The sequence below is a fragment of the Orcinus orca genome, chromosome 19, assembly GCF_937001465.1.
Source record: "Orcinus orca chromosome 19, mOrcOrc1.1, whole genome shotgun sequence".
Taxonomy (NCBI): domain Eukaryota; kingdom Metazoa; phylum Chordata; class Mammalia; order Artiodactyla; family Delphinidae; genus Orcinus; species Orcinus orca.
In genome coordinates this window covers 41,771,526-41,841,346 of record NC_064577.1, presented here as the reverse complement: position 1 = coordinate 41,841,346, position 69,821 = coordinate 41,771,526, and the positions used below count along the sequence as shown (strand labels likewise).

The 69,821-nt window shown below is 51.6% G+C and overlaps 1 protein-coding gene and 1 pseudogene across 3 annotated transcripts; both read right to left on the bottom strand.

Moving 5' to 3' along the window:
* Positions 1-10,983: 10,983 nt before the first annotated feature.
* Positions 10,984-32,490, bottom strand: TNS4 (tensin 4). Of its 3 annotated transcripts, XR_007473284.1 has the most exons (14): positions 32,340-32,490; positions 27,993-28,521; positions 21,754-22,156; positions 20,182-20,603; positions 18,583-18,669; positions 18,131-18,256; positions 16,950-17,042; positions 16,780-16,857; positions 15,344-15,415; positions 14,307-14,475; positions 13,445-13,513; positions 13,204-13,230; positions 12,172-12,736; positions 10,984-11,224 (listed from the first exon to the last, which is right to left on the bottom strand). XR_007473284.1 is itself a non-coding variant. In XM_049701523.1 (13 exons), exons 2-13 carry the CDS (start codon positions 28,429-28,431, stop codon positions 12,595-12,597), a joined length of 2,127 nt encoding a protein of 708 aa, XP_049557480.1. In that variant the 5' UTR covers positions 28,432-28,521; positions 32,340-32,490; the 3' UTR covers positions 11,405-12,594. The 3 variants fall into 3 exon arrangements, 2 of the variants coding, with proteins under 2 accessions (XP_049557480.1, XP_004282819.3); XM_049701523.1 differs by lacking the exon at positions 10,984-11,224 and having other exon boundaries at positions 11,405-12,736; XM_004282771.3 differs by lacking the exons at positions 10,984-11,224; positions 32,340-32,490 and adding an exon at positions 29,046-29,213 and having other exon boundaries at positions 11,405-12,736.
* Positions 32,491-40,535: 8,045 nt separating this feature from the next.
* LOC101271065 (methylsterol monooxygenase 1-like) lies at positions 40,536-42,038 on the bottom strand (annotated as a pseudogene).
* Between the last annotated feature and the right edge of the window lie 27,783 nt (positions 42,039-69,821).

Below are 69,821 nucleotides of genomic sequence, written 5' to 3'. Positions count from 1 at the left end.
TGCTGTCTGTGTTCAGACTCCTGGTGGGCCAGTAATGGCTTCTGAAGGGAGGGAGCAAGCTGGCCAGCCCTGCTGGGCCAGAGCCATTTCTGGGATCAGCTGGTGTGTGAAGCGGGGGCATTTCCTAGGGCATCAGGCAGACTGGGTTCGCGTCTGGATTTGATTTATCGATTTAGTGAGGGGAGGTACTGCCCTGAAGCTAGGGAAAGGGGGTAAGCTCTCCAACACATTCCACAGCTCTGACTGCCTAGATTCCTGACTGGGGGTTGGGGCTGAGATTTCATTCTGAGGGGTTGGGAGTGGGGGTATCTTTGATCTTGCTGTCCTGGACTCGCCAGGCTATGGGCTCTCAGTGCCAGCCCCAGAATGTGTGCCCACGTGGTACCACTGGATTCCTGGTCGTCTCCCAATGCTCCTTACCTCCCACCTTTGTGCTGTGTGTGCGTGTGTGTGTGTGTGTTTGATCTCTTGCACTCTCAGGCTTCTCGATTGCACTGGCCCCTGATGCACTGGCACCTGTGCCGTCTGAATCTTGAGCCTGGGGCCGCAATCCTCATCTCTCTAACTCTGCCTCTGTGGCGGCATCCCACAGCCATCTAGTCTTCCTGAGGCACCACAGGCTGCTGCCAGCAGCAGGAGATAAAGAACAAAGTGACGCTCCTTCAGCTGGGGGGCCTGCTCTTCACAGAGCCCCCTCCTTCTGGGGCCGAGGCCAAGGCATGCTGGGAGAGGAGGCTGAGTGTAGGCTGAAGATGAAGTTTTAGGTCCCTAAGCCAAATGTAGGGAGAGTATCTCTTTCCCCAAGGCATCTCTTTCAATTCCCCTTTGTCTCCAGCCTCCCTTCCTAATGCTTTATTCTTGTATCCTTGGAATGGGTGGTAAGAGGTCCTTTTCTTTTCATGTGCCTCCAAAAAAAACCTGGGTCTGCTTGCGAAGTAGCTGCACGTGTGGCCTGGGATGTGCCTTTGTGATAGGTGTGTATTTATAATGTGTGTGTGCACGCATGTGTGTGCATATAGTGAAGTGACACCTGAAATGTGAGTGAGAGTGTGGGCTTTTACAGGGCGTGTGTCCCTCGGCTGGGTGTGTGTAGATGTGACACACATTTGTGTGGTGTGTCTGGGTGGGCTGTATGAATCTGAGTATGAATGGGTGTGATGTGAAGAGAGAGGGAGTGAAATTCACAGTGTATGTATGTACTTCCCTCCTCCACTCATTAGGCGTCCTCAGTGCAGGGCTTGTAGGGAGCTGTCTAGCACAGGAGAACAGAGGATGTGCACTTTGGGAGTGGGAATCCTATATCCCACAGAACGCCCCCCACCCCTGGTGCTCGCCCGCACCATCTGGGAGCCAGGTCCTAGTTGTCAAAAAAGAAGGAAATAAAAGCAACTCTGGGGACTTCCCTGGCGGTCCAGTGGTTAAGGCTCTGCGCTTCCGTGGCAGGGGTTGCGGGTTCGATCCCTGGTCGGGGAACTAAGATGCCACATTTTTATTTTGGCCATGTGACAGGGCCAAAATAAAAGCAACTCCGTGTCAATGTGGACACCCTCTACCACTGCCAGGCCAGAGGAAGTGAACTGCCCTGGGTAGTGTCACAGTGGGGAGAACCGGGCTCCAGAGAGGAATTGCTGGTCTAGTTTGTACCTAAGCCCTCCCGTGGGCTCCAAATACCCTTGAACGGTCACTCTAGTTGCCACAGGGGCATCAGCATCTTGGCAGAGGTGGAAGGGAGGAGGAGGCAAGGACCAAACTCTTGTGTCCTGGTGGGGCCACCATACCTAGAATAACTTTAATTTTTAATTTATTAGATTTTTAAAGTTTTTTATGATGTGGACCATTTTTTAAAGTCTTTATTGAGTTTGTTACAATATTGCTTCTGTTTTATGCTTTGGTTTTTTGGCCCTGAGGCATGTGGGATTCTAGCTCCCCAAGCAGGGATTAAACCCGCACCCCCTGCATTGGAAGGCGAAGTCTTAATCACTGGACCACCAGAGAAGTCCCCCTAGAATAACTTTAAACCAAAGTCCTGAGTGGTCTTGTCCTGCCTCCCTAAGAAATGTCATTCCTCCCACTGTGGTTTGGAGCAGGGGGATGGGGGACCCCCTAGCCCATTGGTGCTGACTGGCATCAGGCATTCATTCGGTTTCCATCTCCCGGCTCCCTGGTGGAGATCAAGACCTGATGTCTGGCTGAGGGGTGGAGGCTGGGTTTTCCATTGTCAAGAAGGCCAGGTGGGAGTAGAGAGAAAAAAATGGAGACTTGGATTGATTCCAGTACTGGATTCAGGTGGGGGACTCTCTGGAGAGCTGGCCAAGCCTCCTGGCCCCTTCTCCTATCCGGGACCTGAGGTTCCAGACACAGCCATTCCTTCAACCCTTTCCAGGAAAAGGCTGCTTGTTCTAACCCCTCTGCCCTCTGGGCCAGATTCCACCACTAAGTTACTCCAGGAATGTTATGAGGCATGCAGGACTTGGGGCTCCTGCTCAGGGGTCCCCCTTTCTGGGGGGATCTGGCTGTGTGGTAAATGACCCTGAAATATTCCCAGAGAAACTCCCCCTGCATTCCAGACCCCTAGGGCAATGTCACCTCTGACCTCGAAAGAGAAAGTGAAGATGATGTGGTTGGAGGGAGCTGGGAGGCAATGGCAGCTGGGATGCTGGGTTGTCCTAGGGAAGAGGGGAGGAAGGGGGCGCTTTGTGAGTCTGGGGAGAGGGTCAACGAGGAGAAAGCATATTCAAGGGGGAGGAGGGAGTTAACGGGAGCAGTGAGTGGAGGAGGGGCAATGGAACGGACCTCGGGGCACGCACATGCGCCTGCGCGGGGGAGCAGACACCGTGCCAGCCAGCGTGGTGCCTAGTTAGATCCTAACTGTAGAGTAACCTGTCCCCTCTATGTCTGAGGCCCCAGAGGTTGGGGAGGCTTGGGTTCAGGGAGTAGAAGTGGGGGTGCTGTAGATAATTAGAAACATACCCTAATGAGTGAGCAGGCGCCACCAGGACGACCTCTCCCCTCACTGTCCCCCTCCCTTCCCCAGGTCCCCAACCCCCTTCTCCGTGACCTGGACAACTCCAGCCAGGCAAGGGGCGGGGCTGGTGGAGCCTGGGAGTGGAAACCCGGTGGGATTGGCTTCCTGGACCCTTACACAGTCTCTAAAGTGCAAACAACATATTTTTGCCATGCAGTGGTATTTAAGTACACATAAAAACAGAGCCATTAAACTGAAATTAAACCCTTGTTGGAATCACTTAATTCAGGGCATGACAAATTGCTTTCAGTGGAGGCAGCAGTGAAGTCCCCTCAGGGAGAGATGGAGATTAGCGGCTTCCATAGCTGGCTGGGTCCCCTCTTTGTCTTGGCCCCCTTGCTGGCTCTAAATTCTGAAATTGGGGTCAGAACCTTCTAAAGACCACCCAAGCCAAGGGGAAGCCTCTAGGTTTGTTCAGGATGACAGGAATGGAGGGTTGGAGAATCACAGAATCATTGTTCAACCCAGTTTCAGACAACTCGGTCTATTTTATCCATGGGTAAGTTGAGGCCCAGGGGCCAGTGTCACCCAGAGCCAGGAGAGGACCCTGGCGCCAAGGCGTGACCGGGGAGGCTGTTTTATCCTTTCACCCTGAGCCTGGAGACAGAGGTTGGGGCTGGGTGGGTGAGGGAAACCAGAGCAGGCCCTCATCCAAGTCTGGAGGCAGCAGGGAAAGCAAAATGGGTTCCTGGGGCTTGGGCTGCTGAGGCAACCTTGACTTTGTGGAGGGCAGCCTAGTGCCCAGACTTTGGCTCAGACAGACCTGGTCACTTAACTACTTGGGTGAGGTTGGGCAGGTATGACCTTTCAATCCTGCGAGCCTCAGTTTTCCTATCTGTCAAATGGGGGTGGTGATTCCTATCTATAGAGTTCCTGTGAGGGCTAGTGGGCAGAATGCCTGAATAGGGCTTGGGGCCAAGTCCAGTAAGTGGTTCTACTGGACTTCCTTCTCAGGACCTGTGGTCCCCATCTGTAATAAAATCCAGCTGGGACCTGGTGGTTTCTGGGGCTCCCTTGCTCTGTGTTTGCAGCCCTTTCTCCTCCCTCCAGGCCCCTTCTTTCCTGCAGTTTCCCTTCTCTCCTCTGTGGTCTAGTTGTCTAACTAAGGGCAGAGGTCTGGGGTGTATGGTTAGACCACTGGTAGGAAAAGGCAGGCCCAGGCCCCCTAAAGTTTCCCTGCCTCACCTAGTCTTCCAGTGGCTGTGTGTGAGGCCCCTCTGGGAGGTGAAAGGGGGCCACGCTGTGGGGAGGGGTGCACAGTGAGGTAGTGAGGTTGTGAGGTTGTGGTCTCCCTCCCCCGTGTGCCCTCCACAATCTGGGAACCAGCTCCCCTGATTGGAACCAGATGGGTCCGCTATGGCTGGAGGCCTGTCTCTGCAGTCCACTGACTCAATGCCCTTCCCTGGGAGGGGAGAGGGGGCGTGGGCTAAGGGGAAGTGGAGGTGAGGAGGGTCCTTTTCATCAGGGCTGGGAGAGAGAGTACTTTCCTTCTCTCTCCTCTCCAGGCTAGCGGCCTGGGAACTTTTCTGTTACCCACAGAGGATTATGGTGGGACGGTGGCCAGCTGGGGACAAGTCTCTCACTGAGGCTTAGGGGGGCAGTCTTAGAATTTATGACGCCTCCTCTGGGAGCCTGAGCCCCGTTTCTGAAGCTCAGCTCAGCTGCAGGTTGCCAAATAGGGGCTAACTATGCCTGTCCCCCGACTCCAGGAGTGCCCCGAGGCCATTCCTCTCACCCTTGGACTCCTTGGCCTTGGTGGACTGCCAAGTTCCTGCCCTGGGGGTTGGGGTGGAAGGGCTGGGGCTGGGCCGGGGCCCAGGGTTCCCGTCATCGCACGCCTGGCAGCTACCCGGCTGCAGATGGCCCTCCCGCCAGCCTGGCGGCCAGCACAAATGCTTTACAGCTGTACCTCCATCGGCTTGCCCCGAGAGCCTAGAGACAGAGGTAGGGAGCTGGGGGGCACAGAGCTACGGTGGGTGGGGGACAGGCTAAGATGGCAGCCCAGCAAACCCGGGTTGCTAAGATAGAGAGGACAAGGAAACTTAAGGATCCAGAAACAGCTTCCCGAGCAAGGACCGCGGGGAGGATCCTGGGTGCTACGGCCTGGCAGGTCCAGGGATCAGGGTCCCTGCCTCCCTTCTGGGTCCTGGTCTCTGAGTAGAGCCAGAAGTTTCGAAATTGAAGCAGCAGGAAGGGGAGGCCAGGCTCGTCCCCACCCAGGGGAAATTGGACCAGACTGCTCAGGAAACAAATTCAATTTTCCAGCATCATGGAAGGTTAGTCAGACAATAGAGGGCTTTTTTCCCCCAGAAAACATAAGAAAAAAAACATCATAAGAAACGAAAGTCCAGTTGCCTTCGGCTGAGCTGTTTCCCAACTTCATTTCTCAGCTTCAGGTCAAGGCTTCTCATTCAAAGTGACATGTGACTGCCCAGTGACCCTGGCCTGATCGCAGGCCTTGTGAGGGACCATGCTCCCAGGGTCTGTGACCACCCCAACTTCCAAAAGCCCTGGGTGGGCCCAGCCCCATGCAAGGGAGGGGCAGTGGTAAAAATAAAAACCTTCCCCCAAAGAGATTTTGGATTTAGGGGCTGGTGAGTCCTAAATCCCAGGCAACAGGCCCAGATGGGTTTATATTAAAATGTAAATGGACCTGAAAAGTTTTGAAAAGTTTTCTTTTTGGGGGGTGGGGTGGACCACAGGAGGTTGCCTTTAAAATGCAAAGAGACCTTGTAAACTCCTGCTTGGGGAATTTCTTGGGGCTGGAATGAGGGGAGCCGGCCTTGCAGGCTAGGGAAGGGCCAGCCTCCAGTTGGGTCCTCTGCAGATGGTGGCCTTGTAGGGGACTCTGGGCCCTGGCAGGGGAGGAGAGGGTCAGCACAATCTAAAGTAGAGGGCAGGCCCAGAGTGGGGGAGAGCAGAGGTTGCCAGGAGACAGATCCCAAAGTTCTAGGGTGGGAGGTGGGCGGTGGGGAAGACCACACAGGAAGCCTCGGGATAGAGCTGGGCGGCATCTCCTGGGCTGGAGAGGGGGGTGTAGGGCGGCGCGCGGGTGGGTGGGGGGGGTTGCCAGGGAGAGGGATGGCTCCAGCCTAATGGCTGAGAAACGTCCTTCCTGAGAAGACCGGGGCTGGGAGCAGCTTTCAAGTTCTTCTCCAGTTCACCCATTACACAGATGGGAAACAAAGGCCTAGATGGGGTCTGTGATTTGCTTGCCTGAAGGCATAAATGAGCTGGTGGCATACAGATGAGAACTCAGGGCAGTGGTCTTTTGGCACCATCTCCCAGTGGGGGCAGGGGAGACTCTTCCGGCTCCAGAAAGGGGAAGCTAGGAAGGGCTATAATATTTGGGAGGAAGGAAGGAGGTCCTGATGGAAGATTCTGGGTGGAAGATTACAGGGAAATATGCCACCTTTCAGGCAGACAGAGGGACAGGGGACTTTTGTAACAGTCTGAGCAGCCTGGTGTAGCGGCTGGAGTGGGATGGGGACCTAATCGCTGGTGGGAGAAGAGGGGCTTGTCAGAGACACCAGAAGGAGGGGCAGACAACTCTATCCTGGTGTAGATGGAGACAGGGGATTGGACTTGATGACCTCTGGTTCAATAAGTTCCAAATGTCATCATTATCATAATCACTATGGGTTTGGGTCCAAATCGCTTGGGTTCAAATCACACTTTACCATTATTATGGTTGGACCCTGGGAAATGGACTTAATCTCCCAATCCACAGTTCCGTATCCATCAAATGAGGGTAAATAATGATACCTACATAGTGTTGCTATCAAGATTAAATGAGATAATACACGGCAAAGCTTCTAACAAATACTGTAGGCCTGGTGTGCGCCAGGCACTGTTTTAGGTGCTGGGGATCCAGCAGTGAACATGCGAGTCTTCTTCTTCGTCGAGCTCCTGTTCCAGCAGCCTGGTACGTGGCATTATATTAGGTGCCCAAGAGAGGTCGACAGGAGTGCTAGCCTTCTCAGAATGAACACTGGTACTCCACAGGCTACAAAGTGTGTTCACGCCCAGTGTGTCTCTAATTTTTTGAGGCGGATATTACAGTCGAGGAAACTGAGGCTTAATGCCCAGGGAAGTGGCTTGCCCTAAATCATGCAACTAATCAATGGCAGAGGGGACCTGCCACCCAGATCTGTCTGACCACCAGGCTTCTAATTCTTGATGCAGAAGAGAGAAGTTGCGTGTGTGCGTTCGCAGGGGAGTGGGGTGAACTAAGGAAAGGATACATCCCATCTCGGTATTCACGGGGTGTCCAACCCGAATGCTGTGGAGGAGAGAAGCTCTCTCCTGGGTCATGTGCAGGCCTCTCCCGACCTCCTAGCCACCCGGGGGTCACCTAATTCTGCATTGCTCACGTGGGCGCTCAGCGTGGTATTTGGTGACGCAGGTGAATGAGTGAGCGAGACTCATCGTCCCTTTCCTCCCCCTCCTTATTCTCTCTTTCTGGTTCCCTCTTCCTGGCTTGTCTTCCTGCCCCCTAGGCCTCCTCCAAGCCAAGCTCCACTTGCTCCTCGGCAAGATTTTTTTTTTTTTTTGCGGTACGCGGGCCTCTCACTGCCGCGGCCTCTCCCGTTGCGGAGCACAGGCTCCGGACGCGCAGGCCCAGCGGCCATGGCTCACGGGACCAGCCGCTCCGCGGCATGTGGGATCTTCCCGGACCGGGGCACGAACCCGTGTCCCCTGCCTCAGCAGGCGGACTCTCAACCACTGCGCCACCAGGGAAGCCCCCCGGCAAGATTTGACTGGGAAGGGGTGAAGGCTGGGACACCTTCCAGGAAGCAGAGAGTTACAAAACGAGTCCCTGGCTGGCTCCAAGGGCACAGACTCAAGAAGAAGAGGGTCTGCTTTGCTGGGGCTGAGAGCCCCAGCCTGGCCGGGACTCGGGGGATTATGGGGGTGGGGAACATGGCTGGGGCAGGGCTCTGTATGGAGGGGCGCTATGGATTGAACTGTGTCCCCATAAATTCACAGGTTGACCCTAACGTGACTGTATTTGGAGATAGGACTCTTAGGAGATAACTTAGGAGGTTAACTGAGGCCATAAGGGTGGGGTCCTAATTTGATAGGATTGGTAGCCTTGGAAGAAGAGGAAAATGCCCTGAGGAAAGGCCATATGTGCACACAGCTAGAAGGTGGCCGTCTGCAAGCCAAGAAGAGAATCCTCACCAGAACCCAACCATGCTGGCACCCTGATCTTACACCTCCAGGCTCCAGAACTGTGAGAGAATAAGTGTCTGCTGTTTAAACCACCCAGTCTGTGATATTTTGTTATGGCAGAGTCTGAGCAGACTAATACAGGGGGAAGGGGGAGCCCTAGTCCTGTTCTTTCCCACGTAGTCCTTTCAAGCTCGGAGAGAACCCAGGCCCCAGGCCCAGATCAGGTAGGCTTCTGTCCCAGCCTGCCTCAGGATGAGAGCCCCTATCTCTTTCCTGGCCTGAACTCCAAGTCTTCACAGCTTCCTCTTCCCATCACACTCCTTCCCAGCCCAGGCCTCAGATCCTTTCTCCTGTCCCCACATCTGGTTACTTACTCCCTGTCTGAAAAGCCTCTGTTGTCTCCCCATTACCTACCGGATAAAGTCCAAGCATGTTGCCGTGAACAATTGTGCATCATAGAACTTGCACAACTGTACACAGTGGTCCTGAGTCCAACCTCATTCATTCATTCATTCACCAAGTATTCATCCCTTGGCCATTCTCAGCTTAGCACCCAAGGCTCTTAATGATCCAGCTCCTACCTCTTTCCTTTGCTTCCTCTCTTACCTACTCCCTGGGGCACCATAGGCTTCAGCCACTCTGAACAGGGAATCTTTTCATACCTATGGGCTTCAGGCACAAATTCATCCATCTGCTTGTCTGAGTGCTGAGCCAGTGGAATGGGCACAAGTTTGGAATTCTTTTTCTCTGCCATTTACTAGCTGGGTGAATGTGGGAAAGTTAACCTTCTGAGCCTCAGTTTTCTAATCTGTAAAATGGGATTAAACATATATAATGCGCTTCACATTGCACTTAGCCTATAGGAGCCCCCTAGCAAAAGTTGGGTTCCCCCCCCCCCCGTCTTTACTGTTAGACTCCTATTTATCCTTGAAGACCCGACTCAAATGTTACTGCCTTGGTGACGTTGCCCTCCTTCTCCCCAACTGGGGAAAGCTCATCTTCTCTGTACCCTTCCTGCCAGCTCTGTATGACACTTACAAACCTCCATTATAACGCTGTTATATTCATCCATTTTCCTGGATCCCATGAATAGAGCACGCAGCCAGAAAGCACTGCTGCATGAATCAAGGTACTGCCTTCTGGGTTGGGGGCCTTTAGCCCCCCAGCCCTGCCCTCTTGTTCCAAGTTCGCAGCCTATTGGATAGCATGAGAGTTAGGACCAGGGGTAGGGGGTGGGGGTAGGGTGTTAGGGGCTGAGGATGAAAGCAGAGGTGAGCCACCTGTGGGAGGTGAGTATGGGGGCTGGCTGGTCAGATGGGGTAGGGGTGAGGGTGCCTCAGCTCTGTGGGGAGTCCACTCTGTAGCCAGGGAGGAGGCAGGGGTTGGAGGACATGGGAATCTGGGTTTTGAGAAATGGTTGGTGGCGCAGCGGGCTGCTGTCCTCCATTCCCATCAACTCCAGCAGCAGCTGGGCTTTGCTGTGGGTCCAGCCACCAGGGGCAGAGGGGCGAGGGGATTAAATGGGACAAGAGTAGGAAGGTTTTTCTGTAAAGGGGGAGAGGATGGGTTTGGGGGTGGGTGGGTGGAGAAGGTATGATGAGAAGAAGAGTGAGGAAGGAGAGAGACCCTGGGAGGGGGGGAGGAGGGAGGGATGGTGTACTTATGTGTAGAGAGAAGGATGAGAAAGGGATGCGGCAGGGTGGAAAGTCGGGAGACATGACATTGTGGGTACGGGGGAGAGAGGCTTAAGATCCAGGACTGCAAAGCCTGGAGAGGAAACCCCTGGGTGTCCCTGCATGGGTGCAAAGACCCCTCCCTTCCCAGCTCCTGCCTTGGTGGAGGTCCGTCCCTTCTGCCCTTGCTGGGCTGGCGGCTCTGCCCATTAGCAAAGGTCAAGTTCTCTATGAAATCTTCCTAGAGGAAAGATGAGCTATGTAAATGCAGTAGAGGTCATTACCTCCCGTGGACTCTGTCCAGGGCCAGGGAGGGGGCTGGGCGGGGGGCTGAGAGGGGCCCCCTCTGGAACTGCAGTTGGGCAGTGGGAGGGGTGGCAGGGGCTTCTCAGTGGTGGTTCAAGGTCTCTTGGGAAGGTCTCTTCACTTCCTCCAGAGCAGCCCTTGCCACTGGGTCACACAGCTCAGTCTGCACAGAAGCGGCACCTCTCCCCTTCCCAAGGCTCTGTAGGAAAGGGACATCGGTGCAGCCCCTTCTGAACCACTCGGCGAGGCTTTCCATGGCCTGTCCACCTTGAGTCCCTAACTGCAACGGGTCTGGGGGGGCATTACCCCAAGACTGGAGGCAGAACCAGGATGAATGATGGGGCCATTGCCCAGGTCTCCAGGACTGGGCTGGTAGCTCAGGGTTCATCTGGGTTCAGGGATTCTTCTGGACTTTTCTTGAGCTGCCTATGTTTCACCAGCCTCTCCCCTCCCTCAGGGAGCCCGAGTGAGACTCTGGAAGCTGGGAGGGCTGTCACACGTGCTCACCTCAGCCCTGGCACGCACGGGAGAGCCCGGGCCTCCTGTCTTCCTGGCACAGTGGCAGGAAAGGGGTCGTGAAGAAGGAAAATGGGTGTGTCGGACACGTGGGGTACCCAGAATGATTTAAGCAACGGCTATGAAGTGGAAGTCAGTGGAGACTGTCCTGCCGTGCCAGGGGTGCGGGAGGGGTGTGGCACACGTGGTCTTCTCTCAGACACAGCTGCCACCTGCCCAGCCAGGTCCCCTTTTCTGTTCAGGTTTCCATCTCTGAGGGGATAGCCCTGAATACCATAGGACCAACTCTTGTGCAAAGACAGACACTTTATTTTCCATGATGGGAGCTACAAGGCCCCCATAGATATATGGGGGGGGGTGCTCTCTGCCAGCTCCCAGGCTGTGACCTTGAGAACGTGGGCACTGTGACCTTGAGAACCTTGTCTGGATTCCGTAGTCTCCAGGGTGGGGCAGTGCCTGACCACAGGCTGGGGGTGCTGGTCTCAGCCAGTCCCGCCAGCCCAGGGCCGCTTCAGTCCGGTTTGGTTTTCTGGGTTGAAATAATAACCCTTCAGGCCCAACTCTGGCCAAAGATAATGATTCTCTGGCAGGGCCCCCAGCTGGGCGGGGGCAGGCACTGGTCCCTCATGGAGCAAAAACGGGCTTCTTTTCTGAGTCTTATCTTCTACTCTCATAGTTTGGTTTCTTTAGGACCCCAGGTCTGCTAGACAAACAATTCCAGATTCTTGGGGGTCTTAATGGGTTAGGGTTAGGGTTGAGGGGGGTGTGGGTGGGGCGGGAAAGACCACCCAGCTTCTCCAAGCCTCTTGGGGTGGCTGCCTGTTTGCATTCTTGACTCTCTGCTGCCCCCATGTGGTTACAAGGTCAGTTGCCGCCACAGTACTGTAGAGGGCTCTGTGTGCGTGTGTGTGTGTGTGTGTGTGTGTGTGTGTGAGTGAGTGTGTGTGTGTTGTTGGAGCACAGAGGACTCAGCAAGACTGGGGCTGAGGCAGAACCAGAGAGAGCCAGCTCCTGTGTCTGCTTGAGTGAACAGAGGTCTCGCTGCCGCCACCCCCAGGTGTGAGTGACACAAGTAACACCAGGGCAGTTGGGGACAGTCGCTTATGAGAAATTGAAAGAAAAGATGGAGCTGATGCTCATTTGCAATGGAAGGGATTAGACATCAAGATCGTGAGGACAATGGAAGGGATTAGACATCAAGATCGTGAGGACAGCTGGGTCATCTCTGACCATGGGGGCAAGTTTACACTTGTTAACCTGCCTAGCAACAAGGGCCATGTTGGCTGAAGAATCCAGGGCAGGCGGATCTAGCTTTGCCCTGGGAATAGCAGCTCAATACGCTGTCAGCGAAATGGGGAAAGGAAGAGATATGGAGGGAAAGAGAGTCAGTCCATCCCTCCTTTGGTCCTCGGTGCTGGCAACCCATCTGCTCTCAGGCCAGCCTTGGACCAGGGCCCAGAAGTCCCGACCCCATACCTGCATTTGGCCTGAAGCAGGGGTCACGGGTCTCTAGCTCAGGCTACTGTGTCCGGAGTGTCCAGGAGGATGGAGTCAGGGGTCTTCAGAGGTTATTTTCGTGTGGGGGGTCCTCAGATGTGGGTGTGCTTCAGAATCACAGGGAGCTTGTTAAGATGCCCACAGACGTCTGAGAAGAACAGCTGATCCTGCTGTGGGCCTCCTTTAAGGTTAAAGAAACTGAGGCCCGGGTTGGGGGGGGGTCTGGATGAAGGTCACCGCTGAAGGTCATACTGAGTTCAAGGGTTTCAACTTGGTACCGTTCTCCTCCAGTCCAGGGGATTGGTCCATCAGGGTGGTAAGAGGCCTCTTGCTCAGGCTGGAGGGGGCATCCTGAGCAAGCCCACTGGGGTGCCTAGGAAGACACACAGGAAGCTCCCTCCCCTACATCCTTTCTGGGTCCTGCAGCAGAGCACCCACCAGGCTGATGACCTGCGAGGCTGGCTGGACAGTGTCATACTCCGCAAAGAGGTGGCACACATTCTCCTGTGACTCGGTCTGGCTCTTGGCCACAAACCCAAAGATCCTGATGGGAGAGGAGAGCCTGAGTGAGGGGTGGGACCCAGGGAGGTACCAGGCTGGGAGCAGCTCTCCTCCCCGCCCTTCCCCAGCCCAGCACCTCATTAGGATGGGAGCCTCCCCTGTCAGACCGAGAGATCCCTGAGTTTAAGATCTGGGTTTCCCTCCTTTGGAATGGGGGCGCCTGAGGACACGACCCGTGTATTCCCCATCAGAGTCGAAGCTTCCTGAGGGCGAAGGTGTGTCTTGGCCATCAGCCTGAGGCATCCTTACAGACTAAAGCCTGCGCCTCCCACATAAGACATCAAACTGGTGGCTCCCTGAGGGCCGGGGCCTGTGCCGTCCGCCATCAAACCCATGGGCTTTTAAGATCAGGGCGGGGCCTCCTTCTTTCCCTCACTCCCTCCCCATGTTGTGTCCAGGCCTCCCCGAGGGAGACCTCTCATGGCGACTGAGTGGACAGGAAAGCCTTACCGGGAGGGCTTGCAGTATTTCTGCCACCTGTGGGAAAGGAACACGACAGTTCTGAGTACCGATTCTTTGCTCCATTTCACAGGAGTCTGGCTGAGCTTCGGGAGATAATGGCCAGTTTTGTCCCCGCTCCCACCATGTCCCCCTCCCCCTCATTCTGTTGCTCCTGACCCCTTGAGGTTCACAGGCTCTGTCTGGGATCCGAATCCCAGGGTCTTCTTAGTGTGGCTAGATTTGAACTTACTTCCGTTGCTTGGGGTCCATGCCACAGAAGCGGAGGGTGGCGAAGGGGTAATGGCGCCGGAAAAACACCCTGGGAAGAGACCGGGAGGGAAGGGGAGCTGGTGAGAGCCCATCCCAGTGTCCTGCCTCACCTCCACCATCTCCAGCTCCCTGTCTTCCAAGAAGCTCTCAGTTTGACGACCCCTGACAGGCTGCCGTGACCCTTCCCACTGCTGGGCATGCGTTTGCACTTCTCTCCTTTCATGAAGTGCGTCTCCCTTCTGTCCTATATGTTGGGGTTTTCTACCACCTGCTCCACCCCCACTGCCTGTCACGTCATTTAATGAAGATAGGAATTACATCTGGTCATCTCTCTCTTTTTTTTTTTTGGCTGTGCCGCGCAGCTTGTGGGATCTTAGTTCCCCCACCAGGGATGGAACCGGGGCCCTCGGCAGTGTAAGGGCGGAGTCCCAACCACTGGACCACCAGGGAATTCCCAGCATCTGGTCATCTCTTATTCCTCCAGCCCAGGACCAGGATCATGCTAGACTGAATCCCTGAGCCTGGGAAGGAGTGATCTCACGGGTCAGCCAGAGTCTGGCCTACAGGAGAAGTTCCATCAGTGGCTACAGATTGAATCAGTGCCCAATGACTTGGTTAATTCCAAATCCATCGGTCATGATGAAGCGGGACTTTGGCAGGAGGTCATTGGACTCAGGCTCAGAGAAGGCAGAGAACTTGCCTGGAGTCACTCAGCACGTCACTGACCCTGCTGGGTCCAGGAGCCTGAACTCCATCTCCATTACTCCTCCACAGCAGTCTCAGCCGTTCCCTCCAGCTTACCCTGCCCAGCCCTCAGCCCCAAGGCAAGGGAAGCCCCTTACTTCCTCTGGATGTCAGTCAGGGTGATGCCCTGCTCGGTGACTTTGAAGTGGACCACGGTGGGTGTGGGGAGGACATCCCTCTCCAATGTGGTTGAGATGGCCTTTTGCACAGCCAGGGCTCCGCTCAGGGTCTCCACGCTCACGGAGCTCAGGTACAGGGCGTGGCAACCTGGGGGGGGGTGCAGATACTGCATTGGAGCCCTGCCAGAATGCACTGGGGGGTGGAGGTCACCCAGGCCCTGGTTGGCCCTCTGCCCAGAGCCAGGGGATAGGAGTACCTTCCTTTTTTGGAAATCTAGCAGGGCTCCTCTTTGAGCCACCGGACAGGTGGGCAGGGAGTGTATGGGCCACTGAAATTTGGGACCAACCCCAGGGGACTTTGGGGTCATCTGTTGCTTGCATTGCTCTGGCCCCTGGCCCTCCAGCAGGGGGCAAGGGAGGGGATGTTGCCCTGTACGTAGGGGCATCCAGGCAAGCCTTCCTCCGTCCCATGGCTGATGCTGCCTCCATCCCTCCCCACCCTCCCCCTGGGGCCCTGGTTCCTTGCTGAGAGAAGGAAGAGGAGACAGGAATGGGGAGGGGGCCATCGTGCTCAGGGCACAGAGTAGAAGCTGTCACTCAGACAAGTGCTGACCCGTGCCTGGCCCTTGGGCGCGAGGAGGAACGACCCTTCCCCTGTAGAAGACCCCAGAACCCGGACCTGACACTCCACAGAGGATCCCACCCCCAGGGCAGGTCCTTCAGACCCAGCGAGACCCCAGCACATCTATGTGCCCCCCTCAACCCGTGTGTGCAGGAGGAGGTGTAAGCCTCACTGTGCCCCTCCTCTCCTGCCCCTCTTCCTCCTGGCCCACCGCCTGCAGCCTCTCATCTCCTGGCTCACAGGGAGGGGGAGGAATGTGGCACCTTGTTAAAGACAAGAAATAAAGCTGCAATGGGAAACACGTGTGGACCTGCGTGTGCACAGGGCTGGGAGGTGCCCTGCGGGGGGTGGGCACAGCCAAGCCTGGAGCCTCCCCCTGCCCCATACCACTCACCCGCAGATTTCTTCAGGCAGGAGGCCCGGCCGTCTGCAGAGAGGTCTGAGGCCCCGTCTCCACCTCCCAATTCTGAGCCAAAGCAATGGAACAGGCCCCCAGGGGGTGGGGGTGCAGTCAGTGGACCCCCCTCCTAGGAACAGGCCTCCTTCAGCCCTTTGAACCTCTTCCACCTCCACCCACACCTTCGGGAAGTGACTTGGCCGAGAAACCAGGTGTGATTACTGTAATGAGGCAAACAGCCGCCTCGGGCTCCCCAAAAGCCTCGCTGGCGAGCCTTTTGATCCCTCCCTCCTCCAGCCCCTGGACTGCGGCAGCGACCTGGCCTCAGAGGCCCCCGACTTCCTCATTCTTTGGGACCCCACCGGAAACCCAGGCCAAATGCAGAAAGCAGGGGGGCTCTCGCCATCACCACACCAGGGGCTCCCCTGGCCCTGACTCCTCTCCCAGAACCCCCCTAGTGGCTCTCCTGCACACCCTGAGGTGTGGGCACGTCTGGGGGTGCGTTGGGCTGTAAGCTTCGGATGGGGCTTCCTGATCTGGGTGGAGATCTGACTCTGTGCCTTTGGGCAAGTTACTTAATGCCTTGAACCTTCCTTTCCTCCCTTCCCTCCTTCCCTCCCTCCCTCCCTCCCTCTCTCTCTCTTTCTCTCTCTCTCTCTTTCTTTCTTTCCCAAATTTCACCCATTGATCACTTATTTGTTCTCATAATTCTCTTCCTTGATTTTCATGATACAGCCGTGTCCTTTGCTCTCTGTTAGTGCCCTGAACACTTTGGAACAAGACAGCAAGAGAGACTTCGGTTCAAATTCGAACCTTCCTTTTCTTAGCAGTGAAATGGGGATAACAGCAATGCCTACTTCACAGGGTTGGAGTGAGCTGTGAATGAAGGAGAGGGTGCCCAGCAAGCGTTGGACCCAGAAGGAAAAACCAAACCTCACCGAACGGGCAGATTTATGCTCCTTTCATCCTCTTGAGGAAGGAGCTACTATTTCTTAAGATCTGCTCTGCGCCAGGCACTGTGCCAAGAGCCTTGCCTGAGCTCTCTCGCTGCACCCCCACACCAGTCCTGGAAGGAGGTGTGATGGTGACTGTGCTCCTTTCATAGATGAGGAAATGGAGGCTCAGAGAGGTTGACCTTCTCAAATTCTCACAGCCAGGAAGTGGAGACGTGGACGGACTCCAGAGCACGCACTTTGTTTCTTTTCTCTTTTTTTGGTTGCGTGGGCCAGCTTGCAGGGTCTTCGTTCCCCGACCAGGGATTGAACCCAAGCCCTCGGCAGTGAAGGTGCCGAGTCCTAACCACTGGACCGCCAGGGAATTCCCCCAGAGTGTGCACTTTTAACTATGCCACTAAAATGATCCCTAAATAAGGTGAGAAGTGACCCGCAGGAACCTTTCTACTGAGAACAAACAGGTCTGGGGACCCAGCCCACCTTTCTTCGGGATGACGAGCTTGCAGGGCAGGGCCAGGGCCATGATGGAATGCTGGCACACGAAGGCAGAGAGGCTCCCTGCAAGGAAACAGGAGCCCAGCATAAGGAGGCCTTCCCCAGGCCACCCGCCCGCACCCCAGGGGCCTGGGGGCTACAGATGCTCAGCTCACCGAAGTAGGGCTCTTCATCGGCTCCTTTGAGATGCACCCCTTTGGCAGAAGACTCGAGGAGGAAGTGGCGGATGAGGTCGCTGCTATCCTCGCCTGGACAGAGAAAGCATGTGGATGGGAGTGCGACTCACTTCCTGACCCGCCTCCTCGGGGCCCATCCGGAGGTTAACTTGTCCATCCCTCTGCCTCTGGGTGGGACAGCGGGTAGGAATCCTATCCTCAAGGCCTCCCACGAAGGAGGTGCCCACACCTTTGCTCAAAGGCTTCTGTGTCCAGTAATTCTTTTTTCAGGAGACCTTTCTTTCGGTTTCAACAGCCATCAGGGATGGCTGCCAGCGCTGTTTAGATCAAATCACAGCTCCCCGGCCTGGTTTCCCTCTCTCCCTACCCACCCCCTCCCAGGTGCTATTATTCTGCACCAGATGGTCCCTGCTGGCGCCAGGCTGGCCCTGGGAGGGGGGACCACGCCCCTGCCTCCTCACCAGCCTGCAGCTTCCTGCTTTCTTTGGGCTCATTGGCAAGGCTTCCTTGATAACTAACACTGCCCAGAGGTCACTTTCTTATTTAAACAGAGAGGCGTGGTGTAGAGAATGTGGATATGGGGTTTTTAATCCTCTCGCTCTATCACTTCCTTGCTCTGGGGGGTCATTAACTTCCTCTGGGAGTGTCTGTTACCTCACCCATTTGTTGTGTGAGAGCTACAGTCCTGGGCCTTAGGTGAGGGGCTGTGACCCAGGTACCTTGTAATGTAATGATCTGTTTCTATCTCTCTCCCCAGTGAGGTCTCCCTGGTGCCTTGCACAGTGCCTGGGGCAGGGTGGATGCCCCATCGATGTGTGTTGTATGCGGGGTTAAGCTAGCACACATGTTATTACTACATTAGGTTCCCTCACAAGAAATCCGGTCTGGACAGAGGTGGGCACCTAGAAGAGAGCAGCCTGGAGGGGTGCTGGGACCATCCTCCTCTTCCCACCACAAGGGTAGAGCAGGGAATCTGGGGACTCGGGGAGCCTCAGTGCTGGGGGGCAGCGGGGAGGGGGCTGAGGTAGGCCCTCCTCCCAGGAGTCATTATGGGACAGGCCCAAGGTCACCCCACAAGCCAGGGGCAGAGCCGGGACTGGAACCCACCACACCCTGTTGCCTCCTAGAGGTCTTGAGTGAGGACAGAGACAGGTGCCTACCTGTTCGGTTCTGGGCAGGTGCAGGGGCCTCCTGCACCTTCAGGGCAAGACCGAAGGAGCCTCGGTATGAAGAACTGTCCCTCACGATGAAAGCCCCCGGCTCTTCCTTCCTCAGCAGCTCGATGGCTGAAACAATCCTTGGGTCAGAGACAGTCCCCACCGAACCCGAACACCCTCTGTGCCTCAGCCCCATTGGGTCTCCGTAGAGCAGATGGTACAGAATCACCTTTGGTTCCCAGGAAGTCCTTTCTATTGTCTAACCTCCACCATTCCTGCTGCAGTCATTATTTCCTCAGGTCATGGGGTTCACGGGACACCCCCCTTCCCTGGACCTGCCATTTGCCGTTCCCTCCTCTACATGGACCCAGGGCCCCATCTGCCCCATGTGGGGTGCCAGGACCTGGACCTGATTCCTGGGTCACTCATCCCCTAAAACAGGGCTTCCCTTTTACCTTGCTCTCGGGTGATGCTTCGCTTAAACCAGTATTTAGACGTGTCCATCACAAACTTCATGGTGGGCTGCATGTCCCTGGCAGGACCTGGAGACAGACAGAGGAGGGGGACCCCGTAGACTGGAGAGAGGGGAGCTGAGAGACCCGACCCCCTCCTCCACCCAGCAGTGCCATTCAACCCACCCTCCCCTACCCCTACTCCACTGGATCTCCAGATGCCTAAAGGGGCAAAATCCCTTTAGGCTAAGTAAACGTGCTCTTTGAGATGCTAAGATGCCCATTTTCCTGGGTCCCTAAGGCAGAGAGCAGTGGTTCTCAGTTTCGGCGTCTTGAAAAGGTGTGTCGCGGCCAGCTGAGAGTAACTCATTATAAAAAATGTACTGAAATCTGCAAACGATTTGTCCTAGGAACAGATCAGAGCAGCTGCAAAGGCATACTCGTCACCTAATTTTCTCTTGCTTGCACTGACACGGCTTCCTGGGTGGGAGCGAGCAGCGGGGTACAGTGAGCATTTCACATCCCCCAGGAGTACCTTGACGTCTGTGGCCCAGTGAGGACTGGGAGGCCCGGGAGCCTCGTGGCTCAGCCATGAGGGAGCCGTGGGCTCTGCTCCTGGGAGAGAAACACCCTGGGGGTGCTGAGCTCAGCCTCTGTGTTTACTGCTTTGGGCCTTTTGTTCTTTTTGGACGCCTGTAGTCACAGACTACGGGAAGGAGGGTGTTTGCTGTTTTGTGGTTTTTAGCTGTCTGAACTGGAATGCATTGTCTCCGTTACCCTGTCCACCCCCTGGCTGCGAACGTCATCCACCAAGGTCAGAGTTAGGACTGACTCTCCCTCTCCCTCTCTTGGGTTAGTCATCGAGCCTGCTGCTTCCATATCCTGAGGGTCTCCTGGCTCTGTCTTCTCTCCTCCACCCTCTGCCCTGCCCTGGACCACTTTGTGATGAAAACCCAAACAGAACCAAAGAAAATCTACTCTCCCTGCCAAGCCAGGCCCTGCAATCCATCTGCCACGCAGCTGCCAGAGTGATTGATTGAACGTGTGTCTCTGACCCCATCGCTCTCCTGTTTGAGAGTCTCTGATGGTCCCCTATTGCCTAAAGGGTAAAGTATACTCTTTTGCTTGGCATTCAAGATCTTTCCCAATCTGGGCCCAAGTTACTCCCGATGACCTCATCCCGCACCCAACATTCCAGTCATTTCCTAAACATGCCACGTGCTTCCATACCTTCGTGACCATGGCCTGGATGTTCCCTCTGCTGGGACTGCCCTTCCTCTCCTGCTCTGGCCATCGACTTCTGATCCACTTTCCAGCCTTTTCAGTTCCCAGATGAAAAGTCTCACTCCTTCCTCTGTAGCCCCATAAGACTTAGAACATCTCTTTACCTCTGTGTTTATCCCACTCTACAGTGATCCTTTGTTTTTTTTCTCTCTTTCTAGACTGTGTCTCTACTCTGTGGCACAGTGCTAGGCACACAGTAGATACTTAATCAGTGTGTTGGTTGACCTGCTGTTGCAGAAGCAAATGCATTGGTGCTTTGTCTATTCCACATTAGCCAAACCTCATAAAGTGTGAGGTACTGATCGGTTTACAACTTACCCTCTGGGGATGTGGTGAGAGGGGCATCTGGCAGGGTCTGGCTGTGGCTCCTGGTGGCTGGACAGGGGTTGCTGGAAGAAGTAGCCCCAGGGCAGACAAAGTCCTGGTGTCCTGGGGTCCTCTGGGATGGGGGAGATCCTGGTTCTGGGCAGCCGTTGATCAGCACGATGGGTATGTCCACCATGGAGTTGGTGATGGATGGGGGACAGCTGCTGGCATGTTCCTCGGCCAGTGGTGAGGAATGGGTTGCTCTGGGCTGGCCAGTGCTCGGGGTGGGGTGGCTGGGGACCTGGAGGTCACTGGCTCTCGTATACAAGGACCCTGGGCCAAGGCTGTGGAGGCTGGAGGAAGAGCTGGTGGGGCTTTCCAAGGATTTCGAAGATGACTGATGGCTGGAGATGCTGGAGCGGAGGAGGGACTGGCTGTGGCATGGGGAGAGCACCAGACAGGCAGAGTTTTAGCGGGTGGGGGTGGACACTTAGGGGCCAGAGCTAGACTCTGGAATTTAGTGATCTAGGTACCCATGGCTTTGGTCAGAGTAGTGCATACTCCAACCCCCCTACCCCATAGCCCTGAGCAAAGGGTATGCCCACTTGATCCCCAAGGGATGCCGAAGGATACAGGAGTGTACCTGCATTGCAGGGTCTGTGGTCAATTAAAGTAGCCAGTGGGCTGGCCCCCCGCAGGTCACATGGGCTTAGGCTGGACTCTATTCCCTCTGCCTTCCCAGCTAGGCAGGTCCAACTGAGTTGTCACACCAGCCCCCCAGCGCTCCCAAGAGTCCTGCACACAGGCTGGACCAGAGCTGGACCATGTCCATGGCCCATGCAGACGGAATTCCCCAGCTGGAGGAAGAGAAGGAGGCCAGCTCTGCATCCAACCAGGCTTATCCCTGAGCTCAGAGGCCTGTGCCAGCGGGCATGGCTGTGGAATCCCAGTCTCCTTGCCAGGGACTGCCTTGGCACAGTGGCTCTGGGGTTGGTATGGGGGACAGAGGTCCTGGGGTTTGCTCTTCCTGGGCAGGAAGGGTATGCGTGTGGCTCTGCTCTGAGGCCTGCGGAGAATTGGGCTGGGGCGATTATAAATAATGCCCAGGCCGTTTTGTCTCCTTCCTGCTAGATTTTGCCAGGAACAAAGACGAAGGAGGTTTTTCTTTCCTGGATGGTTCATTCCAGACCCCCTGATTCTGTTTACATCCTGTGTTTGGGGTTTTTTAAATTAAAAGAAAAAAAAATCCTTCCTACAGATGGGCTGTAGGAAGGCTGGAAAGGATACAGGTGAGCCTCATTAATGCAGTGTGGTTCTTTTCCCGAGAGGTAGGTAGAAGTCAAGATTTTTGTATATTGAATCATATTCTAAATGCTTGAGGAAAGCTTGAGAACCAAATGGCTGTGATGGCATAAAAGAGAACATTCACTTTTATTTTTGGTACATGCCCAGCTTTTGCTCAGAAAGAGTAGGGTGTCCCTCTGTGATTTTAGGATGCATCTGTGTGTGTGTGTGTGTGTGTGTGTGTGTGTGTGTGTGTGAGTTGTGGAGGCAACGTCAGAAGCTGCAGTGGGAGTGACCTACCTTCCAAACACGTAACTGACATCAGATGCTGGGCTGGCTGACAGCATGGAGACCCTGCTCCCCAGCCCCTTCTCCAAGGCTGGGGAAGCCACCAGTGGGGAGCCCAAGCCATGGCGGCCTGAGGCCTTGTTTCCCATTCCAGGGATGGAGATGCTGGGAGAGGGTGGGGGATGAGAGGAGGGCGCCCCCGCGGGGGGAGAGGGGCGCTGGTGCCCCCTGCCCTGGCTCCCGGAGAAGATGAGGCTCTCACTGTTGCTCCGAGTCTCTCGGGGGATGTCTCTGGAAAGGAGAAGGCCGCCACAGCCAGGGGAGTCCAAGGGTGGGGTGACAGATGGGCTGGAGCAGCTCTGGGGGCCGTCGTGGCACCTTGATCTGGTCGAGGTCACCTCGATGTACTTTATATCTTTGGGGAGAGAAACAGAGCATTGGTGAAACCAGGGAGACTGGACTCGCAGAACAAGGATGCTGGAAGTGTCCTCAAGACCATCTGGTCTCCCCTTTCTTTATACATACACACACACACACACACACATATATATATATATACACACACACACACACATATATATATATACACACACATATATATACGTATGTGTGTGTGTGTATATATATATATATATATATTTTATATTATAATATATATATATATATATTTTTTTTTTTTTTTAATTTTTGGCCAAGCTGTGCGGCATGCGGGATCTTAGTTCCCCGACCAGGGATAGAACCCGTGCCCCCTGTAGTGGAAGCATGGAGTTTTAACTACTGGACTGCCAGGGAAGTCCCTCCCCTTTCTTATACAGATGAGGAAGTTGAAGCCCAGAGAGAAGTTTGTTGGAATCAGGATCAGCGTTCAGCTCCACCTTCAGGGCCCAGTTTCAAAGTCACCCTCTCTGTGACATCTTCCCTTGGGTGGGGAGAGGCAGTGCCACGAACACGGGTCCTGGAGGTAGACAGACCTGGGTTTCAGATCTGGCCCTGCCACTTACTCTCTGAGAGAGCTTGGCCAAATGACTTCACCACCTAGAGCCTCAGTTTCCACGCCCGTAGAATGGGGCAGCTGTACGCAGCCTCTTAGTGTTACAGTAAGGATGAATGGAGATGAATGTAGGCAGCAGGGCACTGCATCTGGCACATAGTAAGTCCTTTAAAACTGGGAGATCCTCTCGTTCATGTGGGTTCCACTCCCCAGGCTGAAATGACTGCACCAGTCACATCTTCGGATGCCTCTATCACCCAGGCCTGTGAAGGCTATTTCTATGTCTGTGCCTGCAATGCAGGCAGGGGTTCTCAAGCTTGGTTGCATGCTAGAATCACCCGATGAGCTTATAAAGGTCCTAAAGCCCAGGCTCCGTCCGGTGCCAATTAGACCAGAACCTCTGGGGGTGGTCCCAGGCCTCAGGGTGGCTTAGCTCCTCAGCTGATTCCAGTGTGCATTGGGCCGCACCGCTGTGGTCCCCAGCGCAGCAGCACCACTTCACCCGGGAGCTGGGAAGTTGTGCAGAATCTCTGGCTTCACCCCAGACCTGCTGAATCAGAATCTGCATTTTAGCGAGATTCCTGGCGATCGGGGTGCACCTTGGAGGTTGAGGAGTTCGCTTTAGGGTTAGCTTTAGAGCGAGAACTCTCTGGGGGCAGGGCATGCTGCCTTACTGAGCTGTGGGCCTCTTAGCACCCCAGGCTGCTGACTCACTCTGATGCTCTTTCCATTCACCAGTGGGGACATCTAGGACTCTTGTTCTGAGACCTTGTTCCTTCCTAGAGTGGGGTACCCTGTGGTTCTCCCATGGTGAGGATGGGCACCTCTCCTCCTGACTTGGGGGAGGGGAGCTGTCCTCGGTGCTGTTCTAGGAAAGGTGGTGGAAGATGGGGGTTACCCAGCTTCTCCCTCTGGAGGGCTGTGAGTCCTGCCTCTGGCTTCCCCAAATGGAATCTGGGGCAGAGTCGGTGGGAAATTGCACCCTCGGCTCCTATCTGCCAGCCTCCCACCCCCTTGGGCTTTGGCACACGCACCATCCCCCCACCCAGCGTGACTGTGGAGTCCCTGCCTGCCCCAGCCCGCTCCTGGAGAGGACCTTCTGGCCCTACTCAGGGCTACTGCTTCTGTCTGAGCCTGCGTGGGCCAGGTGGGGGTGGAGGATTGCATCAGATGAGGGGCGCTGGCATGCTGTCCCAGCAGGTGGAGGGACAGGCCTGGCTTTGTCGACAAACCTGGGTGTGAGTCTTGGCTTCGCCACTTTCCCGCCAAGAAGCATCAGGTAATTTTCCTAACTGCTCTTAGCCTCAGTTTCCTCATCTGTAAAGTGGGGATCTAAAACCACCCTTCCAAGGTTGCGGTGAGGATGAAATACACGATGAATGGAGCCTGGAGCATGGTCCATGGTGGGCTTCAAGGAGCATCTCCTGCCTGCCTGCTTCTGGGGGGCAGTATTGGCCAGATGGCTAATACTCTCTGGCTAAGGTGGGGGTCTCACTGCTGAGGGCAAGAGTAGAATATCTGGCACAATGTATTGTGGGCTCTGAAAGAGAAGAAGTCTTGGAATGGGGTGGATTCTTCTGCGAGGTTGGCAAGCACTTTTTTTTTTTAATAGGATTTTATAGTGTTTATACCCATAATCCTCTCAAGCCTCACAAGCGCCTTTATGCCCAGTGCCAGCAGGCATTGCTTTTACAGAGGAGGAAACTGAGGCTTGGAGAAACGTGGCGGTGGAGCTCACATTTATTGCACCGTTTTTTTTTTTTGTTTTTTTGGGTTTTTTTTGCGGTACGCGGGCCTCCCACTGCCGTGGCCTCTCCCGTTGCGGAGCACAGGCTCCGGACGCGCAGGCTCAGCGGCCATGGCTCACGGGCCCAGCCGCTCCGCGGCATGTGGGATCTTCCCGGACCGGGGCACGAACCCGCGTCCCCTGCATCGGCAGGCGGACCCTCAACCACCGCGCCACCAGGGAAGCCCTATTGCACCGTTTTTAATAAAGGCTGGTATTTACTGAGTGCCGTGCACCAGCGCTGCTACAGACACGTTACCCGTGTTAGTTCTTTTAATACTCATGACTCGATCGAAGTAGGAAACATTCTTAATTCCATGTAACAGACGAGAAAGCAAGGCTCAGAAGGGTTGAAGAAACTGAGCCCTGCTCCTGTTCTCTGTTTGGGGGGGGGGGGTGGGCTCTTCCACGGGGAGGGACTCCTCAGGACCCTTCCCCAAGACCTTGACCGTGAGAAGGTGCCTGACTGCTTTGGAGCAGGGGGCGTCTCTCGGCCTGGTGAAGCTCTGTGTCCTACTCACAGGGTCATCCGAACACCTACCAAAGAAAGGCCTTGCTTGGGGGCCAGGCAAGTGGAGGCGGGCCGGAAGGGAGGGCGGTGTCCTAGAGCTGTGAGTCACTCCCGCTGCTGCCCCGGGGTGGATGTGGCTGGGCAGGTGGAGGGCCGCCACCCTATCACCTGGGAGCAGCCGGCTGTTTACAGGCCCGTGGGGCAAGTCTGAGCAGTGCTGGGTGGATGCAGGCGCCTGGCACCAGGCCAGGTGGGTGGAGGGTTGGAGAGACGGTTGTTAAACACCCTTCACTTGGGATTGGCAAACCGCCTTGCCTGGCAGAAATTCTGGAACATAAAACGCGGGGGCCTGTTCCAAAGATGGGGAGGGGTGGCGGAGAGGATAAAGGAAGGGATATGGTATTTGCTTCCAGAAGCCATGTTCCCTGTGGGACTGGTACCCCCTTCCCCTCCCCCCAGGGTAAATCTGAAGGAAGGTAAGCAAGAGGCAGAGGCAGGGAGCTCGATGAAGGTTTGAGAGCACTAGGGCGGTGGAGCCTCACTGAAGCCCTGGAGGGCAGGAAACTAGCTCCAAGGAAGAGAGAAAGGCAAGAACGTGGACTCTGGAGCTCAGAGGGCTGGGCTTTGAGCTGACCTACCACTCACTAGCTGTGTGACTGTGGCCATCGCTTCCTCTCCTTGAGCCTCAGTCTTCTCATCTGTAAATGAGGTTTCCAGTATTTCCTTCACGGGGTGGAATTATGTGTTACAAAACTCTATCTGGACATTTTTAGGGGAGGGATCGACACAAGATCGCCGATGTTTAATTTTTGCTTTTGCTAAGTTAGGACAAAGAGAAGCAGTGAACGTCTGCTAGCATCACAATTACAGAACGTCTTCCACTCAACACCCCGAAAGTAGGATGGATGAGAGTGCAAACAGAGGAGTTCTACACACTGGATGCGTTTGGCTGGATGAAAACTCACTGTGGTGCCGTGGGCTGGGAGAGCTTTGTCACCAGTAGCAGTGGTTGAGGGGAGGGTTTGGGGAGCAAGGTGCAGCCACCAGTGACCTGCAGGCTCTCGCTCTTCTTAGTGATGGAAGAGAACTTTCTAACGGGGAGCTGACCTGCTGGTTGTCCGAGGACATAGTGAGCTCCCAGGCATCACAGGTGTCCAGGCAGAGGTTGGAGGAGAGGATTTTTAAAAATTCCATCAGAAGGAGCGAGGGCAGAGCTAGGTGTCTTCATCAGGCCCCTCTGACCACTGCTGCTCTCTGGCACCCCCTGCCGCCCAGAGTCTGGTGGACACATCCTCAAGATGGCAGGTTGTGCCCAGGGCATCTGAGAACGCAGACAACTGCCCATCGGTCCCTTGGAGGAAGGACTCTGTTATCAACACCCTTACCCTGTACAAGTGCACGCCCCACAGAGGTTGGTCTTGCCCCAGCTGGCCTTGAGTGTATGGAAGCCCTACCCTGGGGCATGAGCATTAAAGTCCTAGGCTGGCTCCTGCCAGCGATAATTAGGCCCAAGTCACCTTTCCTGCAGAGACCTGCCCACGACTGGCCTTAAGAAGCAGGAAGACTCTTGAGGGTTGGAGGTGGTTCTTCTACTAGGCTTGTCAGGCAGTGCTCCATGGGAGGAGCAGAAGGCTGGCTGGAGACCAGGAGCCTGGCTGCCAGAGGGACCTGTGTGCCGGGCTGACCTCCAACCCAGAGCCTGAACCTGTCCTGGGGCTGGTCTTAGTCGCAACCCCAATGTTGACTGCAAACAGCCACCATTTATCATGACCTATGGTGTCCCAGGATTTGTGATAAACACCCATGAAATGTTATTTTTTCAATCCCTGCAACACCCTTTGAGGTGCAAACTCATCTCTATTTTACAGACGAAGAATCTGAGATGCAAAGAAGTGAAGTAAACAGCTTGTGTAAGGTTTGCCTGATTCCAGTGATTAGGCTAGACTGGCTCCTTCCACAAGTCCATCAACCTCAGTCTTTTTGTTTGTAAAATGGGGATAAAATATTTGTCTCATGGAGGTGGATTGGGAAGATCAAAGGTTCAATTATTAAGTGCTCAGCACAGTGCCTGGATAGAATGATAAATGCTCAATAAGTAGAAATTCTCCTGGATCCCATCTCTAATCCTCACCACACCCTCTAACCCACGCTGATTAAACCCCTGGAGGCCTCAGTCTTCCAGCCTGTCTAATGGGGCTGCTGCTCCGTGACCCTCATCCTCAAAGTGTACTTGAAACTCTTTGGGAAACTGAAGCCAGACGCAGAGATTTCTGGATACGCTTGGACGTGGTGGTATCCTGGAGTTGGCTTGAACCAGCTCATGAAAGCTGATGGTTAAATTTTCAAGATTTTGTCCAGCTAAATTATATAAACATTGTAAGTTTGTGTAGTTTAATCTTTAGTAGTGGCTAAACCATTACTAAAGATTAAACTACACAAACTTACAATGAAATAACATATTAAAAACAAAAGTAATAAACACTCAAAAATTCATCACATCCCAATTATTTACTATATTTACTATTACCTATATCGAAGTTATTTACATTTATTGTTATGGGTAAGGTGAAAATACCATTCCTATAAAAATTTCAGGGTGCCCAGGCTAGGACCTAAGAGAGACACCATAGAACAGTGAGATTCAGGGACACCACATTTATCAAGCTCTCATTTATATACATGGCATTGTATAATATGCTTATCTATATTAGCTTATTTAAATTCTCTGAAAATTACATAAAACAGGTATCCATCACTTTCCAAACTCAAGAACCAAAGAGAATTGGACAGTGAGGGCTACTTATATTTATCTCTGTTATAGAGCAGAGAAAACAGGGAGGTTAAGTAACTTGTTTAGAGCTGCACAGCACTCCTCCCCTGCTCCTCTGATTTGATAGAAAACTCCTTCCTCATGAGGTCTGGTCCCCAAGCCCTCCTCCTGGCACTGTGCCCCAGTTCCTTACCCAAAGCTTCAGGATCTTCTTTCTTTCTCCTCGAGGTAGTGCTCTGGCTGGGCTCAGCCCAGGGGCCACCAGGCCCTGGAGGGAGCAGCTGGAAGGTGGGGTCCAGTTCCAGAATCATCTGGTTGAGGCTCTCCAGCGAGAAGTCAATGTAGGAGCCAAGGTCCTCCAAGGCTCCCGAGGCCTGCTCCCCAGGGGACTGCAGGAGGCAGCCGGCTTTGGCTCCAGCCTGTGGGGCCTGCTGGAGCCTGCTGGGGGGCTCCTTGCAGGGCATGGGGGCCATCAGGGCCTGAGCTCCCCAGCCTTCTGTGGTGTAGTAAGGACACTGGGGCGGCAGGCCGGGGCTGGGTGCTGGGTGCAGGGCCCTCCTGGGTTCCTCACAGGAAGCCAAGCCGACTGCGGGGCCTCCTGCCAGCAGGGCGCTGGACATCACCTGTGACATAGTGGGGGTAGTGACCTGGCAGTTTACCTCTGGCTTCCAACCAGCCTCACATCCCACAGATGTCACTTGCCAATCAGGAGCTCTTGGGACCTGAAAGAAGCGAGAGCGAGGGTGGGAACTGAGTAAATTCTGTAGATGAAGCCCCGGGCTCCTTTCCCCCAAACAAAGGCATATTTATTCACTCATTTAAATTCACTCATTTAAAAGCACGGCTGCTGGAGCCAGTCTGCCCCAGGTTTGCATCCTGGCTCCACCACTTACTAGCTGTGCAACGTTGGGAAAGTTAATTAACTTCTCTGTGCCTCGGTTTCCTTATCTATAAAATGAGGTGATATTTGTAATATGTTTAGAATATGCCTAGCACATAATAAACATTATACAAGTGATGATTAAATAAAATAACTTCAATAGACGTTTGTTGGCTACTTACTATGTCCCAGCCTTATTTATTAAATACATACTAGCTAATATTTACTGAGTAATTACTATGCACCTATGCCCTAGTATTTACACATAAAACCTTTAAAAATCCTCATAACAACCCTGTTAGTAGATGCTATTATTATTCCATTTTATAATGGGAGAACTGAGATACAGAGAGGTAAGTAACTTGCCCAAGGGTCATCAGGCCAACAGGTGTCAGAGCAGGACTGGACCCCAGACTGCGTGATGTCAGGGCCCCTGCACTTAGCTGCTACTCCATGTGGGCCAGCTGGTGAAACAGACAGGTAAGCAGGTGAGCAATCATAAACAGTGCCATCGGGGAGGAGGGGAGGCGGGGAAGCAGAGGGGACTCTGTAGGCACTAGTTGGGGAGGTCAGGGAGGACTTCCTGGAGGAAGGGGTACATAAAGGGAGACAAGAAGGAAAAGCAGGAGCTGGCTGGGCGAGCCAGGTAGGGGTGAGGAGGCAAGTGTATTCAGAGGCCTGATGGACAGGGGAGATATTGAGCATCTGGGAAACAGAGAGAACCTAGGGTGGATGGAGGGGAAGTTGGGGTGGGGAAGGCAGGCTGGCCAGACCTTGCAGGGCCTTGCAGGCTGGGCTCAGTAGTGCTGACTCAACCCCGAGGGCAATGGTGAGCCACAGAATAGTTTTTTTTTTTTGTGGTATGCGGGCCTCTCACTGTTGTTGCCTCTCCCATTGCGGAGCACAGGCTCCGGACGCGTAGGCTCAGCGGCCATGGCCCACGGGCCCAGCTGCTCCGCGGCATGTGGGATCTTCCTGGACCGGGGCACGAACCCGCGTCCCCTGCATCAGCAGGTGGACTCTCAACCACTGCGTCACCAGGGAAGCTCCCACAGAACAGTTTTGATCTGAAGAGTGACATCATCAGATGATATTCACTCCCTGGGGGCTCATCTGGGAAAAAGATGTCCCAACTTCCTCCTTTCCCTTATGTGGGAAGTTCTTCCCCTTGTCTAGCCTTAACGCCACATGTTAGTGGTTTCTTACAGGAAGTAAGAGGTTCTGGAACAGAGGCTGCCGAGAAACCTGTAAGGAGCTGGGATAGGCTGGTTGCGTTACCACTGCCTGCTCTGAGCCTCACTGCCCCCCACCCCCACCCCGACCAAGGTACCCTCCAACGCCTCTTCTCTCTTCTTCTAAGATGCCTCCACCACACCCTGCTTTAGAGTCAGACCCTAGTGTTGGAAAAGGCATTGCGACCAGCCTGGGGCAAATGAAATGAATGTGAACTCTCGAGTCTGAAGATTCAGATTCGAATCCCAGCTCAAACAGTTCCTTAAGGTGTAACTCTGACCCTCAGTTTCCTCATTTGTGACATGGGAATAAGAATTCCTGCCTTGTGCCCTCCTGGAGGGTGGTGTGGAACCAGCGAGGTGTTGCTTGTGAAACCAGTTGGACAATTCTAAATATTACTTGGAAATAAGGGCTTATATATCAATAGAATATAATACCATCATAATAATAAATAATAATAGCTCCCAGTTTTTTTGGGCACTCACCATGTGCCAGGCACTGATTTTCCCTATGGTAACTCTTTTTAATCCTCTCATAACCCTAGGAAGTACTGCATCCCTATTACCAGCCCATTTTACAGATGAAGATACTGAGATTCAGAGAGGTTAAGAAATCTGTATCGGCCACACATCCAGAAAAGCGGTAGAGCTGGGATTCAAACGCAGGCTGTGGACTTTAGACTCTTAGCTCCTTATACCACACAGAGTTCAAATGCCGAGGAACACCTGAGGTCCAGAGAGGGGGTGTGAGTTGCCCCAAGTTCGCACAGTAAGTTAATGAGAAAAGCCAGAACCCTCTTCTCCCCCATGGCTCCTGCCAGCCCTGCTGCCAGACTTCTCCTTGGCCAGGTCCTGGAGGGGGCGGGTGCATCCCAGGCCCGGGAAGCGTGTCTAAAAATGGCAGTGGAAGGGAACGGGCCTCCGAGCTCCTTTCTGGGGGCAGCTGAGGACGTGGAGCTTTGGCTCCAAGCGGCCTGGGTTTGTCAGGGCAGGATCTCAGCACATCCTGCAGGGTTTTTGGCTGGGCCTCAAAGAGGAGCCTGGGGTTACGGTCCTTGGGGAGCACACTGGGGACCTGGGTCCTCCCCCAGAACCAGGACCCGGACCCAGGATGTCTGCCTACTGATTTGGAAAGTGATCTTGTGCCACGTTGGGCAAGTGTCCGTTCCTCTCTGGGCCTCAGTTGTCCCAACTGTATAATGGGAATGTGATCATAACAGACACTTAAAACATACTCATTTCATTTTCTCAATGGTTCTTTGAAAAAGGTACTCTTCCTGTGGGGCTGGAGAGGGTAAGGGATTTGCCTGGGGTCATACAACCCACAGAACCCAGTAGTGGAACTGGGATTTGAACCCAGGTGGTCTTGGCTCCGAGTCCCACACTCTACGCCACTGCTTCATAGATTTAAGATCCCTTTCACCTCTGTGCCCGTTCTGGGGTTCCGGAACCCAGCGGGACAGGCCTGGGATCGAGCAAACGGCAGGCAGCCCCTTGGGATCTTCTTCAAACTCTTCTCACTTTTAACACTCCCTGAAGCACCACTGGACCTCCCAGGGCTGGTCTCACTCCTTTATTCCTGGACATCTTCCCTCTCCTGTCCCCACCAGCACACTTCTCTAGCTCTTCCCTTCCTGCTCTAAAGGTGAAGGGAAGGTCCCTGGGCTCAGTGCTGTGTGTATGTATGTAGGCGGGCTGTAGTGGGTAGGGAGGGCCCCTTTTTATAGGACCCGCTCACTCACTGGACCGGAATCTCTTTCTTTGTTCCCAAGGGCTCTGGAGGCAGGGGGATCCTGATTCCTGGGCAAATCCCCTCACCCATTTCTTTGCCAGCTTCTTCTCCTGACTTACTCTTTCCCTTCTACAAGCCCAGGTCAATGGAGGGAGAGGGTGGCTGAGGGGGAAGGCTGAATCGCCCCCAAAGCACCTTGCCCCAGTAGCCCAATTCCCCACTCCACCGCCTTGCTCGAAGAGTGACTTTGATTGTCCCATGCTCTCCACCCAGACCCAGTGAAGCAGACCCTGGGACAGCAGGCAGGGACCCGCAGGACCAGTGCAGGCCATGCCGCCACCCCCGGATTCCTGGTGTTCTCTGAAGGGCCCAGCACGGGGGCTCAGCTCACGACCAGGCCCCAGGGACTCCGGGCTGGGAGGCAGGAGGCTGGGTTCTGGGTCCATTCCCTTCCCAAGCCTCGGGGGCCCCCCCGGGCAAGCCTCTTCCCCTCCCTGGACCACGGTTCTCTCATCTGTACACTGAGGGCTACAGATTAAGTTCTCCCAAAGTGCAGAACTCGGGTATGTGGTCCCGAGACCATCTTCCGCTCATGCCCAGCCTCTCCCCCATTTCTCTCCACCTTCACTCCGAGCCCCAGGAGACGTGGAGAAGCTGAGCCTCTCTCTTTTCTCCTTAAAGAATAAAGGCACCTACCTGGTGTCCCGGGCAGGCAAGACACTCCTGTGTTCACTCCTGGCTTCTGGGACGGAGAGAGGCTGTCAGAGCCCAGGTGAGGAGTAGGGGGAGGTGCAGTTCACCTCCAGCTCCGCCTTAAGAGCCGCCGGCCAGCCCCGCCCTTTCTCCTCCCTCCCAGGCCCTACTGTGGCCCGACAGCGGCAGGCCCCACCCACAGGTCTGGACCGCTCAGGTGGGGCTGGCATGGGCAGGGGAAGGGAAGCACTGGTGGGCGGCCTGGCCCTGGTGGGCACTGGGGCAAGGTATGTGTGTGTGTGGGGGGTGTCCCAAGCTTCCTGCTGCCCATCCCCTCCCTGGGAACCACGTGCTCAGGGGAACCCCTGCTTGGACAGGGCTTGTTACCACCGAGGTGTACTGTAGGCATTTCCTTCACCCAGTGCCAGCCAGGGGAGGAACTGGGGGTTGGCAGGACTAGCAGAGAGTGAAGCCTTGGCCTTGGGGGAGCAGGATGCCAGGGGACAGGAGACCCTTCCCAAAGGCCCCTCCTGTGCTCTCTGGGCTGGGTCACTGGCAGGCACCGCGTAGGGGCCCGTTGGAACTCAGGCGGGGCACAGATATTGTCTTTTCTTCTTATCCTGGGAATAGGCTTCTAACTCAAGGGGAGGAGGCTCTGAGTGTCTAGAGGGCTTTGAGAAGGGGCTCAAAGCCTTGCTGGACTTCATTCATTCACTCATGGGCTATCCCTCTGCACGGTATTGTGGAAGTTCCATGTGGGAGTGATGGCAGGAAGTCCAAAAGTCCAGGCATTCCCTCTCCCTGGCTCCAATCCCTCTGTGTTCTGTGCCAGGGGTCCCAGAGTACTGTGAGGGGGCACCCAGCCATTGTGGGGGAGGGCCGCTGCTGGTAGAGCTGAGCCCCATCTGGACAGGTTGGTCTGAAGCTAGGAAGCCAGCAAAGTGTCCAGCCCAGGGACTCATGGTGACCTCGGAAGTGGCTAATCTCAGGGGTGGGTGGGCTGCCCAGTGCCCCCATAATGCTCAGGGGAAGGGCTGCTGACCTGAAAGTGTTTGATGTTCTGTGGCTTCATGGAGGCATGATGAGCTTGCGTCATGGGAGGCGAGGGAGCACAACTGTGCCAAGTTGTGAAAGGTGATCCCTCTTGATGGTGGCGTTGAAAGGGGTCTCTGGGTGTTCACGCAGCCCAGGTGGCCCATAGCCTGGTGAGCAGTTGTGTCTTTTTTTTTTGCGGTACGCGGGCCTCTCACTGTCGTGGCCTCTCCCGCCGCAGAGCACAGGCTCCGGACGCGCAGGCCCAGCGGCCATGACTCACGGACCCAGCCGCTCCGCGGCACGTGGGATCCTCCCGGACCGGGGCACGAACCCGCGTTCCCTGCATCGGCAGACGGACTCTCAACCATTGCGCCACCAGGGAAGACCAGCAGTTGTGTCTTTGAATGAAGAAAATGGTGCCCCTCCCTTGGGGTGGATGCAGCTGCAAAACAGGGTGCACTGCCCACAGCAGCCTTATTCACGGGCAGCCAGCTGCTGAGATTCTCAGGCGGAAGCGGCAGGTTACAGGGGGTCAAAGTGTCGGGCCAGGATTGGAGCGGTGCTGGCCCTGGCTGCCTTCCTGGGGGCTGACACCGAGGCCAGTTTTTACAGTTCTTCAGGTCTGGGAGCCCCAGGCTTATCACCCTGTGCCTGAGGGTTACAGTCTTTCTTGGCAGGTTTGACTCTTTTGGTTCACATTTGGTTGCTTCCTTCACCTTAAGCCAGTCCCAGGAACACTGATTCCAGCCTCAGTCACCTCACAGAGCCCGCCCACTCACCCCCCCTGCCTCTGCCTCACCCCCCAGCTCCCTCTGCTCCCCCTACCTTCCCCTCACCTCCTCTCGACATGATCAGCCTCCCAAGGGGTGGCACAGAGTTTCTTTCTGCATCTATGGATATGAGTGTGTGATTTTTTTTCCCCTCTTTTGCTTGCTCATGTGATGGAGTACATTAGTTGATTTTTGAATATTGAACCAAGCTTGCATACCTGGGATACATCCCACTTGGTTGTGTTGCATACTTTTTTATACATCGTTGGGCTCAATTTGCTAATATTTTGTTGAGGATGTTTGCATCGATGCTTATGAGAGATACTGATCTGTGGTTTTCTTGTAATGTCTTTGTCTGGTTGTGGTATTCGAGTGATGTTGGCCTCATAGAATGAGTTAGAGTATTCTCTCTGTTTCTAGCTTCTGAAGGAGATTGTAGAGAATTGGGATCATTTCTTCCTTAAATGTTTGGTGGGATTCACCAGTAGACTCATTGGGGCCTTATGCTTTCAGTTTTGGAAGATTATTAATTACAGATTCAACTTCTTTAATAGACGCAGGCCTATTCACAGCATTTCTTTCCAACTTCAACATATAGCATTTTCCTGGCTGCTGGGGGCAACTTGGTCTACATCGACCCTTCCAAGCGAAGGGATTCCAAGCCTATATATTGAGGGATCCTGAACTCCTCTCACGAAGGAAGAGGGAAAATCAAACAAACAAAATATGTAGTTTCTGACAGGGCTTTTTTTTCTTGTAGAGAATCTGTTACACATTCATTCAAAATACATTCATTGGGGGCTTCCCTGGTGGCGCAGTGGTTGAGAGTCCGCCTGCCGATGCAGGGGACACAGGTTCGTGCCCTGGTCCGGGAAGACCCCACGTGCCGCGGAGCGGCTGGGCCCGTGAGCCATGGCCGCTGAGCCTGCGCGTCCGGAGCCTGTGCTTCGCAACGGGAGAGACCACGACAGTGAGAGGCCCGCGTACCGCAAAAAAAACACACAAAACAAAACAAATCATTCATTGAATGTTCTTGTGTTTAGGCACTGGGATACCAAGATGAATGGGACAAGGTTCCTGCTCCCAGGGAGCATGCTGTCTATGGGAGTGGATGACTCATAGGCAAAAAAGTCCCCAAATCCCAGGCTGGTGCTCCCCAAATCCTACAAAGGAGGGGAAATGCTTAGTCCTCTCTGGTAGCCATTAGTCACATGTGGCTATTCAGCCCTTTTGATGTGGCTGGTCCAAACTGAAACGTGTCATAGGCGAGAAACACGATTCAGATTTCAAAGACTTAGTATGAAAAAAAGAATGTAAATATCTCATTGACGCTTTTTATATTGATAACATGTTGATAATATTTTATAGATATTGGGTTAAATAAAAGATACTATTAAAATTAATTTCACCTGCTTCTTTTCACTATTTGACATGTGTTTTATTAGTTTCCTGAGGCTGCTCTAACGAATTGCCACAAACCTGGTGGTTTAAAACATCAAAAATATATTCATTTGCAGGCTGGAGCCTAGAAACCTGAAATTGGGTTGTTGGAGAGAATCTGTCCCTTGCCTCTCCCACCTTCTGGTGGCTGCCCTGGAATTCCTGGGCTTGTGGCCACGTTGCTCCAATCTCTGCCTTGTCTTTACTTTGCTTTCTCCCCTGTCTGTGTTATCGTTTACCTCCATCTTATGAAGACCATATGATGACATTTAGGGCTCCCCTAGATAATCCAGGGTAATCTTACCATGAAATCCTTAACTTAATTACATCTGCAAAGATCCTTTTTCCAAATAAGGTAACATTAGAAAGTTTCAGGAGTTAAGACTTGATACTTTGTGGGTGGCCATTATTCAACATGTGACTACTAGAAAGTTTAAAATTACATGTTGATTATATTTCTGTTGGACAGCTTTGGGCTATAGTAACCCCTGTCTCCTGGCACCAGAGAAAGCGTCTCAGACTCAGAGCACATTCAAAGTGGAGGGGTATGGTGACCCGCCTGGGCAAAGTCAGAGAGGTGAGAAGGAGCCTGGGGTGCTCCCAGGACCATTGGAGTGTTCCCTGTAGCTGGAACTCAGGGTGAGGGTGGGAAGAATGCTGGGAGAAGAATCTGGAGAGACAGTGTGTATATAGTATCGACCTCCACCCACTCTTCTCCTAGTGAGCCTTCCTTAGCTGGAGAAGCTGGACCCTGACCACTGCGTTCCTCAGACTCTGTTGCTACTAGAGTTCTGATTAGGCAACAGGTTCTGTCAGTTGAACGGACTTGGGAACATGGCTTGTTGCTCAGCCTGGTTGTGGAGACACTGATTTTGGGGGGCGGCTGCCTTCTAGCATCCAGTATCCAGTTTTGTGGGTACGGAGAAGCTGTTGCTGAAATGGTCTCCTGACCCCTGGGTCAGTTAAGTGATGCTTCTTGAAGCCAAGAGACCCTGGGCAGCTCCTGAATTTTTACCTTCCTGACGGTGTCAGGGGAGGTGTCTCGCAAGGTGCGTCCCATGTTTTTCTGGCAGCCATTCCTGCCCGTGCAGCCTGTTCCTTTAGCCTTTCTGGTGATTTTGTCAGCATAGAATTACCTGCATGAAATTCCTTTCTGCTTAAATTAGCTCGTGTGGTTTCCGTTTCTCGCTGGTGAGTGATGCAGGTGGGCTGACCTAGGGGCTCAAGGGCATGGAGGTCAGCCTAAGCAGCCTGGTTTTTCTGCTGTGGGCGATGGAGATCCAGGGATGCTTTTAAGCAGAGCAGGAGCAGGGAGGGAGCGATGTGAACATCTTTGTGCCAGAGAAAAGATCATCTTGCTTCAGGGAGTTGCTGAACCCCTTGAGAGCGTAGCAGAGGTGTAGACCTTACTTTTCTCTGGGACTCTCTTCTCTGGGATTAAGACAGATGTCAAAGATTGGAGAGGGATACTCTTCGCTACAATGGGGCAGAAGATTGAACTGGTGAACCTCCTGAACATTCTAGGCTTTATTTGCAGCATGCAAGACTGAAATGAATAGCAGGAAGGGCTTCCCAACAGAGACAAGAGTGAGAACTTTGGTGACTAAACACCAGGCTCTGCATCAAGGCCCAGAGAGAGCAGAGCAGGTAGAAGGCCATGCCTAGCACTCTGGATGGCTGCATTTATACTTAGTTTCCATTGCCGATTTGCTGTGATGCTCCAGGAAAGACAGTTACCCTCTCAGAGCCCCTGAGCAGAAGGAAAGTCTTGTTTTCCTTCTGCTGCAGTGGGAGGGGTGAGAAGGGAAAGACTGTGGTCCTTCTTATCCCCGGGGAGGGGATTTTGGTCTTTATGATGGGGCTGCCCTTGCGAGGTGAAGTCTTCCTCATGTCTTACTTTTTTGTACTTGTGACTCCTTAGCTATAAAATGTGCATGCCTGAACCTCCACCTGTATGCCAGGTGAGGCCCAGTCTAGGGCCATCTCTGTTATGAATGTCCCCACTCAGAGCAGAGTGTTCTCCACTTGGCCTCCAATGCCAGAGCTGGAGGGGCCCCTTGGGCATTGCCATCACCCCGAACTCAAACTTTATTGTTCATACATCAGTAAACAATGTTGAACAGGCATCCCTGATACCTATTTGTTTATAAATTATATACATAGAACCTAATAAATCATAAACATGAACTATATACGTAAATATACAATAGCATGTACATTACATTACATAGCATGTACATGTACATTACATAAGTATATGTATTATAAAATATTAGGTACACTATAATATATGAATAAACTAGACATTATGTATATTATTATTTTGTGCACATTATAAAACTATATAACTAGAAATGAAAGAGGTAATAAAAACTGCTTTAAAGAAATTTTTATGGCGTTTCATTTTATAATGGCCTAAAATCCCTTTTTGCTCTCATAACGAGAGCGACACCATTGAATATCCTTCTTTACTTTTGAAGATCCTGGTTTCACACAGTGACTTGAATGTCTGGTACTAAGTGCGGTTTATTTCAATATTCAGTTTTAAAGGCTGTCACAGCTGAAAAGGAGGCCTCGTGAAAATATCTAGATCCAGACGGATGAGGTGCATTGTGGGCTCTGCTCATTAAACCATGACATTCATTTTTCAGTTTTCAATGCCATCCACCAATTATGCAAAGGTTCTGTTCAAAATTGACTTTCAAATTTCCATCTTCTCTCATGTCAATCAGTTCTTCCTGCAAAGAAATTGGAATATGTTGCATTTTAATACTTTCACCAAATGGATTTTACACTCACTCAAACTCTTCATTTGGAAGGTTTTTAAGCAAGTTAAAAATTCCTTTTTGTTTTCTTTGAAGGGTGGATATGAAAGATCTTGGGAACACACAAGGTTTTCAGCAATAGAATCATATAAACAATAGGAACACTTTTCAATGTTATCTCTAAATTCTCTCTCATACTATAGTCCTTCCAAAAAAAATTACTTCCTTAACGACTGTTTAAACTTCACCCTTATCCTCACGAAAAAAGATTTTACTTTTGGAAATCTCCGCTGGAGCACTCAACACGCAACCCTTGCTTCTCCTTCCTGAAATGTCAGATGAAATCGTGGCCTAGGATCAGGGGAAGTGTGTCTATTTTCTTGCCGTTTCTTGGCAGAAATCTTTTTAGGTCACTTGTCCTTTTCTAAGGCAGGTTAATTTAGTTTGAATCAGACACTGCAATCTGTGAATTCCACTGAACTGGGCATATGTAAATGGCAACATGTTCCCATAGGTTGGAAGTTGAGCGATAGAGTGAGGGTGCCTTCCTCAAGTTCTCTGCCGGATGGAGCGGCTGTACCTCCTTCCGGACATTGACTAATGTGGAGGACACGACTGACCAAAACAGACTGAGTTGGGGTGCCTGGGTCAATTTTCTGCTCTTTTTTTTTTTTTTTTTTGCGATATGTGGGCCTCTCACTGTTGTGGCCTCTCCCGTTGCGGCGCACAGGCTCCAGACGCGCAGGCTCAGTGGCCATGGCTCAAGGGCCCAGCCGCTTCGCGGCATGTGGGATCCTCCCGGACCGGGGCACGAACCCGTGTCCCCTGCATCGGCAGGCGGACTCTCAACCACTGCGCCACCAGGCAAGCCCTGGGTCAATTTTTATGTTAAATATTAGTAGAGCTAAATTCCTTTCTTACTTTTAGATAGAAAAACACGTGGACACATGTATGTTGAATTCTAAAATTTTCTTCCCCCTGGAAGAAAATGGATCATTCTGTGTAGGGTATGTGGTCAGACCTCCCTGGACTGACGGGTCAGCTGAGGTTCAGGCCGGGAGGGGTGAGATGTTGCTTAAGGACCCATTGCAAGTGGTGAGAGAATCAGACTGAGACTCAGGTCCTTGCCTTCCGGGGCTCTCCCCCAACCCGCACAGAGACATGTGGAGGCAATGCGGGTTGGTTACTGCAGCCCCATTCCCACTGCACCGGGTCCTGTGGCCTCAGGGATACCTGTTCTCCTGAGACCCAGGGCTGGGACCTTGGCATCTCCTCTCCTCTGCTCTCCGGGGAGTACACAGGGTGGGCCCCAGTGCAGGTGTGCACATGCTTCCTATTAGAACACCCTTTTCCTTTCCCACCCCTTCTTCCCTTGTGACAGACAGAGTCTGCATCCCTCTGACCAGGGCTAAGTCATGTGACTCCTCTGGACCAAATAATTTGTCCTTGGCTTTGGGACATAATTTGGTGATTTTTCTACCTCAGGGTTAAATCTGAAAGGAAAATCAGCCACCTGTATCCAGTCACAGACAGGCTGGGGGCTCAGCACTGCGACCCTCGAGCCTGCCCAGCTGCGGGGAGGGGAGGAGTGTGGCTACTCCTAGGGACATCAGCGCCTGTGCCTTACCCCTGGCCAGAGCAGCCAAAGCTGCTGGATCATCTGTCCAGGGCCTGGCCTGGAGAAGGGAGCCCTGGCCAGCTCGGGGGAGGCCGGGGGTGCTGCTGGTAACCCTGCATAGCCTGAGGCCCAAGGTGAGCTCATCGGATGAGCAAGGCCTCCTGCTAAGCCTAGTGGTGACTAAGAGGACACTCTGTGCTCTCACAAATCCCCGGCCCCTGCCAGTACGCCCACCCTGTCTTCACTTCTTTTTTTTTTTCCTTTTCAAACAAAATCACGTTTATTTCAATAGCTCCAAGTGCAAATACAGCAAGTCAGTACACAGAGTTTCAAGATACAGCTTTAAGTATAATGAAAACTTGATAGGCGAAAAAGAAAGGGTAAAGAGTAGAAATAAAGCTCAGTGTTTAAAAAATTCAAGTAACCTGAAACCCTTTAGACTAAAATAATCTTTCATCAATTCAGAAATGCCTTAATTTATAGATAAGAGTAGGACATTGCAATCAAAACGGACTTCTCAAAGAAAGAGAATCACCGCAAACTGGTCCGCTCCAGATAAGAGTAGAAATTCCCGGTGCTGGCTGTTTCAGAGTCAGCATTCACTCACACTATACAGATTGGTGTGGTCCAACCCGTGGCATTTGATCTTTAAGCAAATTCCAAAAAAGTGTTTAAAGTTCAATGCCACTAAGAGTTCTTGAAATGGCCACTATATATTTAAAAGGTTTGAAGACCAATTTCAGCTTCAGGCCTATGGTACAACTTGGGGAAAAGACATACATTAATATTCCTTCCATCACTAAAATCCTTTTTGTAAGGTTAGCAACATGGCCTTTAAAGCTTCCTCAGGGAAACTGTACTTAAACATATAAAAGTTCCCACTAGGGAGATAATTAAAAGTTGTTAATGTTCTTTTTATCACTTAGCAACCAAGACACATGTTTATTTCCACTCCCCAGAAAAAACGTTAGCTACTAGCTTCAATTCAGGAAAAGTGTAACTTGAGGAAGGTTTATGTGAGGTGTTTATTCAGTCTTTTTCTCAACCTTCTTCATCTTCTCATTGTAGGCAATAAATTGAGAGTCTGTTCCAAAAAGTCTATCCCACCATGTAAATGTCGAAGCATAGTTTCCAATGAAGTTCACGTGGTGGAAATTGTGATGCTGAGATAGAAAGGAATGAGATTTAAAGGGTTGAGAGGAATGTCATAAGCACTATGGACATCAACAGTTTCTGTAAAATAAACAGTCACCCAGGCCCAAAGAAGAATAACAGGATCACATAAAAGCATGATTCCAGGGTTTCCCTGGTGGCGCAGTGGTTGAGAGTCCGCCTGCCGGTGCAGGGGACACGGGTTCGTGCCCCGGTCTGGGAAGATCCCACATGCGGCGGAGCGGCTGGGCCCATGAGCCATGGCCGCTGAGCTTGCGCGTCTGGAGCCTGTTCTCCACAGCGGGAGAGGCCACAACAGTGAGAGGCCCACGTACTGCAAAAAAAAAAAAAAAAAAAAAAAAAAAAAAAGCATGATTCCAATGAAATATTCAGTTCCAAGAATTAGGGTTTCCAGAGGATGTGCATATTCACCTTCCATTCCAAATGGCGCCTGAAGCTCACGACAAATTTTATGAATATACTTATGTATTCTTTTGTGGTGTAAGAGCCTATGCAGGAAGTAGTGCCATGTATCCTCAATCACTGCACAGCCAAAGCATCTTGCCAAAAGCATGTACCATCTTGGCATTGTTTCCCAATCATAAGGAATATTGAAATACTCTGTAAAAGAATAGGTTCCACAAATCAAAGAAGCTGGACACAAAAATGATTAAAGAGAAATACTTTAAAATATTTCCATTGATTTTCCCACGTTTCTGCTTTATCCTTTTGAATTTTGTACTTTTTCATGTAAGGTATAGATTGAAACAAAAATCCAGGTAAACAGAACAAGAAATAAAGGACCTCATGAACTATGAGGGATCCCCATGTTGCAATCTGGAACTTTGTATAATTATTCAACATATAGTTCCAAGCATTTTAAAATGGTTCCTGCAGAGGATTCTCAGGTAAAAGTGAATCTCCAGGGGCTTCCCTGGTGGCGCAGTGGTTGAGAGTCTGCCTGCCAATGCAGGGGACATGGGTTCGTGCCCCGGTCCAGGAAGATCCCACATGCCGTGGAGCGGCTGGGCCCGTGAGCCATGGCCGCTGAGCCTGCACGTCCAGAGCCTGTGCTCCACAACGGGAGAGGCCACAACAGTGAGAGGCCCGCGTACCGCAAAAAAAAAAAAAAAAAAAAAAAAAGTGAATCTCCATATGCCACAGCCAGGGATGCTGAACTAAAGATGCTGATACTTTCATTTGTTGTCATTTTTCAAATCTCAGCAGACAGCCTTATAATTCTGCACACCACTGGGTCTGCGGCCGCCGCCTCCGGAGCTTCGCTAGGCACCCCGTCTTCATTTCTTGAGCTTAGTTCTGTTGTCACTGACGGTACCACGCAGCCCTTTGCATACAGCACCCCCGGAGCCACATGTGGCCAAAGCGTGTGGCATTCATGGCAACACCCATGTGTCTGTTCTTCAAATTCAATTCCTTTCCCTCCTGGGCACATAGTAAGACTACATTTCCCAGTGTCCCCTGCAGTCAGACAGAATCATGGGCTGAGTTCTGGCCAGTGGAATGTGGCTGAAGAAATGTAAACCATGCCATGTCCTGGTCTGACCTCTGAAAACTTCACCGCGGCTCACTCTCTTCCCCTGTCCGGTGGCTGGAAGTGGAGGACCCAGGGGAGGATGGCAAGGCCCTTACTACAGTGGGCTGTAAGGGGCTTGAGTTCCTGAAGAGCTATGAGTAACAGAGCCTATGCCCATTGCACCTGTCTGAGAAAGACATCTTTATAAGTGAAGGCATGGAAACACTGGAGTGGGTACAGCAGGTGACAGCCCGAGTAACAGTGTCTGACCCCAGATGAGAAGTCAGGGGGGTTGAATTCTTTAAGATTTTTTTTTTGGCCATGCCCTGTGGCTTGTGGGATCTTAGTTCCCCCACCAGGGATTGAACCCAGGCCCTCGGCAGTGAAAGCACTGAGTCCTAACCACTGGACCGCCAGGGAATTCCCAAATTCTTTAAGATTTTTTAGTGTGGGAGTTACAGGTTTAGTCTCTGGAGCTGGACACCCAATTTCTCCCATAGATGGACCACGTGACTCTGGGAAAATTGATGAATGTTTCTGAGCCTCAGTTTCCTCACTTGTGAATGTATGCGCACCACAGGGTGTTTGGAAGTTATGTACAGCGATGGGCACACTAGGTTCGTTGGCCCTGCTGGACTATGAGGGGTCCTCCAAGGCAGGGATGGCTTTTGATTCATCTCTCTGGGTCCCTGCTGGGCCTGGCACAGTGTCCAATGTCCAGTGGCCCCTGCCCAGGAGGCTCCTTGTCTGGAGAGGACTCAGAGCTCTCAGCTGTCCCCTAAAGCAGGCTGGGATGTGGTATAGAGGAGAGGTACCAGCAAAGTGCTGTCCAGGGGAGATTAATTCAGCCTGGGTTTCAGGCTGAGGACTTCATGGAGGAGGTGGCAATTCATCAAGTCCTTGAAGGAGAAAGGGTGGCATTTGTATCACAGATGTCGACAACGCTTGCTCTAGGTTAAGCAAAGTTCCCATGAGTTAAATCCTGAGGTAGAAAGAGCTGGACATGCTGGGCTGGAACAGGCTCCCACTAACAGTTTCAAGGCCTGGGGGGAAGATTTCAAAAGGAGGCAGTGGTAGGCAGAATTCTGAAGATGTCCCCATCCTAAGACCCCATTCCCTGGTTACTCAATCAAAAACAAATCTAGGGGGACTTCCCTGGTGGCACAGTGGTTAAGAATCCGCCTGTCAATGCAGGGGACGCGGGTTCTAGCCCTGGTCCGGGAAGATCCCACATGCTCTGGAGCAACTAAGCCCGTGTGCCACAACTACTGAGCCTGTGCTCTAGAGCCCGCGAGCCCCAACTGCTGAGCCCGCGTGCCACAACCATTGCAGCCCGTGTGCCTAGAGCCCATGTTCCGCAACAAAGAGAAGCCACCGCAATGAGAAGCCCGCACACGGCAACAAAGAGTAACCCCTGCTTGTCACAGCTAGAGGAAGCCTGCGCACAGCAACAAAGACCCAAAGCAGCCAATAAATAAATAAATAAGTAAATTTAAAAAACAGAAAAAAAATCTAGGTACTCTATGAAGGAATTTTGCAGATATCGTTAAAGTCCCAAGTCAGTTGGCTTTAAAATATGGAGATTAATTAGATGGGTCTGACCTAATCAGATGAGCCCTTTATAAGAAGAAGAGTATTTTCTCCTCTCTGGTAGCAGAATAGGACGTTAGAGAGATTGAAAGCACGAGAAGGATTTCAGTCAAGAGCAACTCTCAGCTGACAGCCAGCAGGGAAATGGGAACCTCAGTCCTACAACCACACGGAACTGGATTCTGCCAACCATCTGAACGAGTCTGGGAGCGGATTCTTCCCCAGAACCACCCGATAAGAGCCCACCTTGCTTTTGGCCTTGTGGGAGCAGAGAACCCAGTTGAACTCACCCAGACTTCTCACCGCAGAGCTGTGAGTTAATAAATGGGTGTTTTTGCCACTCAGTCTGTGGTCATTTGTTATGCAGCAACAGAAGACAAATACAGACGAATACCACAAGTCTAAATATTCCAAAGCCAAAAGTCAAGCTTACAAACTGTTAATCAAATACGGTCTACCCATCTATCTTGACATATATACCTTCATAATGACCTTGAAGGCCAGGTCCAAATTCGTAATTCTGATGATTTAGAATTCTGTGCCAGCAGGTAGCTGCCCAGGGAGGGCTTGCCCTTGGGTCCCAGTCCCTGGCCTGTGGTCTGACCCCTCTTCTCTTGTCATTCCTGCTTCCATCCGGCACCAGGAGGGCTGGAGAGCCCAGGCCAGATGACCTAAATACCATTCACTCCCCCTGCAAATAGCTGTCCCTTGCCTGGCCCTGGGGCCGGGGGTGTGGTTTGCCTTTAGGAAAAGGAACCTGGAGAATCTGAGGACTGTTCAGGCTGGAACATGATCGTCCTTGGTGTGCCATGTATGGTCTAGAAGGGAGGCCACAGCTCCGGTGGGAACATCCACTAGGACCTTCTGACTCCTCCTTCCCCTGGGGTGGCCAGAGCAGGATTGCTCTACAGCTGGGGACACAGGGCAAGGGTCTTGCCTGTCTCTCTTTGTGTGTGTTAAAATACATATAAAGTTTACCGTAAGTGACATTTGATACATTCACAATGTTGTGCAACCACCTCCTCTATCTAGTTTCAGAATATTTTCATCACCCCAAAAGGAAACTTCCAGACCCATTAAGCAGCCACTCCCTGTTCCTCCCTCCCCCAGGCCTTGACAGCCACTAATCTGTGCTCTGTCTCTATGGACTTACCTGGTCTGGGTAGTTGATATAAATGGAATCATACACTCTGTGGTCTTTTGTGACTGGCTTCTTTCAATTAGCACATGATTTCAAGTTTCATCCGTGTTGTTGCATGAATCAGTACTTCATGCCTGAAGTAGTGGCAGAATAATATTCTTTTGGATGGACAGACCACATGTGCAGTGGCCTTTCTGGCCAGGGTCTAAGATGGTATCGGGCTGGGGATTGGGGAAAGTCAGCCGGTGGTTCTGCACCTTTCTTCTTTTCTCCTCTGTGACTTTTGGGGTCTGACCATTTAGAATACGCTGCTGGGGCCTGGGGACGCAGGGAGACAGCCAGTCTCACCTCCTCCCCTAGTCTTTGCAACCTGATCCCGAAATCCCGCCCAGTGGTGGTGGGGGCATCAGACACAGCTGGTGTGGACCCGTCCCAGGAGGATGCCCCTGTTTCGGGGTTTCCAGCTGTCTCCGGGTCGGGGGGGGGGCCCCCAGCTGAATCCATTAAAAGCTGGAGTCCTTCTCTGGTGACAATTCTGAGGTCACACGGGGTGGAGAGGCTGCTGGTGGGGGAAGGGGTGCATGGCCTCGGGAGCTGGGATTGCTTAACCACTGGGACTGGAAGGCAGTGGGAGTGCAGCCTGGCACCGGGCGAAGTCGGCTCCACGCCCAAAGAGATGCTTAGATCTTCACTTGAGGGGCCTGTTTAATTCCACAGAGAAATTTAATTCCACATTGTTTGTTCTCTGCTCCGCAGACGCCTCAGCTGAGGAAACCACGGAAATCTCATTTGAAAAAGAATTTGGCCCCTGGAGACCCCTCCCCATTTGCTGGTGGGAGGGGGCCAAGACTTCAGTTGCCCTCACACCAGCAAACTCCAAACCACAGAAATGCAGTGGGGTCACCTGGGGACAGAGGGAGGGTGGCTGGACAGTGGGTGGGCAGTGAGCCAGTGGGCCTGTGTCACACGGGGGTCTGCTGTTTTGTGACAGGGGTTGTGGGCTCGGAGCCCCCAGACCTCAGCGTGGATCCAGGCCCTGCCACTCTGGTCTGGGGTCTTGGGTGGTCACGTCTGTGGTTGACCACGCTCACCTGGCCACTTGGGGACTCTGCCAGCCTCCGGCGAGGAGCTGAGCTTAGCGGTGAGGGAAGCCACAGATGGGATTGGGGGCGAGGCAGGGAGGGGAGGAGGTGAACCGGTCTCGGGCTGTGCACCCACAGGCGTCTTCTAGTACCAGGGGACAGAAACCACATCGCTTATGGCATCCACCAGGGGTCAAGCAGTGCAGCAGGCACGTTAACGTCGTTCAGGGCATTTCTCTTTACAGCAGCCTCGCAGAGTGGCCGCCGTTATTCTCTTTTACAGATGAGGAAACTGCGGAAGGTAAAGGGACTCACCTAGGGCAACAGGTACCGAGGGCAGAGGCTAGGCAGTGGGCAGTCATCCCCGAACACTGTGTTCTTCCACATCATGTCACTAGTCCCTGGTTTGGCCCTCAGTCTTGTTTCTTGGGGGGATTACAGCCAAAATCATTGTGTATTTTTTTTTTGACTTTTTTTTTTTTTGGCCGCACCACGTGGCTTGTGGGATCCTAGTTTCCTGACCAGAGGTTGAACCCACGCCCTCGGCAGTAAACGCGCAGCGTCCTAACCACTGGACTGCCAGGGAATTCCCCAAATCATAGTATTTTTGAGGCGGAATGGACCTGGTTCAAGTTGTCATTTTACAGGTGGGGAAATTGATGCCCATGAAGGGGAAGCGACTTGTCCAGAGTCACCCACCAGACAGCAGATCGCTGGCCCCATTTGGCCCATGTGGGTAGAGCCCAGTAGCCCTGAAGTCAAGACTGTCTGTAGTGCCCAGTGAGATAGAAACTCCTCGCTCTGCCCAGGTTCAAAGCCTGTCTATTGGTCTGACCCTGCCTCTGGTCCTGAGAGAGCGTGGATGGCTCAGTGCAAACTGTCTCCACTGTCCTGATGACCCTGAGTCCTGTGGACAAGGTTCAGTGCCGTGCAGGGAGATGAAGGGCCACTATGTGCTTTCTCATCTTAACAGGTCAGCGTCACCTGTGTTGACGTGAAGGTGGGAAAGAGTCCAGCTTCCCATCTCAGCTTTGTCACTGTCCAGCTGTGTCACCTGAGCCTGGTCACTTCATCGGTTGGTCAATATTTATGGAGGGTTTTCTGGGAGCAGTTTGTGTGCTAGTTTCTGAGGAAAACAAAGATGAAATAATGCCTTGCCCTCAAAGAGCTCTCACAGGGGAGGCAGATCTGCGGTTAAACAACAATTTCATGACGCCCTTGCTCTGAAGGAGGATGTTTAAGATACGGTGGGAGCGTGGGGGGAATCAGGGTGGGCTTTCCAGAGGAGGCAGAGTTGAGCTGAGACTGAAAGGATGGTTTGCCTGATGGACAAGGCAGAGGATGTTGAGTTTGGAGAGTGGATTTAGCAAAGGAATGGATTTGTGTCAGGGGAATTAGGAATAAGTTAGAATAGTTGGAGCGTATGTGGTGGGATGGTAGTCATGATGGCGTGGGATGTTAGGTTGGCTAGGAGGGGATGGGAAAGCCTTTCTGCCACACAGAAGTGTTTGACTCCATCCTCAGGGCAGCTGGGGAGGCATCAAGGGTTTCGATCAGGGGACAAATCCAGCCAGATCTGTGTTTTGGAAGGTTCGACTGGGCTGTATCAGGGATGGCCTGATGGGGGGTGGGAAAGGCAGCCAGGGCGCCAATGTGTGGATCTGGGTTAAAGCAGTGGGGTACCCTCAGGCTGGGAGTGATGGAGAAGACCAAGGGGTGATGGGATTGAGGGGCTGTGATCAACTGGTTGTAGGCAGTGGGAAGAGGGAGTTGGTTTCTGGCTCGGGTGACTGGGTAATTGGGATTCCATTCATACCAATAGGGAAACTGGAGGTGGAGGTTTGCTGGTGGGGGTGGAGATTCACATGAATTAAGTTTAGGATCTGATGACTTGAGGTGCTCATGGGACATCCAAAGGGAGCGGTCTGGCTGATGGTTGGTTGACTTAAGGATTTGGAGGCCAGGGGAAAAGTGAAAACTGGAGTTAGAGATTGCGAGGTCATCACCCTAAATCAAATGCAGATGAGTTAAGGGACCACAGAATGCTCTGGACACGGTACAGGTTGATTTTGGCAGAAACGGTCAGTGCCCTGTCCATATCCCCTTGGCATTGCAACCCTGCAGCTCTTCCAGATGGCTTTCTCTGCAGTGGAAGCAGGCCTGGCCTGTGCAAGAGACAGGCCAGGAGTGTCCCCGGGAGCAGGCTCAGCCAGTGAAAGATGAGACCTAGATGATGGAAACCAGAGCTCTTCTCCCTTAGGAAGCTCTGTTCCTTGCGGTCTCCTGGAGGTCCCCGGTGGGAGGCGCTCATTAACCCCCCTCTACTGGCTCTTACCCTTCTCTGTGTCACTTTTCCATTTTCCTACCAGTGTTTCCTGGGATCACCCCCCAAGTAAGTGACTGGCACGCTCATTCTTTTTTTTTTTTTTTTTTTTAGCGGTACGTGGGCCTCTCACTGTTGTGGCCTCTCCGACGCGCAGACTCAGCGGCCATGGCTCACGGGACCAGCCGCTCCGCGGCATGTGGGATCTTCCCGGACCGGGGCATGAACCCGTGTCCCCTGCATCGTCAGGCAGACTCTCAATCACTGCGCCACCAGGGAAGCCTCCCTTTTTTTTTTAATTGGAGTACAGATGATTTACAATTTTGTATTAGTTTCAGGTGTGCAGCAAAGTGATTCAGTTATACATATATATGTATTCATTCTTTTTCAGATTCTTTTCCCATATAGGTTATTACAGAATATTGAGTAGAGTTCCCTGTGCTATACAGTAGGTCCTTTTTGGTTATCTATTTTATATCAGTAGTGTGTGTATGTTAATCCCAAGCTCCTAATTTATCCCCTTCCCACCCCATGTTTCCCCTTTGGTCACCATAAGTCTGTTTTCAAAATCTGTGAGTCTGTTTCTGTTTTACAAATAAGTCCATTTGTACCATTAAAAAAAAATTAGATTCCACACGAGTGATATCATATTTGTCTTTCTCTGTCTGACTTACTTCACTTCGTATGATAATCTCTAAATCCATCCATGTTGCTGCAAATGGCATTATTTTGTTCTTTCTTATGGCTGAGTAATATTTCACTGTGTATATGTACCACATCACCACATCTTCTTTATCCATTCCTCTGTCATTGGACATTTAAGTTGCTTCCATGTCTTCGCTATTGGAAATAGTGCTGCAGTGAACATTGGGGTGCATGGCATACACATTCTTTTTTTTTTTTTTTTGGCCGCACTCAGCGGCTTGTGGGATCTTAGTTCCCCAACCAGGGATCGAACCTGCGCCCCCTGCAGTGGAAGCGCTAAGTCTTAACCACTGGACCGCTGGGGAAGTCCCTGGCATGCACATTCTTGCTGTAGAGTCTGCCACGGGGAAACCCAGCCCAAGATACCAGTTTGCTCAACTGGGATGAGAGTCTGCTTTGACCATTTCCTACCTGTCTTGACCCCCAGCTGGCCTGGAAGCGGCTTGCAGGTGCTTTCACCTTTGTGTCACCAGAACCAAGACAGCCAGGTCAAGGGATGACCTGGAGAGCTGCTGTTGAATACAGGAATGACTAAACCCATCCGTGGCTTCTCGTTGCCTTTCAGAGGCCAAACTCTCCAACAAGCCCCACAAGACTCCTTCCTGCCTCTCCATCCTCAAGTCATTCCATCCTCCTGTCTGCTCTCCAAACTGCAGGCCTCTTCTCTCCTTCCCTTAAAGTTTCCATGCTCCTTCCTCCCAGGTGGCCCACATAGTTCTCTCTGCCTGTCTCTGCCCCACGCTGGGCCTCTCAAGATAAGCCTATTTAACAGCTTCTCCCCCTCCCCCTCCTTCACCCCTTCCCTTTCCCCCTCCCTCAAGCATCTTCTCCCCAGGGAAGACTTCCCTGACCACCCTTCCCCAGCCCAGACCAGATGGGGCTTGTACCATTCCATTCTCCGTAGCACTCTGTCCCTGCATGCTCCCTATCACAGACTTTCGTTATGGGCTTATGGAATTAGTTAAATAATATTTATTTTAGACTAGTATTTCTCAAACTTTTTTTTTTCTTTTTTTTTTGCGGTACGCGGGCCTCTCACTGTTGTGGCCTCTCCCGTTGCGGAGCACAGGCTCTGGACGCGCAGGCTCAGCGGCCATGGCTCATGGGCCCAGCCGCTCCGCAGCATGTGGGATCCTCCCGGACCAGGGCACGAACCCGTGTCCCCTGCATCGGCAGGCGGACTCTCAACCACTGCGCCACCAGGGAAACCCTCTCAAACCTTTTTGATCATGACCAACAGTAAGAAATACATTTTATGCTGGTATCCAGTTCACATAATACATATACAACTGAAACAGTGCTTTTCCTTTTCTTTCTACTATGTGGGATACAATGATATTTTCCATTCCATCCCATCCCATTCCATTCCATTCTGTATTTCATTTCTAAAACTACTGGCAATGACTCACTAAATGGACTGCAACCTTGCCACTGAAAAACTGGTCTGGACACTAAGCAAGATGCTTGTGAATTCAGGAGAACAGGGGTCCAGTTCACTTTTACTCATCACTGTAGTCTCAGGGCATAGCACGGAGCCTGGCACAGAGAGAGGTGCTCCATCAATATTTGCTGAATGACCTATGATAATGTATGAATCCGGGTGAATAAGTGAATGAATTGCCTACCCCACCCAGACAGGAAAGTGTGGCTTTGATCTGATTCTTCCGTTACTGAAAAAACCAGCCCACTTCCTGTGACTTTGATCTGCAAACTTCATTCTAAACTGCCCTGCCTCAAGCCAACAGCTCCCAGCAGCTCATTTCCTGCTTTTTGGCCACCTTATCTCCCTCTCTAAATATTCCTCAGCTTTCCCTTTCCCTTTTTGTGAGAATGCCTGCCTCTCCCCACCCCTGTTCCTCCTCCCTACACCTTTGGCACAGGGTGGGGCTCACCTCTTGGGTCAGGTACTTCCCAAGTTTCAGCCCACTGGGGTGCAGAACATTTCTAGGTCAGGTGTGTCCCTCAGCTGGGGCTGGGCAGTGGTCTATATCCTGCTGACAGACTTTGGGGCAGGAGGGGAATAGACATTGATGAAAGAACCATGCATATGTATAATTACAAATGGTGAAAGATGCTATGAAGAAAAAGCTGTGGTTGCTTTGAGAATATGTAATGGGGAACCTGCTTCTGGGAAGTCAGGGAGGGCTTCTCCAAGAAGGAGACAATTAATCTGATGTCCAAAGACAATAGGAATTAGGCAGGCAAAGAGTGTGAAGGCAGAGAGAAAGAGCTGGCAGGTGGAGGAAACTGTAAGTGCAAAGGTCCTGAGGTAGAAGTGATAGTAGTCCACTTGAAGAGCCAGAGACAATCAGTGCAGCTGGTACACAAAGAATGGGGCTTACAATGACAAGGCTGGAGAAGTAGCCAGGGCCCAGCCCTTGCAGACCAGGTTAGATATTTTAGATCTATCTCAAGAGCAGTGGGAACAGCAGTATTTGAAGAAGCATGATGACACTGTTTTGAAAGATCCTTTGGCTGTGGTATGCCTGAAGGATGGGACTGGTGGTCAAGAGAGGAAGCTGGAAGACTAGCTCCAAGGTGGTGGCAGGTCCGAGAGGGTGCAAGCTTTAGGGTGGTGGTGTTGATGCGGGTACGTGACCGGCCTTAAGAAATACTGTACCTAGTAGGTTTCTCAACACTTGTAAACACCCATCGTGAGTCTGCTCTGAGCAAAGTGCCCTGGGGAGCCGGAGCCAGGCTGGGCTCTGCCTTCAGGCAGCTCATTGCCTGTCTTGGAGGACAGGCTGGAGGCAGATCAGCCAGGGTGTAGTGCCAAGTGCGCAGGAGAGTCAGCTGGCACGTGTCCAAGGCGCATGCCCAGGGGGAGACCAGGCACCTGCAGTGGGTGCTTTCCTGCAAACGCTGTTTGAGCTCATTTGAGCTCCGGGCAGAAAGAAGTCAGGGCTCTGGGAGAGGAGTTCATTAAGGTCTCCTCCTGACCCTACCAGCATTTACTGGACTCTTGGCCCCGGGCATCTTCCCTGAGCCACACAAGGGTCTGTCTCCAAAGGCCCTTTTCTGGGAGTAGTGGCACCTGAGGGTGTGCGAAGGCACAGGAGTCTCCCAGGTGCCGGGGCAGCTGAGCCCACTAGGCCAGGTGAGGGCTTCTCCTCTCTCCCTGCCTCTGAGTCACTTGTCTTGGAAGCGCAGCCCTTGGGAACACTGCTTATTCACGGAGTCTCCACCCTCAGCCGCACCCTGCCCTGGGGGAGGGAGTTGTGGTGGAGTCCTGAGGTGTCTCAGTGAGCAAGCCTGACCCAACCCCTGCTACACCCCAAGGAAGGCCTGGGTCTCCCCCTTGGAGCGGAGCTCCCTAAGGGCAGGGCTGTTTCTTTGTCTTGAAACTGGGGCCTTGAGGAACGTTCCCTCCCAGAGTCCTGGTTGCCAGGTAACTCCCTGCCACCCGCAGGCCCCCCAAGAGGCTCTGAGGAACCCTCCTGATGTACGGCGTGGTGAGTGGCGGGGGTGGGTTTGTGGGGCCGCAACTCTGTCTCCCCATCCGTCCGTCCCGAGGACTGTCTGTGGTTCTGGCAGGGCTCAGGCCTCAGGCTGTGGGGCGCATTCCCTGGCTTCGAGGCGCTTCTCCACTCATTTCATTCATAAAGCCCCAGGGCCCACTCCCTGCTGTGGCTGGCGCTGGGGTCTGGATTTATGGTGATGCTGGGGACACATGGAGTTCAGGCCTCTGATCTCGGGCTGGTTTTCCCACTGCCTTCCTTGCCTCTGGCTCCCTCCTTTGCCTCGTGGGTTTGCTTCACAGACCAGTCAACAGACCTGCACAAGGAGGGGAAGAACGTCTTCCTGGAAGGTCGGAGGGAAAAGAGACTCTGCTGACCAACACCTGGGGCTCTAGGAGCAGCTCCACCGCTGATCTTCAGCACTGAGGGCCCAAGGTCGTCCAATCCAGCCCCCTGCCTTCCTTCCAGGGTAGGATTCTCCAATGTGAGCTGTGAACTGAACAGCCTCAAATCCTTGCTCTGGTCTCACTACCTTTGGGCATCCGCCCAAAGTGCTCAGGTCACAGGGCAGGGTGCGTGAGGGACTAGAACACCTGCTTCCCTTAGTACTCTCGGTCTTTGGATGAAGTGTCCTGGTGGGGTAGGAGATAGATAGGCCCCAGACTGAGCAGTTGCAACTGGTCTCCTGCTGACACAAGATACCGGCAGGAGCATCGGGTCCTGATTAGGTGAAAGCCCAGCCTGACACCTGCACAGAAGGCGTCCTCAGTCTAGGGGAGGGACGAAAGGAGGAAGGAGTCACCAGCCCATAATATGTCCTGTCAACCTCCCAGAAACCTTTGTGCTGGAATATGCACGTGGCTGAGAGATGCACGTGCACACCAGGAAGGACTCTGAGTCAGAACAAATATGGGCACAAGCAAGATGATTAGCCAGAGACACCCCAGAAAACCCATATGGGCAACTTAAGCCACCCTTGTTGTGAGCAGCTCACTCCAGGTTCACCCGCACATGCTCTTCCTCATGTACTTTGCTACTAATAAACACTGTCTCAATTTCACAATCTTGATCTCTTTGCTGAATTCTTTCTTCAAAGAAGACCAGGGCCAAGGTCCTTCTTCCAGGCATTCCACCGCCAGAATCAGTGGAGCTAGAGGGCTTTAAAAGAGGCGATGGAGTTTAACAGCTGTGCAGAGGTGACAAGAGAAGAGAAAAGGCAGTTAACTGCCAACAAGCATCATTCAGTGGCATCTTCTACGTTCGACATGGAACCGACGTGCAGGTGAAGCAAAATCCCTCCTGGAACCCAGGGGTGCTCAAGCTCTTGTGAGAAGGTCCGAGGGCACGGGGGCAGCCCGTGTCTTTGAGGACCTCCGAGATATCCCACGCAAACTCCCTTCTGGAAGAACTGGGGAAATAACTCTTGGTAGTAGCATCTGAATCGGGCAGGGTCGAACCACGGCAGGTAAAAGACAGAGGAGATTCAGAAAGTTCAGATACTGAGCAGGGAGAGGTGTCCAGTGGCGGAGGCCTCAAGGAGAAGCCAGATTTTCAATACTTCTGGGGTCAAGAGCTGCGGAACCCAGGAGCAGTGAAGGTGAGACAACTCCCCTGGCCCATCTTCATCCGCCACCTGGGAACCTCCTGAATGGAGAGGGAAATCCCGATTTAAACACGCACAACAGAAAATGCTTGCAAACAAACCCTGTACAAAGATATTCCTAAGAAAGAAGGGAGGATGCCGGACCCTTTCTTCAGATGGAAGCTTGCCAGTCAGTGTAGACAAATAAGACAAAGGTAATCCAGTTAAAGGGGGCTGGGCATGGAGGAGAGGCGTGAGTGCCCCAACTGTTCAGGGCCCTCTGTCCTCCTGTCCTGTCCCCTTCCCCCCACTGGGGTTCTATACCCTGTGATATGTTCCCACCTCCTCCTGGCCAGTGGAGGAAGACCGCCCTGGGTGTGGGCTTGTGGCAGAGCAGGAAGAGGTCCCCAGCGGTCCCCTGCCCAGCGTTCAAATCCCCACCCCACAGTGTGGTCATTGCCTGCATCCCTCCATTGGCGGAGTCCAGGAAAGAGCCAGCTGGACAAGCTCCCTGGGTCTACCCCGAGGAGCCCATGTCCAGAGTCACTTGGGAGCTCCAGAAAGAAAAGAGGGAGGTGTCAAAGGCCGTCTGAGGCACCATTTGCAGGGGGGTTGGGGGTGTGGGGTACAGGTGTGTCTACCCCTCCCCAGCAGCCGGGGTGGCTGCAGGCTGTGGAAGGAGTCAGAAGGTCTGGGTGTCAGCCTGGCGGTGAAACTTCTTTGGGTCTCAGTTTTCTCAATTGTAAAATTGGCAAAATTCTCTGCTACACCAGCCTGGTGTTGCTGAAGACAGAACCTTCACGTTCTGTAACACGACGCCCGTGAGTGAATTATGCTTTCAGGCTGGTCCCCAGGAGCCCCCGGGCCCACTCTGACCCTGTGTATCTTCCTTAACGTTGGAGGCATCCTCACAGTCCTCCCTGAACCTCCCCGGAATGAGCAGCTCCTTGTGGAATGTCCTCCCACACTGGGAAGTGTGGGCAGTGGACAACTGCGGAGGGGAACTCCCCGTGGTCACCTCACCGACTCCCCAGATGCACAGACACAAACACATACGTATCCTGAGGTACTGAAGAAAAATTTGCCTCACCCTGGAGATGCTTTCCACAGAGCCATGAGTCACCCGACTCCTTCACTCTGGGCACCCTGCTAATTGATATTTGTCCTTTCAGGGACCACATCTCCCCTTGCACAGAAGCCAGAAGGCGTGGGTTCAAGTCCCTCTTGCCTCATGGATCAGTGGCAAGCCACTGGTCACGTGTTACTTGCTAAACTCAGTTTTTTTCATCTACAGAATAAGGACAATGTGTCAACAAATATATATATATGACAGGATGGAAATTACTAGTGTATGAGTGTTCTTTCCCGGGCATTCCCTTCTCCCTGCCCGTTGGAGAAAATTCTGGCTTGGCTGACTCGATTTCTTTGCCTCCGTTGGCCTCTAAGGAAGGGGCTGATTTGTCAGAAAGATCGTTGGGCAAATGTGGCATAGAGTTGGCAGGATAGAGAGAAGAAGAAAGAGCAGGGGCAAGACGAAGAGAGCAGGAGGCTTTGGGAGCAGCTGCCGTGTATGAGGGAGAAGAGCGGATGGGCAAGAAGACTGAAGAAGCATCGCTGGGATCTATGAAGCCCTTTTGTTCGGGTTCAGGCATTTCAAGTCAACAAACCGAGTTACTTTGAAATTGTTATTTTTTGGTTGCCACCTTTGATGATAGCACAGCTTTGAGACCGCACCCCTGGGGTATGACCATGTACATATGTCAGATGCTTGGTACACAGTAGGTGCCATGACTGGGGCTGTATCCACTCAACTTCGGGTGATGCTTGTGTGCACCTGCGCAGCCCCCCACTCTGGACTGGGTATTCCCTAGTGTGGGTGTGACCGCATCAGCTGGGGAGCAGCTCGAGGGCTGGGACTATACTGTATCTCCCTACCCCACCCCTCATTAGACCAGGGGTTCCTGAAGGACAGGGACTTTGCATTCTTCACGACACCAGTGACCCCAATATGGGTAGTGTGTGTGAGGCCCCAGAACAGGGTCCCGCTTACAGATAGTGTCATAAGAGATATGACACAAAACAGAGGTTTTGCTTGATGCGTGGCCTGACCCTGCCTGTGTCAGAGGTGAAGGCAGAGGGAGGAAGAGGGGAGAGGCCAGAGCCCCAAATGTTTTCCTCTGTCATGTGCTTCCCAAGAAGGCAAAGGAGAATAACGGAGAAGGCATCCTGCCCCAGCCCAGCCCCAGAGCTAAAACGTGTCATTCTGGAGGATGAAAAATCCTATCCCCACCCAGTGGGTTCCCATAAATCCAGGTGAGCTCTGTCTGGTCCTCCTGACTCTTGTCTCATGGGGTGGGGAAAGGGACGAGCCAAACCAAAGTTCTGTCTCCCGGAGTTGAACGTGTTGTGTTTGGCACATGGGCAGGACTGGGGGCGGAGGTCATGATGACAACAGCTCAGAAACTCCTACAGGAAAGGAACAAGGTGTCTGCGTCATGGACAAGTTAGAATCTGTCTTTCTGGGTCATGGCTTGGTTTTTGTGTCTCAGCCTGGCCGTTGTTTCAGGCTGTCCCTAATTCAGGTTAGTTTGTTGCAATTCAATTAGATTCCAACATTTATTGAGTGCCTACTATGTGTCAGCTACCACAGTGGGTGCTGGGGGGAAACTTAGGAACAAGATCAGGATGCTGCCTTTGGGGAATCCTTCTCCAGCAGAGGGACAGATGTGCACACAGCTCTCTCTGTCGCAGAGAGATTAGAACTACAACGGAGGTGTGAACAAGTGCTAGGGTTGGGTGGGGGCACAGAAGAAAGAACTGTGAACCTTCTGGAGGGTGGGAGAAGACTTTGTAAATGTGGGGATGTGTGATCTGAACATTAAAGACTGAGCAGACTCTCAAAGAGTTAGAGAAGGAGGGAGGTGCAAATAGTGTAGAACAAAGTGGAGCGTGGTGAGAAGCTCAGTATGAAGTGGAGAGGAAGAATAGTCATCAGCATTTACTGAGCACCTACTAGTCACCAGGTTCTGTGCCAGGTACTTTGCATGTATACTGTCTCATTCAATTCTCCCAGTAATGTAAGGAGGTAGGTACCGATGAGTGAAGTAACATTTGGAGAGAACAGATGGTTGAGCCAGGATCTGAATCAGGTTTATTTGACTCCCAATTCCATGCTCTTTTTACTAGGCCAGTGGTTTCTTGAGTATATTCTATGAAATGTTTAAGATTCTGAGGAGATGCTTTAGGGACATGTCTGATTTTAGTTTCATATTTAAAATATATTTTAATCAACACACTCAAATGTGTTATGTAATTAAAAAAAAGTTTTCCTTGCATCTCTCTGCATATTTTTGAATTTCTTGTAAATGTGTCATCTCTTAGAAAGACTTCACACTCTGCTCAGTAAAATTGTAAAAATGTAAAATTGTAAAAGAGAACCCAGTCCCATGCCCACCACCCACCACCCCCCATTACAAGGCAGGTGGGACTTCCAGTTTGTGATGGCCAACCAAATGCACATGGGTTTATCTCCTCCTCCTCCTCCTCGGAAATGTCTCATAAATAAATAATAAATATAAGTCTTTCCAAAGAAAAGAGTTGGGGGGAGGGCTTTTGTGGACAAGAGAAGTCTCAACAAATTTCTGGATGAGTGGTTTGATGGAAGAGTTATGACTGAGGAAGAAGGATGGAGATGCTGCAGGCTGGAGGCACATGGCAGGATCTGCAGCCAAGATGGGAGCTGAGCCATCCATGGAAGCCTGAAGAAGTTTGAGATGTGGATATACTCGGTGCAATGAAGGGTGGGAAGTGGGTATGTGGCTGAAAATGGGGATCTAATTGAAAGTCTATAAATGGGACAAAAAATTTCTCTGCCCCTCGTACACAGAATACTCAGCCAGGTATGCAGAGTGCTCAGCTCTGCCATTCCCTTCCCCATATTCCTCCTCCCCACTAAAAGGGAGGGTCTTCTTTAAAGAAATGAAACTGTCTGAGGAAGACTAGGAGAGCTGGTTTTAAGGTGGTATCCTAGAGTAAAGCACATTGCAGGCTGACATTTAGAAGTCCCCAAACACAAAGACCAGCTCACTCTGAAACAAAGCCTGCCATTCAGTTCCTCTTATCTGTGTACACAAAGCTTTCAGGAAACTTTTCTACTGCTTCATTCTTAACTATGAATGGGCAACCATAAGCCAGAAGCTATTTGAGGAAACCTGAAATACGAAGTAGAAAGAACTAAGATAAACAAACTGAAAAAGAGACCTCCAAGCAAACAGAAACAATTTATAGGTAGAAGAGAACTTAAAAAGAGAATTCAAGGAGACACTATATCTATGAAACATGAGTAGTGCTATGAAAAAGGAACAATTAAGAGAACAAAAAAAGTCCCTGGACATAAAAAATATAACTAAAATTCAGTGGAAAGATGGAAAGTTAAGGTCAAGGTAATCTGTCAGAAAATAAAGCAGAAAGGGAAAGAAACAGAATTTCATTAGAGAAAAGATAAGACACAAAAAAGTGCTGGAGGTCTAGGATTGATTAATAGGTATTTTAGGTAGAAGAGAGAAAGCAGGAGAGAATATTCAAATAAATAATTGGACGGAATTTCCCAGACCAAAAAAACTCAAGTTTTCAGATTAATAGATCTCCTCTAGTCCCCAGTGTAAAGAACAAACAAGATTTTGAAATTTCAGAATACCTAGGAACATGAGAAGATGTTCACTAAAAGTTCCCAGAGAGAGAAAAAATTCACCTACAAAGGAATGAAAACCAGAAAGGCACCAGATTTCTCAACAGCAGTGCTGGATGCCAAAAGACAATGGAAAAATATCTTCAAAATTCTGAGGGAAAATGACTTTCAGTTTAGAATTCAATACCCAGCTAAACTGTCCATTAGGTACCAGGGCAGATCAAAGACATTTGTAGACACAGAAGGACTAAGAGAGTTTACTTCCCACATACTCTTTCTTAGGAAGTCATTTGAGGATGTGCTTCAATAAAGCAAAGGAGAAACCAAGAGAGGGGGGAAACATGGGATTTTTGTCAGCTTGCAAGTTAGCTTGGTATGTAGTTTTAATTAATTAGTTAATTAATTTGTTTATTTAGTGTGTGTTTTCTCTTTGTTAGGTATCAGGGTTATGCCAGCTCTGTAAAATGAACTAAATTTTCTATCTTTTTATGCTCTGAAAGTACCTGCACAGGGAATAATCTCTTTCTTGAACGTTTGCCAAAAAATGAAAATGAAATATACACACACACACGCACACACACACACACACACACACACACACACACACGCACATATATACACAAACCCAACCCATTTAGATCTTTTTAAAAAAGCAATTCTTTGACAATATTTTCTATGTTTTCTTTCAGCATTGTTTTGTGACCTTTCTGGCAGGTCATTCTGCTATCTAATATTCATCCTTATTCTTCCTTTATTTGAAAGAATGCAATTTTGCCAAGTTAGAAATTAAATCAAAGGCCCTTGCAGAGAAGTGGGGCAAGTGACACAGTTCTAGCCAATGAGATGAAAACACACATGTTCTGAATGGAGTTTCCAGAAAAGTTATTATTTTCCTGATAAAAGGGACAGACTTAGCTGTCCCTTTGCCCTTAACGTTTCCTCCCACCTGGGATGTAGATAGAATGATTGGAGATGGAGAAGAAATCCTGTGAGCGTGAGGGCAAAGGCCACTTGGTAAAGATTGTGCGACAGAAAGACAGAAGGAGCCCTGGTCCTGGAGCTTCACACGGATCCAAGACTACCTGCCTCTGCATTTCCTGTTATTAAGAAAAACAGATCCCTGATTAGTTTAAGTTACCAGTTGTTTAATTTCCTGTTTTGTTTGATTATTTGTGGTTTTTTTTTCAGCAATTCACCTTCAATTGACATAACCTTTAACCTTAAGGATGCTTCCTGGAACACAGAGATTAGATTCTATGAAAAGGTATTGAGTGAATTGAAGGCTGTCATTAAGGGGGACAATTTTCTCCTCTCTGCATTCTCCTATCAGCCCATAACACAGGAACTGACATTCTCTTGGAAGTTCTGGGATGAAACTTGTTTGACTTTCTTGGCACCCACTTCCTGTTCCTCACTGGGAGGGGAGGAGTGACCTCCTGGGTTGGCAGCGTTGGGAAAAGGTATCAAGTGTGCCTTGCTCAGCCCATTCCTGGCTCTCTGTCTAGAACTGATCGAACTACAAGCAGCGTGTGTTCTCTGCTCCTACCTCCTCCAGGCAATGAACACCAGGGCAGGCCCAGCCCCTTCTCAGGAGGACTTCAATGGTCCAGCTGCTCTGCTGTGAGTGGGTGGGTAAGGTCAAATCAGGAGAGAACAAAAGGAAGCCCATTTGGGCCTTGGGTCTAAGCCACCTCCTCCAACCCCTCTGGACCAGCAATAAAGCTGACATTTTTAATCCCTACTTGTCTCCTGTGACTATTTCTTAATTGGATCAGAACTTGGAAAAGTGAGGGGTGTGATTAACTAGCACCCACAAACCCCAACATCTGTTGAATACTTAGCCCCAGTGCGAAAAGGCACAGTTGGATGAAAAGAATGGTTTACAATTTTGATTATTATTAGACAGTATGTCTCTGTGCTTAATTGGCTATATGTCTTTTCATCTCACTATAAAATGTGTATCACGTTATTATTGTTTTTTTAAGGTGAGAGTCTGGATTGGGAACGATAAGGGTCTTCTGAGGTTGGCTACCGCTAACTTGCTCTGTGGCTTGACTTTTCTGGGTTTCAATTTTATCAGTTATAAAATAAGTGGATTAGACTAGACAATGTTAGGAGCCAACCCAAGGCTTGACATTCTTTCATTCATTCAACACACTTTTACTGAGTAGCTAATAGGTGTTGAATGCTGTGCTGGAGGTCGGTTATACACTGTTGGACAAAACCAACATGGCCCCACTATCTCAAAGTTCAGAATCTAGCAGGAGAGACAGACATCAAATAAACACATATGTAAATGTATAATTACAAGTTCAATAAAATTTTAATAAGTGAGTGATTGGATTGTGTACAACGTTCCTACTAATTTGCACTTACCCACACTCAGGGAAAGCCTGGCTGGTTGGTCCAACAGCCTTTGGCACATGGTGGTCTCACTACTTACACAGCTGTGTCAGGGCCACTGTGCTCAGGAAGACATACAAAGAAGCTTCCAAAGGTCTGGCCTTCAGGATTAAAAAGAAGTTTAAACATTTTTAAAAAGTTGCAAATTAATAACATGCTTTTTACAAAACTTCAAGTAATACAGAAAAAATAAATTTTAAAATATTTCCCTTTCTCCTTACAAGGTCAGTTGGAAATAGAAACAATGGGCATCCTTCCAGCGAGCTGCATACTTAATTGTAGGCTCTAGGAGGGCAGGGATGGGACCTGCCCTAGTCCCAAGCAGGGATACCTGCTCTATCCCTGGTGAGAGCTAGTAAATATTTGTTGACTGAATAAATGAAAAGTAAAAATCACTCATAGAGGCTCATATACAAATTCTGTTTTTAAGATCAAAAAAGGGAGGGAATTGCCTGGCAGTCCAGTGGTTAGGACTCTGTGCTTCCACTGCAGGGGACATGGGTTTGATCCCTGGTCAGGGAACTAAGATCCTGGAAGCCATGCAGTGTGGCCAAAAAAAAAAAAAAAAGATCAAAAAGGGGATCATGCTATGTATGTTTTTTTTCTTGCACCTTGCTTTTTTTTTCTTTAATCAAAGACCCATAATGGACATTCTTCCATAATTTATTCCTAATTCATCCATTTCCCCAGTTATGGGTTGAATTGTGTCCCCCAAAAAGATATGTGTAAACACTGATTCCTGGTAACCATGGACGTGGAAATAGGATCTTTGCAACTGATGAGTTCAGATGAGATCATACTTCATTAGGGCAGGTCCTCATCCAACAAGACTGGTGTTCTTACAAGAAGATGAGAGACAGAGACACAGGGAGAATGCCACGTGATGAAAGAGGCAGAGACTGGCGTGATGCAGCCACAAGCCCAGGAACACCAAGGACTGATGGCCACCACTGGAAGCAAGGAAGGGCAAGGAAGGATTCTACCCAGAGTCTCAGAGGAAGCCTGGCCTTGCTGACACCCTGACTTTGGATTTCTAGCTTCCAGAATTGTGAGACAATGAATTTCTGTTATTTTAAACCACCCAGTCGGTGGTATTTGTTACAGCAGCCCTACGAAACGAATACACTCCTCTTGAAGGATATCTAGGTTGATTCCAACGTGGAACTGTTACAGTAGTGATTGTTGCCATTTTCTGAGCCGTATGGTTGGGGCCTGGCCTGTTTAGAGCCCTAGGATTTGTTCTATTCTCCAGAAATCCCTTGGAACAATCACGGACCCCAGACGTGGTGTCTTAGACTCAATTCATACCTTGGCAGCGTTGCCCGATGAAACACAAGATGCCCGTGTCCTGTTTGGGACATACCTATTCTAACAAATTATTTGTTGCTTATCTGAAATTCAAATTTAATAGGCATTTACATGTTTATTTGCTAAATCGGGCAACTTTAAATCTCGGGCTCCCGGTTTTAATCCTAAAGAGTGGGTCTGTGGGCAACTCACACTGTACCCGAAGGAGTTCAAAGATCCTGGTTTTCTGCAGGACCCCTGGAAGATCTCTCCTGCTCCTGGATCCTGCCTCTCCCCTAGCCCCCTGATGTTCCTAGCGAAACTTAGATGTCCTGCAGTTCCTGCCTCTCTCAGAACCAGGCTGAGCCCCTCTCCTGCCCGTATCAGAAGCAACGTACTCATTCACTCCACGCCCCCTTTACACTAGCAGTTCAAGTTCACCTCCTTCCAACCTGCCTCTCCCTTCAGTACTCACCCCCACTGAGCTCCAACAAGACAGATGTGTACCTGGCCCTAAGGAACTAACTAACCCGTTCCAGGTGTGCCGAGTGAGACTGGAAGAGGAAGAGCGCAGCGAGAGCCTGTGACAGGGGTGGGCAGGGTCTCCCAAAGTGCGCTATTTAAAAAATTGCCCGGGGCTGGTAAATATTACCCCTGGTCTGAATCAGAAATCTCCAGGGAGGGGAAGTGGCCTAGTCTGGAGACTCAGGCGAGGGCTCTGAGAGGAGGTATGTCCAGCTGAGGCTGAAGGTTCAGTAGGAGTTAAGCAGGTGAGGTTTGGGGACAGGATGGGGAGCCTGGAGAGGAAAGAGCACAGGAAAAGGCAGGGAGGAGGGGGAGAGTCTGGCCCGAGACCAGAGAAGAGGCCGGTGTGTTTGGAGTGTTGAGAGCTGGGGAGAAAGAGGTGAGTTGAGCCTGGAGAGAGTAGATGAGGCCACTTCTGGCCAAGCCTTGTTGGGCTGGTTAAGAAAAAAAGCAATGAGAATGGAAAAAAAAAAAAGTAGTGAGAATGAAAAATAAAAGCACTGAGAATGCGCTGGGGGCAGGGACCATCTGAGCCTTTTTCGAAGGTGGAGCCCTGGGTTGCTGCCCTCCTCTGACTCCTCTGGCTTCTGGAAGTGCCTAGTTGCCCCTGTCCTCCCACAGCTGCCCCCTTCCCTCCAAGGTCACTATGCGGGGGTGGCGGGGGCTTTCTGCTAAGTCTGATGCTGTGGCTATTCCTTCCATGGAGGCAGGGGGCAGGGGGACTGTGGCTGGCGAGAAATGGGGGTTCACAGACAGATTTAGACAAGGAATGTTTGAAAATACTCTTTTTGTTATTGAGAAAATGCTATACATGTTGAAGTATGTGGTAGGCATACCACAGGTCCTGTATGGTCCCTTCCTTCTGAGGGTGGGCTGGACCCAGGGATTTGTTATTAATGAATAGAATACGGCAAAAGTGAGAGGATGACAGTCTTGAGATGGGGCCACTGAAGACGGTGCCTTCCATGTTGCTCACGCTCACTCTCCACGACTCTCTCCTTTGCTCTGACGAAGCTGGCTGCCACGATGGTGCTGCTTAATGGAGAGGCCCATGTGCCGAGGAACTGAGGGCGGCTTCCAGCCAACGGGCTGCGAGGAAATCGAGGCCTTCAGTGCAGCAACCCACCAGGAACTGGATCCTGCCAACAGCCACGTGGATGAGTTTGGAAGTGGACCCCTCCCCAGTGTAGCCTTGAGATGACTACAGCCCCGGACAACACCTTGATTGTCACCTGCGAGGGACCCTGAAATAGAGGACTCAGCTAAGCTGCACCTGGATTCCTGACCTTCAGCACTTAAGCTTTAGGATAGGTTGCAGCAGTAGGTAACAAATACTTAGTTTAATTTGGAAAAGGCCAGCCATACCTGTCAACATCCTCGTTCATATATTCACGTAGTTTGAAATCATGGTGGGCACTCTAATTTTGAAGTTCTCTTTTTTCCTTATCAATGTGGGAGAGATATCATCCTTCAGGGTCCATGGACTGTGTATGTGTCCATCAGGGTCCAGTCAGAAAACAAAAACCACATCAGTTATCTTTACAGAATTTAATGTGAAGAATTGCATCACAGTACAGCGTGAAAGGTGAAAATCACCAATAACCAATCATGAAAATTGCTCTCAGCAAATCCTGTAGATTGTCAGGAGCAGGGGCCTTGGAAACTCCAAAGCCAAGGATTGTTTAATTTTGATGTTGGTGTTGTATTTCAGCTTCTCTTCCATTTCTTTGGGGGCAGTGGAGGCTAAGAATCTATTTTGAACAGGAACAGAGATTTCTCCCTCTCTCTCCCTCTCCGATAAACATGATTTGTTGAATTAGCTAGTTCGGGGGTAGCACGATGGTGACGCATTGTATAGTAAAAGCCTTTTCCCTGTTCCCGTCACAGTCATACAGCTGCGGTTTTCCAGGCCTGATTGCCCATTGTGTGGACGTCCCAGTTTACTAAACCACTTCCCCAGTCTGGTTCCCAGTTTTTGACCTTTAAAGAAAGACTCCAGTGCATGTATTTATGCAGATAACACTTGGCTTCCGTTTGAATTATTTCCTTGGAATAAATTCCCAGGAATGAGATGATTGGGTCCAAGGGGGGGGGAACGGCTTTATGAGTGTTGCTAGGAATTGCTTTATTGCTTTCAAAGGAGCTATGCCAACTCAACATCGACAGTTTAGAGCGTATGAGGGGGTAGCTTCAGGGCAACAAGTTATTCATGCCTATGAAATCAGCTTCCAGGCCCTTCGAAAACTACCAGAAAGAGCTCAGAGAGAGGAGTCCAGTGAGGAGTACTGGGTTAGAAGTAGGAAGTCTGAAGTCCCGCCAGGGCCAAGGGAGCAGAGTGAGTCGTTATCAGAGTCCGTGATGGCCAACAGGTCCTGAGTTCAAATTCTGACCTTGTTACTTAATCTTTCTGACTCATTTGTTTTTATCATCTATAAAACAGGAACTATAGTAATATTGCATCTTGTGAGGTGAGATGCAGATGAAATGAGTTATTATACGTTAAGTGATTACAGCACGTGGGACAGCGCAAACATTGATCAGGCAAACCTTGAATAAGTATTAAGAGCAACCATTATCAGCGTTTCTATTATTTAGTGACTGAGCCTCTGTTTCCATCTCTCCGTCCTGTTACGCCAGTGGTGGACCATCTCTGCTGGGCTCCTGCACGAGACCCCAGCCAGGCTCCTCTGTTTCTCCTGTGGATCGTCTCTTCTCTCGGAGGCCAAGTAAGTAGTGCACGGAGTCGATGGTCTCTGGATGCCCCCTTGTGGACAGCTGGCTTTCTTTTGCTAACCCCCAGCTAAAAAGGAAAACTGGCCCTACACTTGCGAAGGACCAGGTCTGTGTGTGTGTGGGGAGGGCGGGGGCGGGTTGGGGTCGGGGAGGCCTCTGTCTCTGTAGATAAAACAGGAAATGGCATGTCATGGCATCCTCCTTGCTGGCTAGGAAGGGGATGTGTCTGTGAGTCTCTATACCTCACACACATACACAGGTTGGAGCTACACGTGCTGGTGTGTGTGTGTGTGTGTACGTGCACATGTGTGCGTATACTTGATGCTACTTTTCTTGTCATAGGGGTCTTATGGGGTTCCGCTGAGACTATATGGCTTGATAAATGAAAGCACTGTGAGGGTGTGAGGCCATTATTGTGTATAATCATGTGGTTTAGCCATGCACTCATTTGGACATTGAGTTCCACAGATATTTATCGAGTGCCTACCATGTGCCAGGTCTCCCGAGGTCGGGGAAGGCACCAGTGACAAAGGCAGAATCGTTTCTGCCCTCTCCCAGTCTAGTGGGTGAGTAAACCACTGAGGTGCAGGGGAGTTGTGGAGATGCCAAGGAATGCTGCCTGGAGGAGGCGACCCCTGAGCTGAGCCATGTAACAGTGGGTGCTCTGGTTCTTCCCTGCTTTGGGGCAGAGGGGTTGGTGCAAAGAGCACTGGTGAGGGCTTTAGAAGTGCAGGTTTTAACCCCAACTCACTGAACCAGTTTGTTTCTTTGGGCCCCTTTCCTCCTGGGTGAAGCCAGTGGGTTGGCCATGACACCTATAGTTCCCGTGGACTATGTTTTCTGATCTTTTATTCCCTCAGCCTGAGGAATTCTCTTTCCTGCCACTCTTCTGTCATACTCCACCCCCTTCCCTGAAGAAGTGAAAACCAGACTGAGCGATGGAAAGCGGAGGAACATTGATACATGCAGGACATGTGCGTGCACGCACTGCACGCATGCGCTTCTCCACCCTCACGGCCGTCCTGCTGGAAGCCCCCAACCCCACGCCGCCGCTGCCTCTCCGGTCAGAAAGGACCCGACCAGGCGGAGGCGTGGGATGGAGGACGGAGGTGAGGGCTCAACAGACCTCGCTCCTTCACTGGGCTACTTGGGTAGGTCCCTTAGCTTCCCAGAGTCTGCTTCCAGATCAGCAAAATACCCACCTGGCAGGGCTTCTGGGATGACCCGAGTGTCATCTGTGACATGCCCTCCACTCTCCGTAGGACCTAACAGTTTCAGAAGATGGGAGCTAAAAAGCAATCACATTAAAAAAATATCTGGTGTGGGTCAGACCCTTGTCTCTGCAGGGGGGAAAGGTGTGACCATAACAGCACTTGGACCTTCCCAGTGACAGTAATCGAGGGCAGGATATCAGACGTGCACCAAACTCGCCATCGGTGGCTCTGCACTCTGGTTCCAGTGACAATGCAGCTTATGGACTGGAGAACTTTGGCCAAGTTCCTTAACCTTTCTAAGCCTCAGTTTTCTCATCTATAAAATGGGGACTTAACAGTAGCTCCCTCCTAGAAGTGCTGTGAGTATTAACTGAGATAATGGATGCAAAAGCACTTAATATTTTTCCTGGCATGTTGTAAGTGCTCAGTAAACTGGCAGCTACTTGTATTGGTCAGGATACGCTAACTGGTATGACAAATAGCCCAGAATGTATAACGGGTTAGAGATGATAGAGATTTGTTTCTTGTTCTCGTAATGGTCTTAGGAAATGCCAGATTGGCAGTGGTGCTCATCCAGAGACCAGGTTGCTGACAGCTTTGCCCTTTTTAATATGTGGCTTCCAGAATCGTTTTGGCCATTGGCATCCAAGCAGTGGATGGGGAAGAGAGAGTGGAGAAGGCACACCAGCTTCTTAAGTGCCTCTTCTGCTCACATTCTATTGGTGAGAACTCATCGCATGGCCCCATCTTAGTGCCATGGGGGCTGGGAAAGAAATTCCCCCAGTGGGGAGCCACTTCCCAGGGTCAACTCTATACTATGGAAGGGGAAGAGGACTTGGTAAACAAAGACTTTTATTACTTTTATTGTAATAATACTATTTCTATCCAGGGCAGAGTATAGTAAGTGCTGGCTGGGACGTGAAAGCATGGTGGGAGCCTAGGAAAGGGAGGGATGTATTCTGACGGGGGGGTCGGGCAGTGCCTTGGAAGAGAGGCAGGACTTGTACAGGGTGAGATGGAGAGAGCAGGGCAGGAAGGTCATTGTGGGCAGAAGGAATCACAGGAACAGAGTCAAGAAGCGGGGAAGCTCAGGGAGGGGGAGAGTCGGCGGCAGGAAGGGGTGGAGAAGCATTGGCACCCACTAGGAAGGCGTGGAATGGCAAGATAAGGGGCAGAAATTCAGAGCCATGCGTGGTCTTTCTGCAGTGGAGTCCGGGGGAGTGGTGCTCATGGTGGTAAAGGAGTGAGAGATGGGGGAGGAGGAGAGGAAGGAGAGAGAAAAGGGGTGGACGACAAAAGTCTGGGGCTCACAGAGGAGAGGCTGGAAGGAGCAGAGAAGGGGAGAAGGGGTCCCCCAGGGCCCCTGATTGTCACCAGGCAGCCTCCTTTCCCGCAGGACTGCCCACCTGGAGCCCAGCTTTCCACACCCTCCCTGCAGGGGGAGGTTGGGTCTCCCCTTTCTCCTTTCTTCTCCCTCCAGGAAGGAACTGGCTCCAGAGGCCATGGGTGGGACATTCCTTGGCTTTGCTCACTGTTCCCAGATTCCTCCTGATTCCTGGTGACAGAGCTGGTAAGACATCATAGAACCTTGCTTAAGAAAACCCCACACCCCAGGAAAGCCGAGTCTCTTTTGAGCCACCCCAGCGCTCTAGGTGCAAGACCGGCCTCAGAGAGATGCTCTGGTGATTCCGTTCCACCAGGTCTGCTAGGCACCTGCCCCGAGCCGGCGCCGTGAGAGGTACACGGAGGAACAAGACAGGACTCTGCCCTCAGGAGCTCATAGTCGACTGGGGGAATGAGATGTTCTTTAGAGAACTATAAACCCTGTGAAGGGGTCAAGTTCAAATGAAAAGGGTACTTGGAGGAAGCGGCATCTGTAATGGGTCACAAAGGAGACATGGGATTCTAACAGGTGACAATGGCTGGGAGGGGGCTTCAGGGGGAAGAAAGGGCACGTGCAAAAGTGGAGGGAGAGGAAAACACAGGTCTCAACGGGGAACACAGAACTGTCCAGTTTAGTTGAAACAAGAGGAGTGGTAGGAAGCCGCGGGGGCGCTGAGACTGGGTAGATGATTGGGGGGGGTCAATGGATGGAGGAGGGCTTGTATGGGAAGTGTGCATCAGTGAGCAGGTGATGGGCAGCCTTGAGAGGTTTTTGAGCAGAGGAAGGATAATAAGGTAGCTGGCAGCCTGCTTTTTATGTGGGACACAACTTCCCAGCTGCCCTCACCCTGCGATGAGAGCCTTCAGGGTGACACTGACCACAGTCAAGGGTCTGGAGTACTTGGGAGCACGGAGACTCTGCTTCTGATCTCTGGAATCAAGTCAGTCTCACTTTTCAAGGACTGTGGTCCTGGTATCAGGCCAGAGGGAGGCGGGAGCAGAGAGGCCTGGGCTTGCCTCTTAGCTTCAGTAAACGCCCCACAACCCCACTGCGGGAC

Coding starts and splice junctions, on each gene's coding strand:
- TNS4 (XM_049701523.1), bottom strand. CDS start 28,431: ATGTCACAGGTGATGTCCAGCGCCCTGCTGGCAGGAGGCCCCGCAGTC. Junction 15,416..16,779: donor GCTCGTCATCCCGAAGAAAG/GTGGGCTGGGTC, acceptor GCTTTGGCTCAG/AATTGGGAGGTGGAGACGGG. Junction 13,231..13,444: donor ATGGACCCCAAGCAACGGAA/GTAAGTTCAAAT, acceptor CCTTTCCCACAG/GTGGCAGAAATACTGCAAGC.